Consider the following 72089-nt stretch of genomic DNA (forward strand, 5'->3'; position numbering starts at 1 on the left):
TCCTGCTTGAGCCCTCTAATCTCCTGTTTGAGACTCATCACTTCCGCCGCCAATGATTCAACTTGACGGGTTCGGGCAAATAGGCGTTGGGCCATATTAGACACAGAACCTGCACATTGCACACTAAGAGCCAGAGAATCCTTAACAGCCAACTCATCAGACCGTTTGGAAAGTAGTCTGTTATCTCTGGAAGTGACAAGGTTTCGGGCCACCACCGCAGCGGTCATATCATTCTTCACCACCGAATCCCCAACGGTAAGAGGACTAGTAGGGGATATGAAGGATGGGCGCCATATGTTGTCTGGAGAAGGCGGGACTGCCTCTTCACCAAGATTCAAGTCAAAACGACGATCGGAGGGTCCTGACATTTTCAAAGTGTTGAAGAAAAAAGAGGTCGGACAAATCAAGATCTTAGAAGTGCAAGAAGGGAGTTTTCACAAGTAAAATTCAAGTGTGCTTTGAAACGAACAGCGTGCCTCTATAAAAAATCAGCACTCGACGGGATTTCAGAGATCGAAGAGGTGAGCTCAGAAATCGGAGAAGCATCTTGCTTTTCCAGCCACGTCAGCACCCATCACACGCAAACTCAGCTTTGCGGAAATCACGGGTAATTTGTCGAAGCGCTGATCCCAATTATCGAAGAGGCGCCAGTCTTTTTCAGCCGCGTCAACACCTGTCATATGCACACTCAGCTTGGCGGAAATTACGGACAATTTGTCGAAGATTTCTGATAAAGAAGAAAGCACGTGAAGCCATATAGATCAATCACGCATTGGTTGTCGACACGAGTGAAAGAATAGTACCTCTACAGGTATCAAAGAACTTCCTATAATTGTCTACCTTCGCCTTCCATAGCAAGGCAAACATACAGAGCCTTTCTTCATCTCCAAAAATGCTTTCCCAACGAAGCCTCTCGAGTCATTCAATGTTCCTTATTCCTTGGGGTACCTCTGCAAGCCAATGACTCCAAAGCAAAAGTATCTCATATCACCAGGGTAGAAAGCAAGAGTATCTCATATCATGCGTTCTCCCTGTCATTTCCTTTGTCCTTGTTCCTACCTACAAAGACAAGGATAAAGAAAATAATATGCCGGAACTTCCACTCAAGCTCGGGTAAGGAACCGACTGTTTGGAACCCTTCCCTGACTGCCTACCTAGCACTCCTCTCGAGTACTCGTATCCCACTGCTGTTGTACTTCCAAAGAAGCTGCCACATCTGCCTGAAGAACAGATAAAGGCAAGTGAAAATGATACCTTGCAGCATGTGGAGACAACGTGCAGAAGAAACAAGCAGAGAAGAATGCGGTCTGCACAGTCAACTTAGCAGAAGGAGTCCGAACTGAGGAACTCGAGAAGCTGCCACATCTGCCTGAAGAAACAAGCAGAGAAGAATGCAGCATGCACAGTCAACTCAGCAGAAGGAGTCTGAGATGAAGAACTCGAGAAGATGCCGCATCTGCCTGAGGAACAGTTAAAGGAAATGAAAATGATACCTTGAAGCATGTGGAGACAAGTGCAACAAAGCACGTGCTGAGTCATCCGCTACTTCTTCAAAATCAAAAGTATCTCATATCATCAGGGTTGCAATCACTCTGGACGGTGAACTCGTTTTGACCCTCAAATTCTTGGGTCGACTTACTAGGCGTTGTGGGCTGCACGTGCCGATTCACCACCCTTGAATCAAATCCTTAAAGATCAAGTCACCAACTGGAAGAAGAGCTCATCAATCTTGAAGATCATACTGTTGACCAAACTGCTCAGGTGTGAATTAGAAAGATTGAACAAAGCAACAAGTCGTCACTTTCACCTCGTGCCTGCTTGCCATGTGTTCGAGTCAACCTTCAAGAATCAAGCCTCAACGGCCCTTGAAGAAGTTTCCGGCCAAATTCAAGATCAAGCCTCGACGGCCTTTGAAGAAATCACAAGTCCGATTCAAGATCAAATGTCTACCACCCTTGAATCAAAACCTAGTTCAAGAATAAGCTGTGGAAAATCAACAATTGGAGGAATCCAGAAAATCCTCCAACCCAGTTCAAGATCAAAGCTGTGGAAAGTCAACAAGCGCAACAAAATACGTGCCGATTCATCCACTACCAAAGCCAAAGATCATCTACCACATGAAGCTCCTTGTGGTCTAATTTCAACCTTCAAGATCAAGCCTCGACGGCCCTTGAAGAAATCTCCAACCCAATTCAAGATCAAGCCCCAACGGCCCTTGGATCGACATCTATAATAAGGGACTTCAAAACACATCTCCTACACATGACAAGCACATGTATACGACGCGCCTTGAAGTGGGGGCATTTGTAGACATCGAAATTTCGGTAAATAAATGTTGACCGATAAATCAAAGTTTCAACGCTCATGTATTACATAAATTTTACACGTAGCGTGTGTCTAAACAAAAATCGAAATAAGTTGGAAAAGTCATCAAACAGGACACGTGTCAACACCTGGCAGAAACAACTTATTTCATCTGGAATATTATATTCAAAACTAGGCCTTGGAAAATTCTATAAATAGAAGGCTAATTCATTCATTTAAGAAAGGAATTGATATTACACCTTGAAGCTCTGAAGCTCTGAAACTCCGAAGCTCTCAAGTATCCAGGTTCCCGAAGAATCAAGAAAGCTCTCTTCGTTCTTCGTTCTTCGTTCATCCTAAGATCAAGCCCCAACGGCCCTTTGGATCAACAATCATCCACCAATTCAAGATCAAGCCCCGACGGCCCTTGAAGAAAGTGTTCTTCGTTCTTCGTTCATCGCTCTTTCAAGATCAAGCCCCGACGGCCCTTGAAGAAAGCACCATCGTTCATCATCCGTTCATCCAAGATCAAGCCCCAACGGCCCTTTGGATCAACAACGTCGACAAATCCACACACATCCAACCGTTCTTCAAGATTAAGCCCAAAAGCCCTTGAAGATCTGTTCATCACTGTTTCTTCAAGATCAAGCCCAAAAGCCCTTGAAGATCTGTTCATCACCATTACTCAAGATCAAACCCCAACGGCTCCTTGAAGATTCGCTCAAATCCACCTTCAAAGATCAAGCCCACGGCCCTTTGAAGGAACTTCCAACAGTTCATCCAAGATCAAGCCCCGACGGCCCTTGGATCAATCGCACATCCACCAATCAACACCTTACGGAGATTGAATCAGATGATCAAATTTAAGAGAGATTGTAACCCAAAATCATCAAATACAAATATTTGTTTATGCGCTTTGTTCTTGTCTCATTCGTTTCAGGAATTTTCCGTGTTCACACCAACATCACATAAAACTTATACATATTGATGACTATATTGTGAATACAGATTTCTGTGGTATTTCTTCACTTCAGATTGGTCTGAAAACACAAAAATAATTAAATCGCTACCATTGTTTTCTACACAAAAACCCCAACCACCCAAAAACCTTATGTGCGTCGGTTCTTCTTTTGTGTCTCCTTTGGTTTTTACCTATTTTTTCATTTTTTAACAGCATTTTCTCCTTCATCATTAGCTCTGCCATACAACCTTTAAACCTATTAAAACCTATACATTTTCAATATTTTCCTTCATTTGTTAACATTCATTTGGTTTTTTGTTTCAATACCAACTTGCTTAAACTTTTATTACTTTCCTTCTCCTTTGTCAGCTGCTTAAACCCTTTTAAAACACTATATCCACTTATTAATTTCCGTTACCCATTTGGATTAAAAAATTCTTTTCCTTTGCAATTCTTTTTCTTCATTTTTCTTACACTTAGTAACTCAGGTTTCCATTGATTAGATCCCGCTTCTTCTCATCTGTTCCAAAACTGACTCTTCAATATGCAACCAAAATTTTAAGTCAATTTCTCCTACGGATTAGTTTCTTTTTCAGCGCTGCAATTTTTTTACATTTTGTAATTCATTGAGTTCACAATTCCTTTAAACTTTGTACATGTTGAGACCAACTTCTGTCTTTTCCTTTTCATTCTCCACTTCACAAGTTACAATCTTCTCAACATAATGTTTTTAGTGAATTCCAAACATTGGTCTTCATGGTTCTCATCATTACATTGTAAAAAGTTACTTCACATCGAAAATATTTGTCAACCATTTGACAACCGCCTGGAAAAAAATTGGTACTTTTATAACCGCATGTGTTTTTCCAAAAATTATAAACATTGATCCTTCAAAACTTTGATCAACTTTTTAGATTCAGCAATTCGAATGTTGCCGTTTGGTTTCATGTAGCTAATGTTCCTTTGCTAAATTCAAACCCAGATTCCACATTGCACAATACATCCCCATTTTCACACACATCCTATATCAATTTCCTATTCATCGTTACCATTCGATAAAAACCCTGTTCTCAAGTTCTTTTTCAAAATTGATTTTTTTAACCTTATATTAATATGTTATACCCATGATAAACCTATTTCTATCTATCATTTCATCATTAGTGATCAATATGCGTTTATGCCTATTAGTTTTTTCCAATCCCACTGTTACAACTTTAAACCATTCACAATAAAATTAAATTCAACGATATTCATTCTTATTTGTTGGACATAACATTATGCAAAAATGGCATACAACAACACACCACCGCAGCAACACGCAAGCACACTAACTAGTTATAACTAAGAATAGGGTAAAATATATAGTATAATATCGACTTATCAACCAAGTTTAATGATAAGGTGGGTACATTTATTTTAGAGAATGCTCCAAAAAATGCCAAATATTCCTCGCCCATGGTCCAAAAGGAAGTTTTGAACATTCTCGCCAACATATAGTAAGAAGAAAAATTCGTGAAGAAGTTGGGGACGGTGTTTTTTGTATTCTTATTGATGAAGCACATGATACTGCTCACAAAGAGCAAATGACTATTATTTTAAGATTTGTTGCTAGTGATGGTTTTCTATGAGAATGTTTTTTAAACATTGTGTGGGTTGAAGACGATAAGAAAGCCCTTGCTTTCCATGAGATGCCTATAAAAAGTTACGAGGTCAAGGCTGTGATGGTGGAAGATGCAAGGTCAGTGGAATGGGCTACAATCATTATTTGTTAAAGATTGTTCATTCGCTTATTATGTGCATTGTTTTGTCCATCAACTGCAATTAACATTAGTTGCAGCATCAAAAGAAGTGAATGTTATCTAGTTATTCTTTTTAGCATTAGGCTCAATTGTAAATGTTATTACTACTTTTTCAAAACATCATAATCAGTTGCAAGTAGCACACACAATGAACATTGTAGAGTTAATAGCTAGTGAACACACAGGAAGATGAGCTAATCAAATTGGTACTATACATTGACTTGGAGCTACTCGTTGGAGTTCTCATTATGATTTAGTATGTGACTTGATACATATGTACGATGTGTCTTGTACAGTACTTGAGAACATAAAGAATGACAGATTTACTACAAACTCTTTACGTGGGGAAGCTATCGATACTTACAATGCAATCAATTTTTTTAAATTTATTTTTATCTTTAGTCTATTGCAGGATCCTTTGTCGTGAACTACAAAATAAGTCACAAAACATTGTGAATGCTATGAATCTAGTTACTACTACAAACGATTTTCTTTTGGAAGTTGCGATTAGATGCTTGGCTACCATTATTGATAAAGTGAATTCATTATGTAAGAAAACATGAGGTTGATATGCTTGATATTAATGCTCAATACAAAATAGGAACTGGTCGTTCTTGTTAGCAAACAGATCATATTACATATGAGCGTCATTATTGCATTGATATCTTCAATAATATAGTAGATTTTCAGTTGATGGAGCTAAATAGTAGGTTTAATGAGGAGGCAATGGAACTTCTTATTTCAGTTCAGCTTCAGAACCAAGAGATGCTTCGAAGGCATTTAACATTGATACATTTGCAAGCTTGTACAGAAATTTTATCCCCAAGATTTTTCTCATAAAGAGCTACCATATGTTGAGGTGTGAGTTGAAAATCTATGTATCAAACGTACCACATCATCTTGTGTTTCAAAAAGTGTCTACGACTTCTTAATTATGTCGGAGATTAGTTGAAACAAAGAGGTCTGAAGGTACCATTTGATTGATAGGTTAATTCACCTTGTATTGATTTTTCCCGTTTCTATAGTAACTATTGAGCAAGTTTTTTCAGCCATGAATCTTATTAAAACAAGACTTCGCAACAAGATGGAGAGTGAATTTCTAACAGATTCAATGGTTGTCTACATTGAAAAAGAGCTTGCCGAAAATGTTGATTCAAATGATATAATATAACAAAAGATTTTAATTCCATTAAGGATCAAAGGGCACAACTTGAATAGGTATTTTATTTATTTATTTATTAAGTTGTTATGAACAAGATTGATGATATATGTTTTCATTCTATTGCAATTGCAACTTTAAATATTTTCTTCGTTAAGTCTAGTTGAAACTTGATTTATGTAGAGTTTAAATTCTTACTTCAAACTATTACTTTTAGGTTTACTATTATATAACTTTAGGTAGGCAACAAAAAAATTGGAGCATTTGATTTCTAGTAATAATTTTAGCTTAGCCCACCCATCAAATAATTCATGACTCTGCCATTGCATGTCTAACAATCACTAATAAATTTTTCACTATTGTCGATTCGTTAAATGGGAAAAACAAACAGGAAAAAGATGAAAATGAATGATGCTCAACGGCTCATTGTTTGGGATTAAGATAAGTATGCCCAACTCCGAGCATATCATCTGCATATTTTGCAAAGAGTATATTCCTCCTTCCGTAAAGCCTTTTGTTAATGAAATATGATAGTTCATACCTTCAAAGGCCAATGCAATAGTTATGACCTTCCCATGCATGCAAAGTAACCAAGTAGGTTCCAACAATAATAAAGTCGACACACTCAGAAATGTATACAATAATTTCCATGGTGAAGTAGAGGATCGACAAGCGGCTACATTATAAGAGGTTTTAAGTTTGAATATCTCTTGCTGATTGAAACACATTTCTCGCTCAATGTACATGCTAAGTGAAATACGATATTACTTATATATATATATATATATATATATATATATATAGTATATGTATCTATATCATATATATCACGAAAGCTCTCTCCAACCACAACCAAGGAAAACTAATGAAAATGACTTGAAAACTTTAAGTTTTAATGATAAGGACAAAATAAAGAGTAAAGTGAATAGTACCAGGATTGACTTTTTAGTGTAAAAATGTCGTTTTTCGTTAAAGTGAACAGTACCGGATGCTTTTCGTTAAAGTTCCCTTTAAAATAAAGTTAATATAATATAAGAGTAAATCTCTACCATATATATCATGAAGGCTCTCTCGACCATTTAAAATAAAGTTAATATAATATAAGAGTAAAGTTTGTTTGCTAAAAGTTTAGGGAAATATTGACTACTCTTACTGTTAGCGCTAGAACATACCCATAAACTCAAGTTGGAAAAATCATGATTAATTTAACAATACTTCTTAAAAAACCAAAAATTGAATACACACACTCTTTCTTGCTTTCATTTTTCTTCTACTTTTTGTCAACTTCTTAAGCAATAATTGCATGAGATGCACAACACACTAATGTTCAAACACATGTTTAAGTACTTTCTAAACGAGAAAGTTTATCATTTTACGCTAAAGATGAAGATTCAACCGTTAAAGAGCAAAATGTATACAACATAACATATGGTTAAACACTGTTCTAAAAATCTCCGCCTAGCACCATCCAATGGCGAAGCCAGGATTTCGGTTAGGAGGGGCCTCTCACAATATTAAAAAAATATTAAATCAATAGTAGTTACAAAACTGGTAACCAAAACATCATAGTATATATATGAAAAGTACCAAAATTCAAAATAACATAGCATTGATAATATTACATATTCCCAATAATTAAAATAATTGTCCTCAACGAGTTTTCATATTTTGAAACGGTTGCATAGTATGTAAATATATATATATATATGCTAATTTTACAAACTAAAACAAATTAGGCAATAGTTAAGAGAAATGGCAAGACATCAATTTAATCATAATTTATAAACAAAAAATTGTAAGAGGAGCTGAGAGTAAAATACATACTTTGGGTTGTTGACCAATTACCTAAACTTCAATGTCTTTTCTTTGATGGAATGATGGAATAATGGAATTCTTTAATCTGCAAAATAAAAATATTATTTGTTAAATTAATTTACAATTGTAGATGACAACATATATGAATTAGCAAATTGCAAAAAAAAAAAAAAAAAATTGAAAATGACAACTTTGGAGATTCGAAGTTCATGCCTTTGAGGATCATGGAAATTGAAGACTGATCGAAAACCAATACATAGATATCAACACTAACCCAGATTGGCAGACTGCAGTCGGCTAGAAACTTAGAGAATAATAAAATGCTAATTTTTAGTATTGGGAAAAGGAATAGAAGTGTTGGAAGTTGGAATAGGTAGGCTTTAGGGTTAGACTAGATTACATAAATATCCTTAAATTATTTAAAGAAGGCCAGATCTTTTGTCTAGGAAATTGGAATGGTTTAAGTGAAAAAGTTATGGAAAAGTGATAAAAATAATAAATAAATAAATAAAGTAGTACTAATTTTTTTTATAAACAAAAGCAGGGTGGGCCTAGGACTACTGTGGTCCTATGGTCCCTCCGCCCTTGGCACCACCTAGGTCCCGTCTAGACGCTAAGCGGCTGACCATTGTCTCGATTAATGTATAAACATTTGAAAATTAAGAAAGGGCAGCTAGACCTACTGAGGCGCCTGCCTAAACTGTCTAGGCACCTGCCTAGCCCGCCCAGACACCTATCTAGGTTGCGACTCACTTATATAGAAAATAAATAACTTTCTTTTTACATTTTATTGTTTATAATAAATTGTAAGAGACTAATTGAACATTTAAATAAACACATATTATATGTTTGCTCCCCATGTTTTCATTATATTCTTATACTTCATAATATATATGTCATTCTATTTTCTAGTTTATGATGAAATTATATATATTTTGAGTATAAACAGACACTTATTTACACAAAATACAATAAATTTACTTAAATCCGCATAGTCCACCTAGTCTGCCTAGGTGCTAGGCCCCAGCTTGCCGCCCGACTAGTGTCTAGCGTCTTTTAGAACTTTGTGGTTAAAGTCTCATGGATTCAACGGTTAAAGTGAAGAAATGCAAAAAGCATACAAGCAATTTATATTTTTTTTTTCCCTAAAATTAAAATATTGTATTTTTTTCAATTAAAGTAAGGCAACTGACATTTAAATATGAATCCAAATTTTCCAAACATTTAAATATGAATCTATTTAATCAATGGTCATTGGTCATCATGAATAGCTTTCTATCCATTGGACATTTAAAATCGTATTAAGTTGTTCCAAACATATAATACTAGTTTTCCGTGACAAACCCAAACCCAAAAAAAATTATATTCTAAATTTTTTTTAAACAAACGATGTTATTTATACTAAGGAATTAGGGGAGTAGGCTAAACCTCATAATGAGCTGACAATAATATGGTTCAAATTCGTCTTTAGCGAGAATCCAATCTAAGACCTCTCGCTTACAAGTGAAAAGGAATATCACCAAATCGTAGTGCTAAGTAGCAAATCATATTCTAAATTTTGATAGGAGTATTGATGTCGTGCATTTTATTTGTAAATTTATGTTCCGTAATGGTAATTAGGTCGTGTATAATTAAAATCTTAGATGGTTCTAGGTCGCATATTTTTATGAGGGTATTGCTCTAGTTTTTAAGAAGATATGGATAGTTCTTGATTGTCTAAAATCTTAGATTGAAACTTTAGAATAGTTTGATTGAAGACAAAATGTTAAATTTCAGTAAAAAGAAGTTTAATAACAAAAATTATTAAATAATTCCTAAATCATGCAAAGAGTAATACCAACTAGGGATTTTTAATTTTTTTTCCCCTCAAATTTGAATTGCGTGAAATTTGATCTGATTATTTGTTTCTTCGAGATAAAATGTTTTATTTTTAGATATTGGTAAGTTTTAAACTAAAAAGGTATTTTTTTTATAAAATGGTGGGGTACTTAAAAATAAAATAAAAAGTGAATAAGTTTACATTGACAAAATATGTACATTTTGCATAAAAATTGGTACATTTTACATACATACATATATATATATATATATATATATATATATATATATATATATACAACAAAGTTTTCATTTTCTTTATAAAAATAGGTACATTATAAATAAATTATGCATACAAATAAAAGATTAAAAAAATTACAGGTAAAAATAAAAGTTTAAAAATGTGGGCATACAAAAATTTAAATAAATAAGTACAAATTAAAAAAAATAGTACGTATTAGAAAAATGCTTATAAATTAAAAAAGAATGGGTATAAATTAAAAATAGAAAGTATGATAAAAAAATCAGTAAAAAATATAAATAGATCATTTGTAACGTTTCTAACTGGATCTATTTAAAAATAATTAAATAATGACACACCCCGTCCCAAAGGAGGGCATGCTGGCTGTTACATGAGAGTGACGTAACCATTTACACAGTTCAGAAGCTTTAAAGATACCATTACTAAGATATAACACCCGAGGGTGAATCCTACTTTTGTGAATTCTGTCAAAACACCGTTGGATTCCTCGTGGCCACCCAAAGCTCTGCTATCTTGAACCTGGAAGGGCGCAAAACAAAGTTGAGTGGGTTAGTAAAACAAAGTTTTTCGAAAACATTTCATTTAAAACATTTCTAACCCCTTGCTGTAAAACTTGTATACTTTCCCAGAAAATAGTATATAAATAACCATATATAATCTCAAAACTCAAATCACAAGTCTTTAACACTTTTTGAGAAAATATGCCATGCTATGCATCAAAACATAATAAAGATGCATCAATATAACAGGTGAAATAAGGAATCAACCGGAGACCCTACAATTGGTCATGTACGGTTAATTCTATAGCTCAATATCCAAACCAACCGGAGTCACCACGGTGACCTGTACGGCGCTACTCTGCACATAAATCGGAACTACCTGAAGTAGTCTGTACGATAAGAATGGTGTAATAATACGCTCTAGTGCTTCTCTCATCAACAGCTGTATAATAATCTAAAATCACCTACAGTCGGAACCACTCTATGGTCTGTACGACATGTCGGAACCCTCTCATGGTCTGTACGACATGCACCTACTTGGATCCAAGGTGAGCATGCGGTGCGGGGTGAATAATATAAGCACTAACACCAGAGGTGCAGGTTATGAGCTCTCAACACAATTCACATTATCAATGATTCACATGAATAACATAAAACTCACCTGATACTCACCTGTGCGTCCACAACACCAATTCACACACACACACACACACACACACACACACACACACACATATATATGCATCAATTATCAATTCATATATTTCATAATATGCATGCATGACATTTTAAAACATACTTTCATTTAAATTCAATTTCTGGGAAAATCGATAGTATATAGGTAAATACAGAAAATACTGCCCACTCACCTGGAGTTCGCCCTACAACTCCCTAACACAACACATCAAGGCGTCATAACGATCGGCGCCTAGAACAATCATCAAATCAAACCTCAGAATCATATCGATAGAATATATAACTTATATAAAACACGTCACTACGTTGTTCGATCCGGAAGATCTGCAACTCAGATTTCCAATCCATAACTTCCAGAGGTCCACAATATATCTCTAGAACAACATCCTAAAATTTCCTTACCATCCAACGGTCGGATCTCCGTCAATTGTCAAAACCGAATGATAGTTAACATTCTATTTTATGAACTTACAACTCCAATTCCAGAAGATCCGTAAATCGGATTCCCAATCCATAAGTTCCTATAATCCTCAAATATTACGTATTACAACGTATCAAAGTTTAGTGACGATCCGACGGTTGGATCGTCGATTCACCTTTTGGCCTAACCATGAATCGAAACGAACTTAGGTTCAATTACTCAATTTACGTCAATCAATTATCAAAACTGAACCTAGAATCTTAAACACATGCTAAGAATGACATTGGCGGGCCACTGGCCACGCGCCGCTGCACGGGCCGCCACAGGTGGCGGTTGGTCACCCCGGCTTGCTGGAAAATCCAACTATTTCCAAAAATTCTCAAAAATTACAGAAATGAAGATCTCAAAGAGTAGAGCAAACTTTATACCTCTGGCCAAGGCCAATTTGTCCTAGAAATTCTCCAATTCCACCAAAACCGTGAAGAACCCTAGAATTGGGTGTTTTCAATTCGACCTTCAAATCAACTCCGCCGTCCCAACCAAAGCTTGGGCTTTGTGCCAGGTCCTAAGGGAATGCTAATGGTGTTAGTAATTGAAAGAAAACATTTCAAGATTTGAAGAATTTGAACACGAAAGTCGCGGCACCCACGAGTGCGTTCTTCACCAAACCACCATCAAATTTCATGATTTTTGGGGTGAAACATGAAGAGGGAAGGCCTAGGTGTTGATTGGGAGTGGTACCTTGATCCAATTCGTCGGAAAATTGAACAAAAACGACGAGAAACCGCCGGTTTGAAGGCATGGGTCGCACGGGTCAAGGATGACCCGTTTCCTCCTTTTCCCCGTTCATCACTCTCCCTCCTTTCCCTCCTTTCTTCTCCCTCTGATTGGTCCTCCACTTTCTCTTCTTTCTGGTTGGCCCAACTCGTCCCTCTCTCCTGTTCCGATTGGGCAGCTTTGCCCTTCTCTCCTCTTTTTTTTTTTTTTTCTTTTCTTTTCCCCGATGCCTTCCTCTTTCTTTCTTTTCTTCTTCTTTTTCTTCACATACACACACACACACAAACCTTTCAACATCTTTTTATTTTTATTTTCCTTCCCTTACATCCAAGCCATCCATTTCAGATTTCCTTTAATCTGGGCCATCCAAATTTTAATAATAAAATTCATAAAATGCCCAAACTTCAAACTTTAAAATCTTTTTCGTTATAACTCCAAATAACGAACTGTCTGCGCCCACGCTTCTGTAGTGACGAGTACTACGATGATATGTCAAGAAAACAAATCTTAGTTGGCACGACACAATGATTAACCTCGAATAATGTGCGTGCCTCAAAGGGCATTTTCGTAAAATTCTTTATTAAAACTTTAAAAACTCTTAAAATCGGGGACGGGCTGTCACAAATAAGTTTTAGTTATAAAATTTAAATATGCTGACATGTAAATATTTTTTTATTAAAATAATAATGTGAATAAAAACTAAATGATCTTGATAAAAAATTAAAAAAATTAGACCATCTCCAAAGAAAATGTCAAATTTTGAATATAAAATTTAAATTTTGACAACTTATTGGCACTTTGATATTTTTAAAGTTTTGTTCTCCAACCAATAGTCAAATTAAATTATTATTTTATTATTTTATAAAATAAATTATTAAACTAATTAAAATTTAATAAAGAATATTTAAAGTTTAATCAGTAATCTGTTCACCTTTCTTGATTGAAAAGAAGAAAAAAGTAGGATAATTGTATCGGTCAACTCAATATTAATTATAATAAATAATTAAACTAATTAAAAATTAATAAAATAAAGAAATTATAGTCCATAAAGGCAGTCAGTCATCAGTCGTATCTCTCTCTCGTGTGTCGCCTACAAATTGAATATTCCCTCGCAATATCCACCCTTCCTCCGCCCTTTCCTCCCTCATTTTACTCTCACTGTAACACGAACATCATCCCAACAACCCCACTTTCGCACGCGCCGCGTGGAGTATCTGATCCGTTCGTAAATTAATCTCTGCAGTAGGATCCACCTCACACGACGCGCCATTCGCGTATCTATATATAGTCGCATACAGACGCTCATTCTATTTGTACAAAGAGAAACAGCTTGGTGTAAGACAGGGACAAGCGAACCAATTGTTCCTCACTCCAATCTATCTATATCTATCCATCCCTCTTCCGGATACGGATTTGGATTTTCGTTTCTGGACGAAGGTTGAGAATTTGAAGCGCGGGAATTGATTCCTGAATTGGGGTTCTTTCGGATTTTGATTTGGTGCGGAAATGAGGCTGAACGGCGAGGTTCTTTCGTGCAACGGCGGGAGAGCAGCAGAGGAGGAGAGTGGAGAAAACGAGAGAGAATTGCATTCGATCGTCAGCGTTGGGATTTCTCAGCCGCCGAAGCTCGTCGTCGGGTACGCCTTGACCTCCAAAAAGAAGAAGAGCTTCTTGCAGCCCAAATTCGTTGGGTTGGCTCGGTATGTTGTATAATACCCACAAATCTTTTCACCATTTGCACACACACACACACACATTCTTATTATGTACACACACACACACACACACATTCTTATTATGTACACACACACACACACACACACACACACACATATATATATATATAATATGCATGTATATATTTGTATGTATGTGAAATTTTGAAATTTTGAAGCTTTGTGAGTTTTTATTTTGTAGTTTCCTTATATGGGTATCTCTTGTTTTCTAGTTTCAGTTTGTATATCTTGACTTTATGAGCATAAAAGAAGAAACAAAGGAAAAAGAAAGTGCCATTTTTTTGTTGTTGCAGGGGGATATGGATGTTTTTGTCTATATTGTTTTAAGCTTTGGCAATATTGATCAAGGGCAAAGTGTGTTTTGCTTGGCTTTTCCATCCAATCTTCTTCTGTAGTGGGTATCTGGAATCTTGCTGTTTGGTGTCTTTCACTGAGACAAATTTTAAATAGGGGAATATTCCATCACATATACCCTTTTGGGGTTGAGAGGAACCCGAAGTCAATTCTTGGTGCTTGCTTCTGTTTTCCAAAATTCATAAAAACAGCAACGATTTTCCCACTTCTGTCCTACTTTGAGTACTTATTTACAATCTTGTCCTTCATCCTCTATGTAATTGCATAGATGAATTTGGACTAAGTGGGGTGGACTATTTACCCCTTCTTTTAGGTGCCTTTACATTAGTGGTTGAATGATTTGAATGAAGCTTTAGCTAAACCTGCAATTTGTATGATTGATGGCATTAGGTTAAGATGACATGAGGTTATTTCTTTCGAATATGATCGATGTAAATAAAAAATAAAACAGTTACAGGGGTACAATATATATTTGGAAAATACTGTAATTACTATCAATAAAAGTAGGGTTTTTTTATTTTTATTTACTACTTACCTGTTTGTGTGTCAGATGAGATGGACATTAAACAGGTTTGTCATTGCAGATTGTTAATTGTGCTCGAAAGCCAGACTCTTGACGAGTCGGCAGCCATAATTGTATTTTTTCAAACCTTGTATAAAGTATAGGATTGCAAAAAAAAAAGTATTACCTACATTCTTCGGGTACGTATTAAATTATTTTGAAGAGTTTGAGTTTTTACTCATAATTGTGGCATCATAGTTGAATGAATTTTCTTGATGCCTCCTGCCCTTTCACATCTTTTAAATGGCTCTTCCGTTTGTTGGGTTTAGTTATTTTGTCATTATTATAATGTTTACACCGCTAAACCCAAGCTTTAAAACTGGAGCAACTGTTTGGACACTCGATTTAGTAAAACGTTTCTGGGGTGCAGGAATAAGGGGATTTTCTTCATTGCAATTGATGTAAACAAGCCACTTTCAGATCAAGGACCCTTTGATGTTGTTTTGCATAAGGTAAGTGCTCATATGTTCTTTTAGACCCTTTTGTTCTCACTTGTGACAGTTTTTCCTATTTTAAAAGCTTTTGTTTCTAATTAAAGGCTGCCTCGGGTTGTATGATTTGAATCACTGATCATGCCATTCAATATCCCCTCCCCTTTTGTTTTACTAATTAGTTTGTTCATTGTAGATTGACAAGTATATCGCATATACCATATTAAATACATATATATATATATATATATATATATATATATATATATATATCTGACAAAACTTTGTTCCTTCCAGTTGTCGGGAAAAGAGTGGTCCGAGGTTATTGAGGTTTGTCCATACAAACTTCAAGATGCTTTCTTGACTTTCTTCCCCTTTTCTTGTATTGGAAATGAATTTGTGGTGCTGCATTTTTTGCTGTAAGTACTTATGCATGATATAAAGGGTTGCTTTGTGTTATGCTGGAGTATTAAGTCTGTGAGATGGTTTAAAAAGATGTTATGAATCCAGTGAGTTGGAGACTAGAAGCTCCATTGTCAATTAAAATGCAGGTTTTGAATAGAATTTGTAGATCCTCGGGACCAAGTACAACATACCAATACCTTAGTTTTCTTTTGGTCTATCCTTGATTTATGAAAAGTCAATCTCATCTTCCCCATTGATTAAACCCCCTGGGCAAAGTCCTGGGAATTTAATCGTCTGTCACTGATGTTTACTCAACATGGTTTCATGGTTTGGTAACTGAAGTGCAGTTTATTTATTGAGTATTGTTGTGTCCTTACTTTCCCCATCTGTCCTTCTGTAGGATTACAGACAAAAACATCCAGAAGTAACAGTTCTTGATCCCCCAAATTCAGTAAAAAATCTATACAACCGCCAGTCCATGCTTCAGGAAGTGGCTGATCTGAACTTGTCTGACTGCCATGGTATTTTTTCCTCCTTTACTCTTTATGAAAACTGTGGATAGTATACAGGAAAAGTTGTGGTTAGAGTTTCTAACCAGTTTTCGTTTTGGTTTCTATAGGCAAGGTTGGTGTTCCAAAGCAGTTGATTGTCACTAAAGATCCATCATCTATTCCGAATGAAGTTGATAAAGCTGGGCTAAAATTGCCGCTGGGTACAGTTACTTTATCTTTCTTTTTGTGTGTGTTTTCAGGAGCACTGGTTTTTCTTTTAGTGTTAGGACACTGTTTCCTCCTCTGAATGAAACGGATTATGACATCTACATACCCACGTGATTGGTGGCACAAGGATTCTTGATATGGCCTGGAGATCCTCTGGATTTCCATGGCTAAGGTTATCTTGGTAGAATGTTATGTATAGCCATACTGATTGGCCGGAAGCAGGCTTCTTTGAACAATTTGGTAGGGGAGCTTTGTTGTCAGCTATTGTAGACTGATGAATCGTGACTTCTATACTTCAACTATTGACCTCTGTTTATTTTGTATTTAGTTGTCAAACCGCTGCTTGTGGATGGTAGTGCGAAGTCACATGAACTATTTCTTGCTTACGACCAATGCTCCCTCTCAGAACTCGAACCTCCCTTAGTCTTGCAGGAGTTTGTAAATCATGGTATAATGTGGTAACTGGTACTTGATACTATTTCTTTGTTCAACCACGTTGTGGTTCTAATTATACTTTTTCTGCCTCCTGTTTGCCGCATTGTAGGTGGTGTTCTCTTTAAAGTTTATATCGTCGGGGAAGCCATAAAGGTGGTAAGGCGTTTCTCTCTTCCCAATATCACTAAACGTGAACTAGAAAAGCTTGCTGGTGTGTTCCGTTTCCCAAGGGTTTCATGTGCTGCAGCTTCAGCAGATGATGCAGACCTGGACCCTGGTGTTGCTGGTAACATCCGTTAACAATGTTTAATATACTGGTTGTTATGAATGAAGCTTTGTCCCTACTTTCTTCGAACTTATGGCTTTTCGTGCTGTTTGTAAATGCTGTTTCAATGACAGCTTACTAAAACTACCTTATTGTTCCTTGGACCCCTTATTTAAAATGGCATTATTGCTGCAGAACTTCCTCAACGACCTTTGTTAGAGAACCTTGCGGGGGAGCTCCGCCAACGACTGGTATCTCTCTCTCTCTCTCTCTCTCTCTCTCTCTGTCTCTCTCAAGTTTGGCTAATACTATGCTATTGCTCTAGGGCCTTAGGCTATTCAATGTCGATATGATCCGAGAGCATGGGACAAAGGATGTTTTTTATGTCATTGACATCAACTACTTTCCAGGTAAGTACAGTTTGTTCGCTTAATCTACTGTATCTGTATGTTGACAACTGCAAAGTTTCCGTGGTGTGTATTGAAATGTTTTGAACGAATTACAGGTTACGGCAAAATGCCAAACTACGAGCACATATTTACAGATTTCCTACTAGGCCTTGTGCAAAGCAAGCGTAAGAGAATACCCGCTACGTAACCACTGCAAGTACCCACTGTGTATGATGTTTCTTGCAGGCAGGCCTCCTCGGAGTCGGCCATTTCTCGTAAAGGGTCCGACCTGTTGAGTGGTGACACCGCCGCCTCTGACGGAACTGTGTTATAAAGCAAATTCTATAACAGACGACTAAGAGAAGCTACGTCGTCATCTCTTTCCCACTCCCACTTCTCTGTCTCTAGGTTAAGTTTTTGGCTCAATCTTTACATGAATTTTGATAGAAACTGCTCCCGAGTATATTTTGCTTGTACTTTTTTTGTATGTTAGTCGGAATATCTCAGATCATCTAAAAGTTTTTCAAACCGGACACCACCTGAGAGAGTGCCATTATCCTGGACTCTAGAGTCTAAGAAAATCATGGTCACCCACCGTTTTATTTTAACCAACAGTGGAGGCGAAAGTATTACGTACACAAACTACATAGGAAGAGATTTATTTCGCGTATAGCTTCCACCTACTTTATACAATACCATTGGTTGGCATGGCACATATTCTACAAGAATACAAAGCATACTCCTTACAAGGTCACGCTGTGGCCCACAAATACGTACAAACAATATATACATATACACATTATGTACAGTCCGCCGCTGCTTACCAAAACGGACACCACCTGAAAGAAGCACAATAAGCACAACAGCCGTTGTTAGACAAACGCACATTCTAACTCGGTATACAGAACAGATAAAAAAACTCAGCATGACTTGTTCCCGCTCCATAATAATATAGCCATTCACCCGACAATTACTTGGCGAGGTGAACAATATAAGAATGTCGGTATTAAGTGGCTCTGATCCCACCAAACTGGTGTGTGTCGGATGAGAATTTGGGCACCGAGATCCCGAACAAAACCAATCATAGGTTGTCACGAATCAATAGACTTCATATGTCAAACCTCCACTCATGTCGGGCAAGGACCGAATGAGTACACATGCACACGAGTTTAATTATTCTAAACTAGGTTTAAAGAAACTGGAGATAGAAGAGGAAAATTTTCAAACATCTTACCCGACATAATTTTGGCATAAATTTTCACTAGATGATGCTTGGATAATCAACTTTTGAACTTGCTGCTTAACAGATAAACCATGGTCAACTTCTCTACTGTCTCCAGAAATCAGCGTGCTGTGGTCAATTGCATGTTGAATAGAGCTGGAAGATACAGAGGAACTGGCAGAAAAATCACGTCCAGTAAGTTTACTCTTCATCCGAGCCATGACAACCACAGCAAGCTCATTCAAGACCTCATTAGCATCACCCAATTGATTGACAGCCTACATGGAAAACCAAATAAATGAGCATAACCAAGAACATCATTTTGAAGCATCTTAGGATGAATTTCTGGAATACCTCAAGAAGTTCCCTTTCACGAGCACCTCGTTGAGGTTGGCGAAGCTCTCTATTTTGAGCAGGTTCTTCAGCACCCGCAACAGGAGTAACATTACTATTTCCAAGCATTGACATTTGGGGAACTTCATTAAAGTTGAAGAGACGCCAATTAATGAGAGGATCATGGACAAAGGCCTGAACACAGGTAAACTTAAGAATTAGCTTCCTTACTCAAGGATTTAAAGGAGAATGAATTTAGTGTTGTTCGTTCAATAGGGCACCATCAACAGTATCAACAAAACCACACCCACCCACAAGTCCACCCCATTACTTTGAAATTTTAGATGACTATTGCTTGCTGCGAATAGATGCTTTTCAATGGCATAATACAAAGGCCTAGCTATGTACTGATATCTTGACCAGGATGTTATCACCTATGTTGCTGTAAATAATAGTTCATACAACTCTTTGATCAATTCTCCTTGCAGGTTTATTCAGAAAATGCCCCATTGTTATCATAGTCGGCTTGGTGCTGAGTGAAATACTTCAGAATGAATGTATCCTAAATCCTAATAAAATAATGGGTAAAAGACTGTTTACTACCCTCATGTTTCGTGGTTTTCAACATTTAGTACATTAAGTTTTTTTCGTCTCAGATTCATACCTAAAGTGTAAATTTTGGAACAATCTCATATATCCGTTAGTCAAACTGTTAAATCTACCATTAATTGTGACGTGGCGCCCATGTGGACAATGACTAGGCACCACGTGTCATCCACATTTTTTTTTTCTTTTCTTCTTTCTTCTTCCTTCTTCTTCTTGCTCTGAATGCAACTTTTTTTTTTTTCTTCCTCCTCCTTCCTCCTTCTTCCTTCCCCTTCTCCTTCTTCCTTCTTCTTCCTTCACCTTCTCCTTCTTCTTCTTCTTCCTCCGAATCTAGGGAATTTTTTTTTTCTTCTTCTTTCTTCTTCCTTCTTCCTTCTTCTTCTTCTTCTTCTTCCTCCGACTGCAACTTTTTTTCTTTTTTTTTTCTTCCTCCTTCTTCTCCTTCTCCTTCTTCTTCTTCTTCTTCTTCCTTCTTCTTCTTCCTCCAATTGCAACTTTTTTTCTTTTTTTTTCCTTCCTCCTTCTCCTTCTTCCTTCCTCCTTCTTCCTTCCCCTTCTTCTCCTTCTTCCTTCTTCTTCTTCTTCCGACGAATCTGGGGAAGATGAAGGTTTTTCTTTTTTTTTTTTTTTTTTTGAGGAAGATGAAGAAGAAGGAAGAAGGAAGAAGGAAGAAGGAGAAGGAGGAGGAAGAAGGAAGGAAGAAGAAGAAAGAAGAAAAAAAAAATGTAATCGGAGGAAGAAGGAAGCAGAAGGAGGAAGAAGGAAGGAAGAAGGAGAAGAAGGAAGGAAAAAAAAAAAGTTGCAGTCAGAGGGAAGGAGGAAGGAAAAAAAAAATGTTGCAGTCGGAGGGAAGAAGAATAAGAAAGAAGAAAAAAAAAAAAAAAAAAACGAATCTGCAACCCAGATTCGGAGGAAGAAGAAGAAGAAGAAGAAGAAGGAGGAAGGAGAAGGACGAAGGAGGAAGAAGGAGAAGGAGAAGGAAGAAGAAGGAAGAAGGTGATGTAGAACAAATGGCGGAATGGATTGAGCAGGAGATGGAACGTCGGAAGACAAAAGTGCGCAATCATAAAAAGGGTGTTAATTTCCCATAAAAGTGGCTTGAGCCACTTTTCGCAGAAACATGTTAAAATAATTTTCCCACAAAAGTGGCTCGAGCCATCTTTTGCAGAAAGTCATCAAAACAGCAGCCTACTAATAAATTGAGTCTTTTGGGGTTTCAAGGGTTTTTATTATATGTCAGTTATTTTCATTTTAATTCCCTAAGTCTTTTAAGTTTCCCAAAAGGTTGTAAAAGGCTTATTTAAGCCATGGCTTTGTAATCATTTAGACATCTTTCAATCAATTAATCAAATTATCCTTTGGGATTTCTATCAACTGGTGGACTCCAGTAACTTTGTTCTACAAGGGTTTACGCTGCTAACCCTTTCATTGCTTCATGCTGCGTCAATTGGTATCAGAGCGGGTTTCTCCTGTCTTGGCATTGTTGATTATCCTATATATCCATGGGTGATCGTGATCGTGAACCTGCCCCTATCACTTGAGCAGACTTGGATGCTCAAGCTGAACAGATTACAAACTTGACTACTCAAATTGGAGAACTTCGTGAGATGTTGGTCCAAGCCATCGATCCAAATAATCATAGAGCTGCTAGAGTCAATAATCTGCGAGTTCCTAGGCTCTGTGTTCAAGACAGCGAATCGGAGTCCGAAGAAGAAGATGCGGAACCACACCCAGCTAACAATCCAAATCATCAAAACCGCAACAACTTTGATGACTTTCGGATTAAGGCCAACATTCCAACTTTTGCGGGAAACCTTAAAATCGAAGATTTCCTGGATTGGCTAGTTGAAGTAGAAAGATTCTTTGATGTCATGGAGGTTCCCGAGACAAAGATGGTGAAGATGGTGGCCTTCCGTCTCAAAGCAACTGCCGCTGTTTGGTGGGATCAATTACAAAATACCCGGCAGAGGCAAGGAAAGAATTGAATCCGCACTTCGAGAAAAATGAAGCAACTCTTGATGGATCGTTTCTTACCTGCGGATTATGAACAGCTTTTGTATCGTATGTACATCAACTGCGTCCAAGGCAACAGAAACGTGACTGATTATACGGATGATTTCATGAGACTTGCGGAGCGAAACAATCTGATGGAGACAGAAAATCAAAGGGTTGCGAGGTTCGTGAATGGATTGAAACCCTCCATTCAAGAAAAGATTGGGCTGCAAAATCTGTGGAGTTTGCAAGAGACCATTAACATGGCCTTGAAGGCGGAGATAATAGAGAAAGAAAGGCGACAAACCTCTTTCGGGAGGAATGTGACGGAGCATTTTGAAACCCTGTTGTCTCGTCCACCGACAAAGGGAAATCTGTACCACAAAGTTCGGGAGAATTGAAACCTTTAAGTTTTCCTTCTCGAGCATCAAATGAAGGGAGTAGCAGAACTTTTAACAAGGGGCAGAATAGAAACCAACCTCCAAGGGAGAATCCATACGCCAAGCCTATGGGAGACATTTGTTATTGTTGCAACAAAATTGGGCATCGATCTAACGTTTGTCCAGAACGGAGACAAGCCAACTTGTTGGAGGCTGAAGGGGACCAAGAAGTTGGTGATGATGACTATGAAGGCGTTGAATTCGCAACAGAAGAAGGAATGGATCGCCTCGCTATGGTGTTGCAACGAGTTCTTTAAACACCAAAAGAGGATGGGCAACGACACTGCATTTTTCGTTCTCTTTGCTCCATCAACAACAAAGTTTGCGAAGTGATTGTAGACAATGGAAGTTGTGAAAATTTTGTGGCCAAGAAAGTGGTGGAGCGTTTACAGCTACCAACGGAGCCTCATGTCACCCCATACTCACTTGGATGGGTGAAGAAAGGACCTTCCGTCTATGTCACAGAAACTTGCCGTGTCCCACTTTCCATTGGTAAGCATTACCGTGATGAAGTACTTTGCGATGTTATTGATATGGATGCTTGTCATATACTATTAGGGAGACCGTGGCAGTTTGATGTGGATTCGACATTGAAGGGTCGAGATAATGTGGTGTTATTTACTTGGAATAATCGGAAGATAGCGATGACTCCTGTTTCGCCCTCTGAAGTACCAAAAGCAAAGAATACTAGTTTCCTCACTCTAATTAGTGATAAGCAAGAGATTGAAGTGGCCATAAAAGAAGCAGATTCTTTCTTTCCAATCGTGATGAAGGGACTATTGACAGAAAACAAAGAAGAGGAACAAATCTCTTCAGAAGCGCAGCAATTATTGGAGGAATTTCATGAGCTCATTTCTGACGAGTTGCCTAACGAGCTTCCTCCCATAAGGAACATCCAACATCAAATTGATTTGGTAACTGGAGCTAGCCTACCAAATCTTCCCCATTATCGAATGAGCCCTACAAAATATGAGATTTTGAGGGAACAAACTGAAGACTTGCTGCGAAAGGGGTTTATCCGAGAAAGTATGAGCCCTTGTGCAGTACCTGCCCTATTGGTTCCAAAGAAAGACAAGGAAAAGAAAAAGGCATGGCGTATGTGTGTAGACAGCCGAGCTATTAACCGAATCACCATCAAATACAGATTTCCAATACCTCGGTTAGATGACATGCTAGATGTGCTTGAAGGTTCGAAATTATTTTCAAAAATTGACCTTCGCAGTGGCTACCATCAAATTCGAATCAGGCCTGGAGATGAGTGGAAAACGGCGTTCAAGAGCAAGGATGGATTGTTCGAGTGCCTAGTGATGCCATTTGGATTGTCTAATGAGTACCTTCATGAGGCTTATGAATCAGGTTCTTCGTCCCTTTATTGGTCTCTTTGTTGTGGTTTACTTTGATGACATCTTAATCTATAGCAAGACCAGAGAAGAACACATGATGCATTTGAGACACGTTTTGGGTGTTTTGAAAGAAAATAAATTGTATATGAATCTCAAGAAATGCATATTTTGTACAAGTAAATTGCTATTTCTAGGATTTGTGGTTGGTGAAAATGGTATTTAGGTGGATGATGAGAAGACCAAGGCCATCCGAGATTGGCCAACTTCGAAGTCTGTCTCCGACGTGAGGAGTTTCCATGGCTTGGCTACTTTTTATCGGAGATTTGTGCAGCATTTCAGCACCATCACCGCACCCATTACAGAATGTTTGAAGAAAGGCAAGTTCCGTTGGGGAGATGAACAAGAACAAAGCTTTGTTTTGATCAAAGAGAAGCTTTGTACTGCTCCGGTGTTAGCTCTTCCAAATTTTGAGAAAGTATTTGAAGTCGAATGTGATGCAAGTGGAGTGGGAGTGGGTGCTGTCCTTTCCCAAGAGAAGAGACCTATAGCTTTTTTCTCTGAAAAGCTAAGTGAAGCCCGTAAAAAATGGAGCACTTATGATTAGGAGTTTTATGCGGTGATTCGACTTTAAAACAATTAGAAGCATGTTAATAAAATGCATATCAGATGGGTAACGTTCTTGCAAAAATTTCCATTTGTTATTAGGCACAAATCTGGAGCTCAAAACCGTGTTGCCGATGCCTTGAGTAGACGAGCATCATTGCTAATCACTCTTTCCCAAGAAGTTGTATGCAACCGATGATGATTTTCAGGAAATATGGAGGAAATGCATTAATCATGAACCTATGGCAGATTACTCTATCAACGAAGGTTTTCTGTTCAAAGGTAACCAATTATGTGTTCCTGTCTCTTCCTTGCGGGAAAAGCTTATTCGAGATTTGCATGGAGGAGGATTAAGTGGTCATCTTGGTCGTGACAAGACGATAGCAAGTTTGGAAGAAAGGTACTTTTGGCCACAATTGAAACGAGATGTTGGAGCCATTGTGAGGAAGTGTTACACTTGTCAGGTTTCAAAGGGGCAAGTCCAAAATACGGGCCTTTACATACCTTTACCCATTCCTAACGATATTTGGGAGGACATTGCTATGGATTTTGTGCTCGGACTACCCCAAACGCAAAGAGGAGTGGATTCAGTTTTTGTGGTGGTTGACAGGTTCTTCAAGATGGCTCATTTCATTGCTTGCAGAAAGACCGCTGATGCATCAAACATGGCCAAACTGTTTTTTAGGGAGGTTGTTCGATTGCATGGGGTACCCAAGTCCATCACTTCTGATCGAGACACCAAGTTCTTGAGTCATTTCTAGATTACATTATGAAGAATGTTTGGGACTACTTTAAATCGAAGTACTACTGCACATCCCCAAACTGATGGACAAACAGAGGTCACAAATAGGACTCTTGGTAACATGGTTCGAAGCATTTGCGGAGAAAAAACAAAACAATGGGACTATGCCCTACCTCTGATGGAGTTTGCTTATAATAGTGATGTGCATCATGCTACTAGTAAGTCACCATTTTCCATTGTTTACACTGCCACTCCTCATCACGTGGTGGATTTGGTGAAGCTACCTAGGGGACATGGACTTAGCATTGCTGCAAAAAATATGGCTGAAGATGTGGTGGCAATTCGTGATGAGGTCAAGCAACGGCTTGAACAAACCAATGTTAAGTATAAGGAAGCAGTGGACAAACATCGGCGGCTTAAAGTGTTTAAGGAAGGAGATTCTGTCATGGTGTTCTTGAGAAGAGAACGATTCCCTGTTGGAACTTACAGCAAGTTAAAGCCACGAAAGTATGGTCCATTCAAAGTTATCAAGCGAATTAATGACAATGCCTATGTTATTGATTTGCCGGAGTCTATGGGAATTTCCAATACTTTCAACGTTGCTGATTTGTATACCTTCAATGATGATGAAGTTCTTTATCCTGATCATAACTCGGGGTCGAGTTCTTAGTGGAGGGGACTGATGTAGAACAAATGGCAGAATGGATAGAGGAGGAGATGGAACGTCAGAAGACAAAAGTGCGCAATCATAAAAGGGGTGTTAATTTCCCATAAAAGTGGCTTGAGCCACTTTTCGCAGAAACGTGTTAAAATAATTTTACCACAAAAGTGGCTCGAGCCATCTTTTGCAGAAAGTCATCAAAACAGCAGCCTACTAATAAATTGAGTCTTTTGGGGTTTCAAGGGTTTTTATTATATGTCAGTTATTTTCATTTTAATTCCCTAAGTCTTGAGTTTCCCAAAAGGTTGTAAAAGGCTTATTTAAGCCATGGCTTTGTAATCATTTAGACATCTTTCAATCAATTAATCAAATTATCCATTGGGATTTCTATCAACTGGTGGACTCCAGTAACTTTGTTCTACAAGGGTTTACGCTGCTAACCCTTTCATTGCTTCGTGCTGCGTCAATAGGAGAAGAAGGGGAAGGAAGGAGGAAGATAAAAAAAGAAAAAAAGTTGCAGTCGGAGGAAGAAGGAAGAAGAAAAAAAAAAAAAACGTAGATGACACGTGGTGCCCAGTCATTGTCCACATAGGCACCGCGTCACAATTAACAGTAGATTTAACAGTTTGACTAACAAATGTATGAGACTGTCCCAAAATTTACACTTTAGGTATGAATCTGAGACGAAAAAAACTTGATGTACTAAATGTTGAAAACCACAAAACATGAGGATAGTAAACAGTCTTTTATCCTAAAATAATATATAAAGGCTTACTGATCAAAACAAAACAATCTGGTCGCATACCTCCATCATAGCCATAACGCTATCTTTATGTATTCGTAGGACTTCCATCACATTTTGACATGTTGAACGGAAGTTGCCCTCTATACCACTAACCTCCATTGCTTTCACAAGCATTCTAGTCAACCGAAAAGGGACCTGAAAATACACAAGTATTTATAGTGATTATCTGGAACTGTAAATTAAGCATCAACTAAAAGCACATTGCATTGTAGTGTTATACCTTCTCAGGGAACTTTTCCCGGTTCATAGAGGCCTCAAAGCAGTCCCCAAAATCAATGTGCAAGATCTTCCCACTGTAAGCAACAGAATATGAGATCCAAATTACCAATCCACCGTTTGTTGGTCCAAATTTCATGCATAACAATTACATACCTGTAGCGGTTCAGCATAAGATTGCTTGGGTGCCGATCACCTAAGCCAAGAAGGTACCCAACCTGATATAAAAACAGTTAGTCTATAATTTTACAAGCAGAATTGAGTACTTTGCCACCATTGTAAGAAAACTACGGACCACATTGTTATGACCAACCCCAAAAATCTCATGGTCAAATCTGTTCATTTTCATAGGTACCCATTAAAGGATCATCCACAGAATTTTTTTCCAAATTGGAATAGCTTAATCAGCCGACCCCACTTAGTGGGAAAACGCTCTATTGTTGTTGTTGGAATAGCTTAATCATTAGATTATCTTCTTTTTCACTTTCATGTTTATTGAAAACATAGGTTTTATGTATTATTCGGAAACAACTAGATTTAGATTGTGTTGACCTTTTGACAGGGATGATCTTTGAAATAAACCTAGAGATATGGTTGGAATCATCAGATCACTTGGTACCACAATGTGGTCCTAAATTTTCTTAAAATGAGGGCATTCTCATTCGGCAATGGAGTCTTAAACTTTTCTTAAAATTAGGGCATTCTGATTCTCATTTTCATTTACATACATATGTGTGTACGCCACAAAGAAAAACACATACATGCTCATGTGTGCACTGTGTGATGCAAATAAAACACTTACCATGCTCATGACTGCTAAACTTCTCGTATAGTTTGTCCTCCTCTCCAGCCATACCTCAGAAGTGCGACTTTTCAGCCAAAGGACCTATGAAAAGCAGCTCTATACACCTTGAGAAAAGGTACTCAAAGCAACCAATGAATACATGAAGAATATGCATTTGGTTAGAATCATACCCTTGCAAGGTCGTTTCCCTCTGTATTGTGCAGGGCATACTCAAAGACTTCCACTTTAGTTATGAGTGGCAAACGATCATAATCCGGAGCAAAACTTAGCATATACTTGTGCTCTTGATTTAGAGTGATCTGAAACCAAGAAAGCATTTATAACACATTAATACAGCTATACAAAAGTTTAGGAACATGCCCCTTTACATAGACGCACAAACGATTGTTTTATACCCATGGGTACAACACTACAACTTATCTTTGCAAACTGTCTTACAAGGAAGGCTGCCTATGTGTTTCTGCCTGCAGAGCCCATAGGTACTCAGGCAATGCAAGACTATGCTAACATTCCCTCTCAATGTAAGGCTGGAGACACTCCGTTAACATTTAGGGCTGTCATAAAAAAAATGAAGCAATCAAAGGGGGAACTCACCTTTCTGGCATCTCTGTACTCTCTGATGAGCTGGTTAAGGGTGTCACAATTTGGAACCCAACCAATTAGTCCACTGTTTGAAGACAATGGAATGACATCATATCGTTCAATGGAGAGATCCTTCTCCTCAGTTTTTGTTGAATTCTCCAGTAGTGTATTCACCAAACCAAAAAGCTGAAAAAGTGCCAGGTCAGGTTTTATGTGTAACTAACATAGCGAGGAGAAGTATTTAGGTCTATACAGAAAGACGAAATACAAATTTAGGAACCCAGTATCCAAATATTTAACAATTGTTTAGGTAAAGAGAAAGGGATTACCTGCATGACGCGTTCATCTTGGCGTAAATCTTCATGTCCCTTCAGCAAGAAGGCATAATCCTTACCATCACTCCCACGAATCGTCAATTTCCTTGGTCTTTGTTTGGATGTTATGACAACAAGTTGGCGTGCAAACGATGCAATTGTTACAACAGGAGATTCTGCAATATGAAAATTATCAATTTATTAACTCAGGTTGAATACCAATACATGTCGATTATTGTGAAATTGTGTGCTTACCAGCACGATATCTCCCAGGAACAGCGAGCTCCAAATTACGACATTCCAACAACTCTGGTGAGACGGACTAGTAACCATATGTAGAGAAAATGTAAGTGAATATTTAATGACAGAAGTCAAACATGAAAGGAGATGTCCTTACCTCTAAGTCCAGAGTAGTAAGACTCTGCAGCTGCTTATCTATTCGTCTAAATACATGATAGTAAAGATCCCAAGCCTGATCAAGGCATGGTTTAAATATTTAGTAAATATGACAAAACTCAAATAAAATTTTGATGCCACAATACCTATGCTGTAGAGAAGCAGTTAACATGCATATAAAATCCAAGAACTGTATTCACAAATAAACACAATTGATGAAGAAAGTTTAACACAATTCATACTATTCACAAATAAACAAACTTTAAATCTAAAGGCAGAAGATGAGGCAAGTTAGCCATGAATGTAAGTGAGATTAGTTGGAAAGTGTAACGGGTAAGCTGTTAGAAAGAGAAGGCTCATGCACAATACATCTAACTGACTTCAATAATGGAGAAACAAATAAGTAAAGGAAAACCACGAATTGGCAAGTATGTTCCACTGTATCTAGAACAAGGATCCAACTCACACACACAAGATAACAGATTGACCATTTATTACCTAACAGTTCGAAGATACTAATGGATTCAAGTCATTCTTGAAGAAGGACAAGGATTAACGAACTCAAAAAGTAAAACAACCGACATTTTGCTCTAGAAAATCTTCATACCTGAGTAAGCTCAGCATCTTTCCCTGTTCTCTTAAATTTCATGCAACACTCATAGGCCTCCAGTAATTCATGACGATATGCCTGAAATTCACACCATGGTGATTTACTCAGAAGCAAACTTAAGCAGAGTTCCGGTGAAGGTTTTGACGAGTGAGAAAGTGAGACAGCAGTTTGCTCAGGAAGGATATAATACTCTGATTTGGCGTTTAATTCCACAGTTAGCTATTCAAGAGGTTGGAAAAATGTTGACTGGCACAAGATGCAGAAATGATTTTAAAACCAAGTGCAACACAAGCCATGAAACCAACCTCAATGAATGCTCTCTCTTTTATGGTTGTATTGTTCTCTTTAGCTCCTTCCTCAAGCATTTCATGGAGTGGCTCCAATTCTTTTAGCATTCCCTCAATGTTATGCTCACCAAAATACAGGCGACTAGCTTCTTCCAGAGCCTCATGCCACTTTTCATGCCAAAGTATTGCGACCCGGATTAGTTCCTTTGACACAAGCTGTGCCTGTAGCCAAAATCAACTTTCTGTAAGGGTTTTCTATTGCCAAACAGGGAGAAGGAACTGGAAAAGTTGGTGGAAATTAAATTGAACTATTCACCTGATCCACAAGCACACCACTATGCTGCCGAACTTTGTCAACCACTTCTTGAGCTGCAGCTTTACGTAAATTACTTATTGATTTACATGCTACAAGGAGAGGGTACATAAGAGCCTGCAAAAGGAATTGAGTGAGTTTAGTACTTCGCAAATCTCATTATATGAATTATTGCCATTTGAGTTGCTGCGAGACATGCTACAGGAACTTGAGCACAAAATGAGATTTAACCTACAAGTTAATTAAGGAGCAGTCATCACAATTGCATAAAACATGAAATTCGACAACAGAAGACTGAATAACTATATGAGGCATTGCAAAGGCATAACATACCTTGAGGCTACATGTCTTATGTCAAATGAAATCCAAAATTATAAAGTGAAAAGGACTAACTAAAATAAGGAACTAGGCAGTCTGAAGAATGCTTTAGTTCATCAAAAGCATACCTGTGGATGACTTTGTCCAATCCGAACCAAAAGCGAATGTATCAGTTCCCTCACAGCATTGTTATTAGAATGTATCCTGGCGATTATTTGAGGCAAAACCACCAGCCATGTATTAATATTAACATGTGCAAACCCTTTCTGTAGTGCCATTTGCACTTCTGCAGTAGCTCCATGGTTGAACCACAATGTAAGAAGACGAAGAATATCCTGCACATAACAAATGAAACTGCATGATAAATGATATTTATGAAATAGAGGTACTATTAATGAGAATAATATCTTTCCTTTTATGCTTCTATTAGGAATCAGGATATAAAATTGCATAGTCAGATATCTATTATAATCCTCACAAATCAAAACTAGCGTAAGTTACTTAGATTCCCACCACATAACCCAATTTACGCAGCATGGGTACCTCTCAGATTATAGAAAGTGCAATTTGCATGCAAGAACCTGAAGTTGTAGAGCCAGTGCAAAACATTTTTTTTTTTGAGAAGAAACAATTTTATTAAAGAATAGTGAAAAACATAGAAGTGGATAAGAAGTCCACCAACAAATTAGAAAGGAAAATCCCAATAGGATTTGGCTACAGTAGCCAATTCTAGACTTAGCTCACTTAACTGCTGCTAACAAATCCCACAGTATTTGAGATAGAGAGCAATTATTAAACTCTTTAGTAACCGAAGCCCAAAAAGATGCCCAATATTTTACTCTCCCCCAAAGTACATCTGCCCCCACTCCAGTATAGTCTTCAAAAATCCTTCTGTTGCGTTCCAGCCATATATTCCAAAAAATTGCCGATACCAGGCAACCCCACAAAGCTTTGGATTTTTTCCCTTTTCCAAGTGCCTTAAAATTGGTGCTTAGTAGCTCAAAACACCCTTTAGGAATGACCCAACTTACTTTAACCTCCTGAAACAGTTTCCACCATAGTTGGATCGAGTAGGAGCAATGAAGAAAGATGTGATTTACACTCTCCTCCTTAGCTTTACATAAACTACACCAATGTGGGGATAAACACATCAGAGGGTTTCTCCTTTGAATTTTGTCGCAAGTGTTGAGACTCCCAGTGGCCACAAGCCATACAAGTATTTTAACCTTCGGAGGAGCTTTTGATTTCCAAATCTGAGAGTAGGGTGGATAATAGTGCACAATCCCATTGTTGCTCAGTAATGAACGATAGGATTTGCATGTGAACAAAACATAGAAACCAAAATGTTCAAATAAAGCAGGTGATCGATATTAAAGAGAAACTTTAAGTACAGAAATCAAGTGAAAAGCCCAGCTCTTCAAAGGCAGTACAGAGACAAATTGAACACTATACAAAATACCCAAATCTGGCTCAGGGTGAACAGGCAAGTCCAGAATGGCATTCATGTTGCAAATAACACTCGGTCAAGGAATAATATTTACCTGTAAACTATCATCAACACCTTTAGTATTCGCTGAACATGCTATCGAATGAAAATATCCATTGACCGCTGCAACAACAAATTGTGACGCGACACTTGCATAACCTCTTACAGTATAAAGTGACATCACTGCTGTATTAAACAGTGCCCACTTGTGCCATGCCTTTGCCCATTTATTGGCACATTGAGTTGCAGTCCGGAAGGCATTGAGAATTTCTACACAAAATTATAATTAATCAACAAAAGAAGATTGATAATTTCTGCGGTGTTATCTGGAACTTAAATAAGCAAATAACACCTTGTATAGAATCATCATCCAATCCAGGAGAAAGAGCCCAATTCCAGTCTCCTAGTATGAGATGCACACGGGCGATAAGTGGAACACTCAGACTACTAGAGCTCACCAAGACAGACGGTGTAACCGGTTGAATACTAGGTCGACTTGAAAGCTCTATTGCCAAATTCTGAACCATATTGCCCCAGCCAAACAATATACACAATAAGAAATTTCAGAAGTAGGTAGTGCATAGGTAGTTAAAGCAGAAGTACTTGCTCATTGGTGCTTACACAAAAAGGTAAAATTTTCTACCTGTAGCCTAGCAAATGCTTCCTTGCGCTTAATGTCCTCTCCAAGTGACCATTGGTATTCCAAATATGCAAGCATCACTTGTGGGGGCCCATCATACCGCACGCTTTCAGGAGATGTTTCAGGATCATACTGAACACAATTAAACCATGTTCAAACAAACAAACAAGATGTGAATAAATGCAATGCTAGCATCCTTTGATAATTATGTACCACCAACCTGTAAGAGTTCGACTAAAGTAGATCTAGCCTGACTAATTCGCCCACTTTTCCGACAAAGGTAAGCATACTTAAGCCAAGTGTCAATATCTTCTGTTGGAGGTAGAACAAGTGCTCTAACTGCTAAAAGCGCCTGCCATACCTGCATATCAAGTATGGTCACATTTAGAATTAGCTGATGCAGCCAGAAAAAGTTTCAGTAAACCAACCATGAGATGTGGATTGGCATGCATATGTTCTTGAACTGAGGTTAATTACGGATAACCCCAGCCCAATGTTGTGGGGGCATGAAACATAACTAGATGGAACAGTCTAGCTCTCTTAGGTTTTTCTGGCCTAGCAGCAATCGCACAATTATTTTCCAGTATCTGTGGACATCAAGATTGTATATACTAGACTATATAATCACACAAATGCAGAAATAATGTCAAATCAATAAAATACATAAATACTGAGTTTTAGTTTTTGTCCCAGCTGTGACCAAGAAAATATGGCCAGGTCAAACCACATAAAAAAACCAAGAGCAAGGGCTGCAGAAGGTTGACATTAAAGGTCAAAATGTATATATCCAGAGAAGTAAACTTGATTACTTTGACTATGAAGTAATGATCTTAATCCAATAGAAAAAGTTATAGAAGAAAGTTTATGAATCCAAATGTTACCATATTTCCCTTGGAGCCTTTAATTTATCCGTTCATTTTTTAGCTATGCATAAACTAATTATAAATAAAGCATGTTCACCTCAACATTACGTTTTGCTCCTTGTATCCGCTCATTCCACATATTGCGAATAAGTGCTCGTCGTCCTTCAGCAACAGGGTTTCCCAGAGGAAGTGTGCAATAATCAATGACCTGATTATAGATTTTCACATTACGATTCATGCAACAAATATAGAGGGAACAACCTCACTTCTCAACCCGTCTCCAAAAAGAAAAAAACAAAGAGCAAACCTCCTCAAGTTCTGACAGCTGCTGAACACGGACCATATTGCCATATGCACGTTCATAGCTCTCCAAAACCTACAAAGTGAAGATGTCAATAATCAAAATATCCAAAAGGAAAAACTATTACATGCGGGGGGGCTACTGTAGTAGCTGGTATATTACATTCCCTAGTTGATGATACTGAAAGTAACTCAGAAAGTTCTGCTGAAAATGGAATGTATGGCTTGCTCTGACCAAGTGTTTCAAACCATAAAATTGCGCGTAATTTTTTTTCAGCCTTTCAGATAAGCATAACCTCAGTATACAAACCTAACTTATAAACATAACAGACCCATATTATTATATAATCAAGAAAGCATCTTGTAAGGAAGAAACAGCCAATCAAGTGGAAAACAGAAAGGAAAGACAAAATCAATCCATTGAAAACAGGCATATGGAAAGAGGTAACAACTTTGTCCTCCCTGTCTTTGCACCTAAGACTAGTAAATCCAACATACTGAACACTTGGACGCAGACACACCTATAACAACAGATGCCATTATTTCCTCTTCTGCGGTATATAGGTCATTCGTAGTTAAGCACAAAGGTCCCAAACTGGTAGATTAACCCCCTTTTCCGTAAAGCTCAGAACCCCACAAACCTTTACTTTGGATTAAATTTAGTTCCATACACTTATACAGAACCATTCAGACATACACAATATATTAGCATTGAAATCAATATGATCATTATTTCTAAATCCCAACTGAATGCTTCAACCCCATCATGTGAAACTCAATCACATGGACTCATAGTATAATGAAAAAAATATAGAAGACTCACCAAAGCAGCAAGCTCTGTTGCCAAGCATTTCCTAGCTCTCTCAACATACTGACGTGCTTCATCATACTGTGCCCGGAAACAACAGAAAACAAAATAGAATAGGTCAAATACATTAAAAAACAAAGAAGGTTCCCAAAGTGTTCAGGCACCCTTACTGGTTGCCACTTAGTATATCCTTTAGGTACAATGAGAACTTCAAAACTTTCTCTTCTATAATTAATATTATATATATATATATATGTATGTATGTATGTATTATGTACACATAATATAAAAACTAAGAAGCTGGCTTGACTGTATAACAAAATGTGAACTTTGAAATTCTCAATGATCACTGTCCACAATGAACAAAGAGGCATTCTGTCTCATTCAAATAAGTGGTCTTTTTAACGCAGATACAGTGTATTATAATGACTAATCTGTAAATAAAAAGTTTAACTAAAGTAGACTTTTTCGCATATATTAAGCTATTTTGACTATTTGTTAATGAAAAACATAAATGCTATGAATGGTTTTAATATTTTAAAGTCCTGTCAAGCTGATCCTTGCTGAAAATGGTGATATATAACTTTTTGAAATGCCATAAAGTAGAATCTATCAGTATAATTATATTTTACATTATCTAAATGTAGATTATGGAAAAAGTAAAGTGTACCTTTCCTCTTCGAACTAACAGAACAGCTCTAAAGAATGTTCCATTACTGCTTCCATCCCCACTAGCAGCAGTGTTCCCCAAGCCCCTAAGTTTGGTTTCATCACCATCATCTAACCGCGACACGTATTCTGCCATTTGATCCCACTCCCCCATGTTCCAAGCAGCATTAGCAGCCTAGCACAACCAAATTTGTTAAATTAGGGAACTAAGGACATAAACAAGCCCTGTTTAATCACAAACCAACCATTGGTGCCATTTCCAACCGGGCAGCTGGTTCAGCTGGGGTCCAATATTCCTTGAACAGGTTGTTAAGCTCCTCCCATTGTGCCAAAGCAGCAAGACATCGCATCCGACCTAAAGAAGCCACCAATACAAACCATATTCCAAATGCAAGAAAAAATGATACCGTACATAAAGAAAAATGATCACAAGATAATAACAGTAAATTTAAAGATATTTAATAGCACATTAAATATAAAGCGGCGTCCAAAACAACAATAAAATAAGTAACACAGACCTAAAGCGGCATCCAAAACAAGATGTGGACTCGATGCTTGAGAGGCTTTTTCGGTGTAGGCCTTGAGAGCATCGTCCCATCGCTGCAACTTCTCATACCTAAACAAGTAGAGAGATGCAGTGGACAAGGTATTATAAGAGTCGTATTCTTTTGCAAAGTTAGTAGAAACTAAGTTGCTTTCTTTAAAATAAATGACAATTGAGTAAAGGGCATGGAATTTTCAAGAGAAAAGGCTCCTGAAAATCCTATTGTCAAAGAAAGGCAGGGAAAAAAGGGTTTGTTACAAGGGGAAGAAAATTCTTGGAATGTATACTATTAAAAGTTACCATGACTCTTTGAGTTGAACATCCAAATCTTGTTGGGCAAAGGTCAATATTCCAACTGCAGCCTGAGAAAACACAAATTTATCAATAAATGGCAGCCAATGTTCATCGAAATATCAAACCTCAAAATATAGTAAGGAAGTGGCATAATGATTTTCTTTTCCATCGAACCTCATGCTGGTGTAACTGGTTGTTTATATGTATAAGATCTTCAACTACAGCAACAGGGTCCATTTTCTTGGAGCGCGCTCCTTCAAATTCCATTTCTTTGTAATGCAAGGCCTTTGCAAATGCACAACACTGAAATGTATGAAATGTAAAATAGATAAGTAAACATACGTGAAACATGTAAGAGATAACAAAAACTGGGACCACCCTCCCCACCCCCCCCAAAAAAAAAACAAAAAAACAAAAAAACAAAACAAAACTAGCCTTCCCAAAAAATGTAAAAAAAAATTAACTATACCTTTTCTGCAAGAGCACCAAGCAGGCGAATGTCTATAGGAAGAGGCTTCTCATTGTGTTCCATGAACTCTGCCTTCAGACACAATTAATTAAACAAAATCAATAAAAATCCAACCAGGGAAACAGAACTACTATCTCATGCAAGAGAAAGTTGATGCAGGACACAGTTTCCTTTTTTTTCTTCTCCATGTTTCCATACAGAACCTCTAGTTATTTAGTTTATATCGCTGTTCTAAAAATCCCCGCCTAGGCGCTAGGTAGCTGGCCACCGCCCTGATTAATGCCTAGGCGTTTGAAAATTAAGAAAGGGCACCTAGACCTGCTGAGGCGCCCGCCTAAACCGTCTAGGCACCCACCTAGCCTGCCCAAACACCTGCCAAGGTTGCGACTCACTTAAATAGAAAATATATAAGTTTCCTTTTGCATTTTATTGTTTCCAATAAATTGTAAGAGACTTATTGAACACTTAAATAAACACATATTATATGTTTGCTCCCCATATTTTCATTATATTCCAATACTTAATAATATATATGTCATTCTAATTTCTAGTTTATGATGAAATTATATATATTTTAAGTATAAACAGACACTTATTTACACAAAATACAATAGATTTATTTAAATCCGCCTAGCCGCCTAGGCACTAGGCCCCACCCTGCCGCCCGACTAGCACCTAGCGTCTTTTAGAACCTTGGTTTATATATATAGATATACATAAATAATAGAATATTATGACTATATATATATATATATATATATATATATATATATATATATATATATAGATATATTGAGGGACACCTTGTGGTGCTCATTCCTTAACATTTTTCAATGATCCAAACCGTCTATATTTTAGTACATCATTCTTAAATCATACTAGCAATAAATTGGCAAATACAATTTCAAAGAAACAGTATTATGACTACCATTTAATTCAATGGTCAAATAGTTTCGGATTGGGTGATTTTTGGTGGAGATGATCTTTGAGGAAGACCTAAACAATGGATGGTTGGATCGTTGAAATACGATGTGGAGTGGGCCCCACAAAGGTGTCCTTATTTGAGGGATCTCTCAACGGGAGGGGACTGTGTATATATGTATGTGTGTGTGTGTGTGTAGAACATACACAATTCCTTTTCTTCTCCATCATCTATATGATAATTTAGACAGAGCAAAAGGATGGTGACTTTTAACATTCCTAACAGAATTTGTTTTTTTCATTATTTGTTTGACAAATGTTTGCCTAATTTTTTGCATTCGAACTGTAGGTTTATTTAGATAGACATCTTTGTCCATGAGATCCTTTTTTTTTTTTTTTTTTTTTTTTTTTTTTTTTTTTGAGAAGAAACGATAACACTTTATTAAAAAATAACATGAATTACAAAATAGTGGATAAGAAATCCACCATCTACCAAAACTAGCTAACCTCTCAAGTAGATCTATTTAAAAGTAACATAACCTCAACCAAAATCATTTTACGGCTGCTAACACATATCCCACACTATATGAGAGAGAATAATCCCTGAACTCATTCGAAACTGATGCCCGGAGGGCTGCCGAGTATCTTACTCTACCCCATAGTTCTGCTACCCCCACTCCATTATAATCCTAATAGAATATAGCTTCTCACACTTATTTAAAATCAGTCCCACATAGATAGCTTGGACTCAACTTATATATAAGAGATCCATTTTTATAAGGGAAAGTAAGAGATCACATTGGTGAGCCCAACCTAAAAGTTAGCTGATGATCCAAGCTGTCTATAGTTAAGGATCATTCTTACAAAAAATCAGCAAAGTTGAACTAATTTTGCTATCAATTTATGATCAAACAAATAGACAAACACAATACCTCCAATAAAATTGACCTAATGGTGATAAATTGATAATAATCATGTCATTCATATGTTAGCAACATGTTACTGACACGCTCTTACTTCAACTATAAATGGACGCCCTCAACAGAAAAAAATTATATACATTCATCATACATAGTTACATACATATATGTAAATGTAATCATGAAACAACAGAGGCTTTAAGCACACCAAGCTAAAATCACACGACTCATGTCCAGCTTCATATGTTGCATCGATTTTTGGAGTAATAATAAAATGAAAAAGACATACCAAGTTAAGAAGTGTTGCCAAAATTTCAGGAGGTAAATTTGGGGATGAAAATGCCATCTCCAAACTTCGAACTAACTGTTTCTGACTAGTCTCATTTAGCTGTGCCCAACAGCTAACAAAACCAGCTGCAAATAGCTCCCGCCCAACAAATGGCTGCAAAAAGGAGGATATCAGAGCGCAAACTCCAAAAGAAGTAACGTACAAATAAGTATAATATGCAATACCTGCAGCTGTGCAAGCCTTGCACAGGTTCGTAAAGCAGGAGAAGGAGATTCCTTCAGAAGTTCAATACTAAAATGTCTCATCCATTCTGCCCAATCTTCTTTGGTACTGCGTTGAGAAGCCTCCCCAGCAGTGCGTAATCGACCATCATTGACCTGTATGTAACTTGTATAAGTCAAAAATCAACTTACAGCCAAAATAAAAAGAAATAGTATTATCATATAAATAAAAGATAAATATGAGGGCAAAGCCAATCAGACATAACTAGATATATGCATCTCAAAAACATACATAAGCAGCACACCAAAACCAGAACACTTATACTAGCGTAGACCGAAAAATAATAGATCATATCATATAACCCTTGCAAATTCTAATAGCAAATAAAAAGAAAGGTTGTCATGTTTAACAACCATATTACGTGCTAAGTTAGATGAACTTAATATCAAAATAAAGATTCACCAATCACATGAACAAAAGTTCAAAGAAAAGGTTGCGCAGTAATATACTATATGCACTGTGTTTGACACCAACTTCTATGCTTGCAAAACAGTTGCCACTAAATTAGAAGTGGCTACACGAGACATGATCTGCTCGACGTGTCATTCCTAATAATGTAATATTTTATAATTATAACTAAATGCCCTAGGAACTGCTAGCCCACTACACTCAGCATGTACATATATTTAAATACCATCTCACAACATAGTGACCCCAATCCATACCAGGCGTTTTCTAGGGCACTACATTGATCTTCCAAGACATTTTGACTACAGCAGTGTGAAACACTATAGCATGCAACTTACAGAACGTGTAATCAAGGGAGAGATATACCTGATGGCCTCGAAGTTGTTTCTGCACTTCTGACCCAACATCATAAGGGTCAGTCTCTAAATCATTCCAATTGTCAGTAATAACCTCTGCTGGAAGCCGTCGGCTTAATCTTTGAATAGTTGTACTCCCCAAAATTAGAGGTTCACGTCGCTTCAACCGTCCTTCAATTTCCTCGAATTCCTTATGCTGAAATGAAATAATTTTTTTACTTAATCAGCAGAAGTAAGAAATCACAAATAATTTCTTTTTAAAAGAAAAAATAAGGCAATAAAGTTAGGGAATGAGGAAGACCCTTACGCGATGTCTCAGAAGAAGTTTGTGTATTGATGGGATAAAAATTGTGAAGTCCTCCCCAAGGGCATGAGCTAGACAATAAAGGGCATCAACAGCATCCTTCCGGAGCTCATCATTCTTGCTGTAAAACAAAAGTTTAAACAGCTATGAGTGTTAGATAAGTAACTAAAAAACAAAATATGAACCTAAATTCCATGGTACTGAAGATTTCCAGATAAGTCTTAAGATACAAGTTATAACATCAAACAGAAGAAAAGGTTCTCCTAAATTATTCATAACATAAAACCATTGAACACACCCTCAGACATATTCAGGGGATACACACCAACCACACAAAATGGAAAGCCTGGAAATTGTGAAACATAACACACATCCTCAACTTTAGGGCAATACAATAACAGAATCAGAAAGACAGAATGAGCACTGAGTTAAAGAAAGATCAAAGTTGAAGTCTTGACTTTAACTGTTTAACCATCCATATTATAAAGTACAAATGATGTCTCAAACAATTATTTCTAAAATAAATATAAAAAAATTACAATGAAATGGAAGCAAGCTATCATTAATTGGGATTCAATGCAAAGGAAGGGGAATCAGTTCTAAAACAAGCAATAATAGTAGCCAAAAAAAATATAGGTTATAGTAGTCTAAAATAGTCATATAAAATAGGAGGGTGTGTTTAAGAAACTTGAAGACAATTTTCAACCAATGTCTAGAAAGACCAACAGTTGCACACGAAGATCAGATCATATAGCTAATGGGCAGGTGATGAAAGGAACCGGACCCATCTAAGACTAGCTTTAAGTGATGCACGAGAGAAGATATGTGACCAGTAACCTGAAAAAAAAATTAATAACACATTACGATGAACATGTTCAAGAACAACAATATGTCCAAATATAACTGAAGTACATAAAAACCAAAAGGAGTAAGAGGGTGTGATGACAACCTGCACATGAGGGATCAGTTTCGTCAAAGTTTTAATAGCAGCACGTCTTATGTCCACTGAGGCATCAACTTTAAACAAGCGAATGAGTGCAGGAAGAAGAAGATGCATATGTTCATCCAATGTTCCTACATTTAGACACTGAATGAGTCTTTACATGTTGGCATACATATACTCCAAAATAGCAGATTCATATCTTCATCATGGTAAAAACGAAGCTTAACAAAATGCTTTTTTGAGCTCCAAGCCTCCAACAGAGGAAACCATAATATCCTTTGGAACTTAAAAGTCCCAAACAGCCAGCCATACGGACCTTTGAAACAGAAGACCAAAAAGTCTTATATTTCCAAATCTAAAACGAAAACAAGCAATTTTGCACAATCTATTAATCCAAATAGAAAAGGCTACAATAAAGCTATCAGTTATAAACTTATAAATGCTACATTATAAGGTATCTAAAAATCTGATGCTCATTCACTATAAATTTCCATCCACATATGATGACTAATCTATTTATAAGAAAGCAGACACAAATAAAACAAATAATCCCAGAGCTTTATGCTTATCGATGGAAGCCTTTCTTCCATCAGTCTAATAACTTCATACCCAATCACTTTGACGTTTCCAGGTCAGTAACTACTCATGGTCATCCAATTACTACCCAGATTGTTAACCAATATATGCACATCACTTGATGCTTAATTGATTCTTAGATTGTAGAATATGAGTCTCAAGTTGTGCTTATATGCAGTAATTTTGCTCCCACCAATGGAACCCTGAGTTATTCCAAGTTTTTAACATGTATCTCCAACAGCTACATTAATACAGCTTACGAACAATACAAAGGTACAGTTTTTTTAAACAAGGAACCATTTTATCTTCAGCAAATTGTCTCTCTAACCCTGCAGTTATTAAGTCATCCATAAATCAAATCCTCTTACTCCCACTTTACCATGATTTAGAAATTAGAATCATACATTAAAACCACCTGCAGGCATTATTTTAATAACTCTCATAATCAACACAAAGGAACTGTTCTAAAATAATGGGCAATAATAGGAGCATACGTTTGCCCACTATTTTAGGTTCTACTATCTTGAGAAAAAAGAAAACAATAATCAAGCAGGACTTTTAAATATGAACATGACACAGGATCGAGCACAATGGCGTTCTAAGATTCATATAGCCGATCCCACTCAGTGATTTGGATTTTCCAAGTCTCCAACCGAGAAGTTTTCCTCACTCGGGAAATTAAGGGAACACTACCCCAACCTACATGCTCCACTCAGAAAGCTTCAACATACAAGCTTCAACAAAAGAAAATTCAAAGAACTTAGCGAAGAAGGCTTTGGTGTATTTAACACAATACGTTGAAATGAAGGAAAGCTTATTTATTGATATCCCCGATAAGCTACAAATATGAACATATACATGAGTCAAAATAAACACACAAGAGGGAGCCTTCACAAAGGTTGCTTAGGAGAAGTCTCAGCAGTCGGTAGAGCCCCAGAAAGAGAAGGCACCGGAGGGGGATCATTTGGAGCCTCAGTACTGGACAGAACCCTAGAAGGAGGAGGCATCAGAGGTTGATCATTTGGAGCTTCATTACGCGGTACAGCCCCAGAAGACGAAGGCAATAAATGCCTTTGGAACAAACCCACAAATCTCTGATGATCAAGTAAAACCTGACCATCAGTTTCCTTCATCTGGTCAAGCTTCCTCTTCATGTTTGTAGCATAGTCATGTGCGAGCCGGTGCAACTGTTTATTCTCATGCTTGAGCCCTCTAATCTCCTGTTTGAGACTCATCACTTCAGCCGCCAATGATTCAACTTGGCGGGTTCGAGCAAATAGGCGTTGGGCCATATTAGACACAGAACCTGCACACTGAACACTGAGAGCCAGCGAATCCTTAACAGCTAACTCATCAGACCGTTTGGAAAGTAGTCTGTTATCTTTGGGAGTGAGAAGGTTCCTGGCTACCACCGCAGCGGTCATATCATTCTTCATCACGGAATCCCCAACGGTAAGAGGACTAGTAGGAGAGACGAAGGATGGGCGCCATATGTTGTCTGGAGAAGGCGGGGCTGCCTCTTCAACAAGGTTCAAGTCAAAACGACGGTCGGAGGGGCCAGACATTTTCAAAGGTGTTGAAGAGAGAAGAGGTCGGACAAATCAAGATCTTAGAAGTGCAAGAATGAAGCTTCTACTGGTGGAGATTCAAGTGTGCTTTGGAACTTAATGCCAGCCCCTATAAAAATCTGCACTCGACGGAGCTTCAGAAATCGAAGAGGCGTCTGCTCAGAAATCGAAGAGGCGTTTGCTTTCTCAAAAGCTGGGCTGCTTAGAGATCACGAGGGTTGATCTCAGAAATCGAAGAGGCGTTTGCTTTCTCAAAAGTTTGGGCTGCTCAAAGACCACGAAGGCCGATCTCAGAAATCGAAGAGGCGCTCGCTTTCTCAAAAGCTGGGCTCCCCAGAGACTACGAGGGCCGATCTCAGAAATAGAAGAGGCACCTACTTTTCCAGCCTTGTCAGCACCTGTCACACGCACACTCAGCTTTGCGGAAATTATGGGCATTCTGTCGAAGACTTCTGGGGAAGTAGAAAACACATGAATCTTACTGTTCAATCACCCACTTCCCACACGCAACAATAGCTCATGGGTACCACAGATAACTTTGCCAAAGTTCTCTGCCAAAGTTGAGCACGTGAAGCTTGCAGCTCCCACTACATCGCTCTGACCAAGAAGGGTAAAAGAATAGCAAAGAAACAACACTAACAAAGTTTAGACCCATAAATTTTGAAGGTCTAGCTACCATATTATTACCCACAAGGGTAAAGGAACAGTACCACTGCTGGATAATTGGAAAGTCCCTGTGTGTCAACCTCTGTGCTTCGTGGCAAGGTAGACTAGCAAACATGCCCAACCTTTACTCACATTCGAGAAAACACTCCCAATAAGATTGCTTGCTCCAAAATCGAAGAGGCACCGTCCTCCGAATCTCGAGAGCCAGACTCCCAACATGATTACTTTCTTAAAAATCGAAGAGAGGGTAAAGGAACAGTACCATTGCTGGATAATTGGAAAGTCCCTGTGTGTCAACCTCTGTGCTTCGTGGCAAGGTAGACTAGCAAACATGCCCAACCTTTACTCACATTCGAGAAAACACTCCCAACAAGATTGCTTGCTCCAAAATCGAAGAGGCACCGCCCTCCGAATCTCGAGAGCCAGACTCCCAACATGATTACTTTCTCAAAAATCGAAGAGACTGCTCCCCGAATCTCGAGAGCCAGACCCCCATCATGATTGCTTTCTCAAAAATCGATGAGGCATCGTTCTCCGAATCAATCGAAGAGGCGCTCGCTTTCTCAAAAGCTGGGCTGCTCAGAGACCACGAGGGCCGATCTCAGAAATCGAAGAGGCACCTACTTTTCTAGCCTTGTCAACACCTGTCACACGCACACTCAGCTTTGCAGAAATTATGAGCATTCTGTCGAAGACTTCTGATGAAGTAGAAAGCACATGAATCTTACTGTTCAATCACCCACTTCCCACACGCAACAATAGCTCATGGGTACCACAGATAACTTTGCCAAAGTTCTCTGCCAAAGTTGAGCACGTGAAGCTTGCAGCTCCCACTACATCGCTCTGACCAAGAAAGGTAAAAGAATAGCAAAGAAACAGCACTAACAAAGTTTAGACACATAAATTTTGAAGGTCTAGCTACCATATTATTACCCACAAGGGTAAAGGAACAGTACCACTGCTGGATAATTGGAAAGTCCCTGTGTGTCAACCTCTGTGCTTCGTGGCAAGGTAGACTAGCAAACATGCCCAACCTTTACTCACATTCGAGAAAACACTCCCAACAAGATTGCTTGCTCCAAAATCGAAGAGGCACCGTCCTCCGAATCTCGAGAGCCAGTCTCCCAACATGACTACTTTCTCAAAATCGAAGAGAGGGTAAAGGAACAGTACCATTGCTGGATAATTGGAAAGTCCCTGTGTGTCAACCTTTGTGCTTTGTGGCAAGGTAGACTAGCAAACATGCCCAACCTTTACTCACATTCGAGACAACACTCCCAACAAGATTGCTTGCTCCAAAATCGAAGAGGCACCGCCCTCCGAATCTCGAGAGCCAGACTCCCAACATGATTACTTCCTCAAAAATCGAAGAGACACTGCTCTCCGAATCTCGAGAGCCAGACCCCCAGCATGATTGCTTTCTCAAAAATCGAAGAGGCATCGTTCTCCGAATCTCGAGAGCCAGATACCACAGACCACTTTTTCAAAGTGCTCTGACAGAGTTAAAACATGTGAAACTGGCAGCTCCCACTACCGTGCTATGACCAAGCAGGGTAAAGGAATAGCATTACTACTTGTTGTTAGGGAGACTCCTATATATGTCGACCTCCATCCCCAACGGACAGGCAGACCTGCAAAAATGCTCAACCCTTCATCATATCTGAGAGGGCACTCCCAACGAAACCTTTTGAAATATTCAGCTTTCTTTCCCCCCGATAATACATCTGCAAACAAGCTATACTAGAGCAAGAATATCTCATATCATCAGGGTTAAAAGCAAGAGTATCACATATCATGCTTTTTCCCTGTCTTTTCCTTTGGCCTTGTTTTTACCTGCAAGACAAGGAGAAAGAGAGCAATCAGTCAGCACTTGGAATCAAGCTTCCAGCCAGGAACTGACTGCCTGGAACCCCTTACCTGATTACTTACCTGGCATTGCTCTCGAGTACTCATCTTCAACATCTTATGTTTCCAGGGAAGATTCCGCATCTGTTTGAGGAACAGATAGGGCAAGTGCGAAGGATACAAGGAAGCATGTGGAGACAAGCGTAACAGCACACGTGCCGATACATCCATTACTCTGTCAAAAGCAAAAGTATCCCATATCAGCAGGGTGGAACCTACTCTAGATTTGATGGACTTGTTTTGACCCTCAAATTCTTCAGTCGGCCTTATACTCTGGAGGAAACCAGAAAACCCTCCAGCTCAGTTCAAGAATAAGCCTGTGGAAAGTTACTTTTTCAAAAGCAAAAGTATCTCATATCATCTCTTCTCATTTTTCTTCTCTTTATCCTTCATGCTGCTGCAAGATGGGGAGAAGGTGAACAATCAGTCGGAGCTCTGATTGCTTACCTTGTCTGTCACCTCTTTCAGCAGACCCCCTAACTCGGCGACTTGGGGGACTCCTACTACATGGTTTGTATCGCGCTTGACCAAGCCTGAAACTACAAGTAAGCTTCAAGTGAAATTGATACATTACCTTGTGCATCTCCACCAGTTAAAGATACCACCCCTGGATGGAGGAAGAGTACTTCCAGAGAAGATGCCACATCTACCTATGAGACAGATAAGGCAAGTCAAGACGACACCACACTCCGATACTTAAGAAGTTTCGTGATTACGAGATCATTCTCCCACAATATTTCCTAATGTCATTTGTACTAAATCATTCACTTGTACTCACTAAAAGAGAGCTTGAACCTATGTACTGTGTAAACCCTTCACAATTAATGAGAACTCTTCTATTCCGTGGACGTAACCAATCTGGGTGAACCACGTACATCTTGTGTTTGCTTTCCTATCTCTATCCATTTATATACTTATCCACACTAATGACCGGAGCAATCTAGCGAAGATCACAAAAAGCGACCGTTTTCGCTACCTAGGATCTATCTTGCAAGAGAACGGAGAATTAGATGGAGATCTCAACCATAGAATACGAGCTGGATGGATGAAGTGTAAGAGTGCATCCGGCGTGTTGTGTGACCGTCGTAGGCCACTGAAGCTCAAGGGAAAATTTTATAGGATGGCAATAAGGCCAACGATGTTGTATGGCACAGAATGTTGGGCGGTGAAGCATCAACACGTACACAAAATGGGTGTAGCGGAGATGAGGATGCTTCGTGGGATGTGTGGGCACACGAGAAAGGATAAGATTGGGAATGAGGATATCCGAGGTAAAGTAGGAGTAGCCGAAATTGTAGGAAAGATGAGAGAAAATCGGCTCCGGTGATTTGGACATGTGCAAAGAAGGCCGACTGACACTCCGGTTCGAAGATGTGACTACGGGACAGAGGTTCAGGGCCGAAGGGGTAGAGGAAGACCTAGGAAAACTTTGGAAGAGACTCTAAGAAAAGACTTAGAGTACTTGGATCTAACGGAGGACATGACACAAAACCGAGTGCAATGGCGTTCTAGGATTCATATAGCCGACCCCACTTAGTGGGAAAAGGCTTTGTTGTTGTTGTTTTGTATTCTACTTTCGAGAGTGTTACAAAGGGGTCAAATTTTCTAACTCTTGCTTGTATTTTACATGCAACTCACAAAATGAAATTCCTTCTTTTCCCAATCTGATTCTTTCTTGCAGGGAAAAGGCTTTGTTGTTGTTGTTTTGTATTCTACTTTCGAGAGTGTTACAAAGGGGTCAAATTTTCTAACTCTTGCTTGTATTTTACATGCAACTCACAAAATGAAATTCCTTCTTTTCCCAATCTGATTCTTTCTTGCACTTACTCTTCCAGAAATTGCATATCCACACAACCACTTTCCTTAAATTCAAGGCACCATTCTTTTTTGTAAAGAAACAAATTAATTATTAACAGCAGAATTTACAAAAAATGGAAAAGAAATACAACAACAACAACAACAAAGCCTTTTCCCACTAAGTGGGGTCGGCTATAAAAAATGGAAAAGAAATCCACCAACTAAAATCAAACCTAAAGTACTAAACTAGATTTCTCAAATAGGACTAATTCACAAAAATCAAACTTGAAACTAAACTCATTTTACAGTTGCTAACCCACCCATCATTATAGAAGAGTGAGCATAATCCCTATACTCAGTCGAAACAGATGCCCAAGGAGCTGGCCAGTATCTAACTCGGACCCATAGTTCACCTACTCTTTTCTTCTCAAAAAATAGTTCACCTACTCCCACTCCCTTAAAACCTTCCAAAGTTCTATTACACTCCATCCAATTCTTCAAGTCACCAATTTGATTCTCAAATATCTATGATACTTTCATTTCATTAACAAGCTAATCCAGTCTTATAAGGATTTTTTACGAGACTTGAAAAATAAGTTTCTAATATCAATAAATATCGATATTCACGGTAATTAAAAATGAAGAGTACTAACCACCAAACACTTCAAGGGTATGGAGGATGTCAAGAACATAAGTATAATCGTTATACCGTTCTGCATCACTTAGAACTTGAATACAACATGGAAGAATATCCGGAAGGTACGTTCGAAATTCATCATTGAGAGCCAAGCAAAGCTGCTCCACCAGATGCAGAACCTGAGAAAGATTACAGGAGAACAGAAAATAATCACAATGGGAATTTAAAAAAAAAAATACTATAATTTCAAGAACAAGAGATCAATCTCATGATAAGGCAATTGAAACCAAAACGAAAAGGTCAAACTAACTGGATAACCAAGTTGAGGACGGCCAGCAGCAGGAAAACTGAAGGTTGACCATAATTCTGAAATTAGAACGAGCAACTCATGCAGATATTTCCCAATATGCTGCACAGCACATCATGCCCATATATAATCATCAAGAAATCATCCACAACGATTACACGTATGAAAACTTAAAAGGGGCCAAGACATTACCTGACGCACAATAGACACTAGCGTACCAAGCTTCCATGTTATAAAATCCTTTAAAGCATCATCACATGTCCGGACTATATGGAAGAAATCAGGTAAAACCTACAGGTAAGAAAAATAAAGAAGCATCATTTAAAGCCAAAAAGACAACATAAAAAGCAAATGCACCAGTATATAAACCGCTGATAAGCTAAATAACAGGTGTAATTCGAGATAAAAAGAGACAGTAGATGAGTCATGACAAATGAATCTTGGTTTTTTCTAACGAAAAATTGATAAATGGACTTCCAAAGGCATGAAACTTAAAATTCATTTTGTATAAAAAAGGAAGATAACGTATAACATAATTCACATCCACAAAACTAAGGTTTAACAGTAAAATACATGTGCTTGTCTGTACACATGCATTCACACACATGTTACTACATGTGCGTAAAACATACAACGAAACAAATCACAATTGAAATGTTTATACACTGACCTTTGGTAAGTATGGAACACAACCAAGACCCATTGACTAACCTCGCAACAAAAAAGATAACATGAGACATCAAGAACTACACAAATAATAAGAATATAAATCTTCTAAGAAAAGTAATTCAGAAAAACAATAACCACATTACTATATGCTAAATACCTTGAATATGAACATAAGAGATCTGACCACCTTTAGGTGGTAAGTAGCAAGTGAAGGGTCCCTAAGTATACGCATGAGGGAGTTGATTGCAACCTGTGGTCATAACATATGTTAACAAACAACAATGACAGTCATTTATCATATTGATATGCATATATATGAATGGATTTTAAGTTATGGATCACCATTGTCCATTGATTGTGTAGACAACTCAAATGCAATCAGCGACAATGATGAGCATCATTGTAATCAAATACACACACACACACATATATATGTAATTATATATACACATCCATAAAATAAAATACAAAAGTCATAGCAGGTTTGATGTGCTACCGTAGAATAATAGTCTTCAGACGTTGCAAATGATGGCCACACGTCCATAGGCAATTCATCCACAGATTGAATGTGTTGACCAGATTCACTGGCACTACATGTAACATCTCCATGTGAACCGGGCAGGCTTTGCTGATGTCGCTTATGCACATGAGGGTCTAGAGCACCCATAATTCCGAGAACCTGGTGAAGCCCAAGAACAGGTTAACATAAAAAAATGGCTACAGTTAACAACCATGCAATCTAATTAAAAAGTTACCTTTAGTACTTCACGTCTTGTAGACCATGCTAATTCACCATTCAGTAACTTCAAGAGTAAGCCAAGTAACAGTGGATATTCATTGTATGGCGTTATGACATACCTGCCAAAATCAAAGAATAAAAGTTTCTTAACACAAACCAAAATGTAATACAGAACTTCATGAAACCTGATGCCAACAAAGTATCTCAAATCTTTGCTCCATGATACCAATACGTGGACTGAGTCTATCTTCTACGGTTCACAGCCCCCAAATATAAGTGAAAAAATTATACACTTATGGAAGTGGTTGGCCATGCATAAAGCAATTTCAGGAACTAGAGTCTCAACCCTTGTTTTACCGTCGACAAGTCTCGCTCTCCAGCAAACAAGCTTCTTAAAACCAAAGAGATGCAAACATAAAGAAGTGACAACCTGGCTCCATTAAAATAAGGTAGTCCACCATCTTCCTAGGTCACTAGAGCACATGCAAGACCTAATACAATATTATCTATTGTCAGCTCATACCATTTAACTATGGTTGGCAGGGCTTCTTAACAACTTAATATTTGAGATTAACAGTTACTGGGCATAAGATTAGGTAGCCATGAAATCTTTTGTTTGGAAGGGAGGAGGCGTGGTCCACATAACCTCACAACCTAACTTGAATACTACTAACAATAACTCAGCAAGGTATCAGTACTTCAGAGTAGTGCTACCTACACTAAATTTGTTTCTCTTTTATTATATTGACAAACAAAAAGGAAAACAAGCTCAAAGTTTAATGACCAAATTGACAATTAAATATTTATTCAATCAGATATGCACATCAAATAAGTATATAAGCATAAGCCTCAGTGAAGCTGTTTCTAACCCAAGATTAAAGATGAAAATGAAAAAATATATATAATAGAACCTATCATAGAGCAATGTAACATACACAGTGCATACCCAGTGCTCTGTACAACTTGACCAAGAGTAGCGACAGCCACTTCCCGTTTGGTGACGGCTGTTCCATCCAATAACGCCTCAACAATTAAAGGCATAAGCTCAGGAATGTATATTCGCATTGCATAACCACCCTAGACAGAAGTCAAAACAAAAAAGAGAACAGCATTTATATCAGCACAACACAAAACAATTATATAACAGAGAGAACTACTTTTCGTATTCAATAAATTTGCTTTTGTTTTGTCACCAAAAGAAAAATTAACACATTTTCATGTTCTTCAGCATGCATCAGACACGTCAAACCCACCACCTACCAACCTTCAATCCAAATAAAACAAATGAATAACACCATGAGTACTAAAGCCAAATATACCCACCACTCTAGCCAGATCCCCAACAGTTACAAGAACTCCACTAATAATGCCATTATTTGCGTTCACACCAGTGCCATCAGTAAGCCTTGCAACAAGTGCCTGAACAATCAGATATTTACTATGAGAGAAGGGAAAAAAACAGATCTATAAACGATAGGGGACTAAGATAAACAATCACTAAATGACTTAAACCTTGTGTATCGGAGCAACGTATGGAAGTATTAGTCGTTCACAGTTTCGTATTAAACAACCCAGTAACTTCGCACTTTCTTCTCGGCATTTGGTGTCTGCACTGCTGACATAGCAAGAGAAGTCAATATCTGACACTTCAACAGCTCATTCTAGCATTAAAATCATCTTTAAGCAACCACGTATTTATTAAAAAAAAATGTATGTAAACAAAATTGATAATCCGTTTACATCACCTCTGCCCCAGGTAAGTCAACAATTGTATGAGATGCCGACGAAGTGCTGGAAGAACATACGCAGGATTTTTTTCCGACAACCTCCCAGCCACAGAAATTGCAAACTCTCGAACATCAAAATCCTATAACATCATAGTATTTTTTTAAGATGGATAACACAAAGGACAGATCATTTTCACAAAATCTACATTACAAGTAATTTCAAATTAAAATTCAATACATTCCAGCAAAAACCGTACATGAAAACTGCACAATTATAACACTTTAAGCAAAATATCTAAACAAAAGCAAAATAAAAGAAAAACATCAAATATCACATGCATAAGCAGCAACGCCTACATTTCCAATATAACACTAAGTCATGTACACGTCTATATAGAGCAAAAATCACACCTCATCATTCAAAGCAGCAAAAACTGCGCTCAGACTATCAGCCTGCACCAAAAAATCATCAAATCCTCTATTCCCATGAAGGGAGGAAAATATTGAATGGCGAACAATAACATCAGCATCTGCAACAGCTTCAATGAGAAGCTTTTCCACAATCTGCAGAAAGGCCAGTATATAGGTAACAGGCATATACCAAGAAGGAGAAAAAGAAAACTAACATGACTATTCAATGAGATTTTGGGACTTAACATGATACATTACTTTAAAGACATTGACAAATTATAATTATAATAGCAGACTGTAAAAAAGCAATCCAAATTCTCAAGTCTAATGCATATCTAATGAAATACAAAACATTTAAAAGATTAATGCCTTCTATATGCCTCCAATTTGCAAAGATGGCAATAACAAAGGAGTGAAATACAAAACATTCATAAAGATTATTACCTTCTACAAGCCTCCAATTTGCAAAGAAGGCAAAAAAGGAAGGTCCCCACACTATGGCCAATGGACATATTTAATAGTTGTCATATGACCCATATCAGCATATTTGAACTGAAGGAGTACAACCAAAAGGTACGCATTTATAGGCAAAATACACAATGATAGAAAGTTTTCGTGATCTTTCCTACCAATAAGTTGAGCATAGTAGAGAAACTAGATAAATTGAATAAACATACTATTGAATAAACTAGACAAGCACAAAATTGGTTTTACAGCTTACAAACGTTTCAAAAGAATCAAAGGTTGGAATGTTTAGCATAAATTTTAATGTTCAAAACCAAACCTCCTCAACAAGACGTCGTCGTTTTCCCCGATTAGACCTATCAGAAGCATATTGCACACCAGAAAAGGAATTTGCAACTAATTTGCAACAACATAGGGCAGCATCTTTCCGGATGGCTCCATCATCACCATCCAAATATACAACAACTGATTCTCTTGCAAACTCAAGAAGGTCATGGCCCTAAATCATATACCAGCTTCTGTGAGAGACTAAAGGTGCATTTAGGATTCACAATGGACAATGGTTTTCACACAAACCTTGAAATTAAAACGAGCTAGAGTCTGCAAAGCAAGCTGCACAAGGGATGAACCACTGACGTCTGAGACTTGCTGAGGGATATTCATTAAATTTCCTCTGCCCATGCCAACGGCCGACCTTCCCTGAGAATGGTGGGATTTTGAAAGAACCACCGAAATGCTGTCAAGCAACCGATCTTGGATAGTAGGAAGCAAAGATGGAATACTGAATTAACAACCAATTGAACAGGGAACTAGTCAGTGCACATGGAAGACATAGACTAATCACCAAAATTGTGCAATGTGCAAGGAGAAGTTCTTGAAAACCCCAGGCTACCTGGTAGTTATATGCTCAAGTGCCTCAACAAGTGTAGGGGAAAGACCAGCAGACAACATAACATCCAAAAGACCACAAACATGAGGTTCCATAGCTGGCCCCACTGCTTTTGCTATGTTTCCAACACAAGCCAAAGCCTCAAGAGAGGGTCTACCTTTACGTGGAGCAATCTGGAGAACAAATGATTAATAACAGTCATAGATGTGTCCACTATCACAGTTACAACTCATAACCTACAACCTACATACACAGCACAGCAAAGATAAATATTATGGTGAGGACCATGATCGTCAACATACCGCATCACGTAAATGGGATGTTATTGTCGGCAAATAGTGGACAAGTTCCCCATCCAAAGCACCAGCCATCTCCCCAAGGGCAATAAAACCACTGGAGCGTTCAGCCGGTATTCGCAAAACGGCAAGAATATGGTTCATACATATCTGCAAGAAATAGCATATCCTTACACATTCAGGATGACAAACAGTAAATATAAATGAAACAGATTTTGCCCCGAACCATTCTGCCCACCAGTTACAATATAATAATAAAGGACAGTTGACAAACCGTTAAGTAGTTTGTGACAAATCGATCTCGCAGAAAATGAGCAATTCGAGGTAGCAGCGAAGTTATGCTCAGGCGAACCAGCCTATCCCGGTGCTCAAGATATCTAAGGACAATTTCTGCAACTTCCCTGTACCTTGACATCATAAATTCACCTGTATTCCTGCCCAGATGAAATTAACTTTTTTAAACTGATGAAGAAGCAGTTGATGGCTGGGTCAAAATGCCAAGGTAGCACAAAGTAACACAGAACATGTACATTCTCACATGACTTAAAATAATTTAGGTTTTACTTGCTCACAGATTGTGACTTAAAATAATTTAGGTTTTACTTGCTCACAGATTGTGACCATGTGTACCCATTTTGGTTTTCCTAAACTCCACCTAATAAAATAGTCACTACTAAGTCAGGGTCACATAAAATTAATGCAAAAACCTCATTCAGACCAGAAAGAATCCATCACATTCATAAATGAATGTGCACAATAACAAAGTCTATACCAAAACTGTAGTTAAAATTGCATGAACATATGTTCACGTGTCTCTTGAAGAACTGATCAACACAAGCTAAAATTCATCGTGGTGCGCATCTGTACATGTGTGGTAGGGTTTCATTTTTGTTTGGCCAATCTTGTACATATGATACTTCTAGTGAATAACAATCAAATTTACATTAGGAAATAATACTAATAAAAATAAAAACTTCCTCACAAACTCTACCAACCTTAAAAGCTCTCCAACTGCAAGTAAAGAACCATGTATGCTGTGAACGGAAGCATTTCTACCCAACCCATCCTGGGTAGCCTCAAACATACGATAATACCATTGCACACGCCAGCGTGTCTCACGTTTCTCAATAACACCAAGGCAGGCACGTAGAGCTTCCACAGCTCGCTCTCGAATAGGCAAGACTGGATCCCTCAAAGCAACCCAAATAGCATCAACAAATTCAGGTACATGAACATTGAACACTGTTGAAGCATTTTCTGCCATTTCCTATAATAAGAAAACATTACAGAACCATGTCCTATATCAAAATTTAATGAGAATAGCAAAAAAAAAATTTAAATTAAAAAGCAAAAGTTCTATGATATGAAACTGCTTTTTAGAATAGAACCTTGATGGGATGATATGAAAAGTTTCTTTGAATATAAATGGAGTCCCCTCGGAGAAACAAACTCAGAACCACTAATCAACAACAGCAGCAACAACAACAACAGAGCCTTACCCACTAAACAGGGTTGGCTGCTAATCAATAAATGAGTACAAAAGTAAAAATTGTAGCACTTACTTTCAAGATCAACACAGCAGCAAAACGGCGATACTCAACTCTATCCCCCCGCAACCAATCAAGAGCAATTTTTATCTAAGAGACGAAGGCTTATCAGATACTTGACTATTCTAAATCAATTTCTGTTATGTCAAGGGGGTACACAAAAATGTAACAAACCTGGCGTTCCACTTCATCTGCAGTCATTGCTCCCCCGGCCCTGGCAAGATGGCCCAGAACTCTACTAGCAAGGACCAGAATATCAGTATCATGCTTCACCTCAAAAACGGTCCTTATATAATTAGCAAACTTTGAAACTTTGGAAGAATTCTCTCCCAGCACCACATCTATCAACTCATCAATAGCTCTTAAAGCTCCCAAAGTTTCTGCAACATCACTGCTCTCCAGAAGAGACGAAATTCGATCATACAACTGATCCATGTAACGCGAAAACGCTTCTCCGCTGAGGTCACGGGCTTCTTCTTCCAGATGCTTCTTTAAAGCTAGCGAAGCCCCATCCTGTGAAACAACACAGTTTAAGCATATTTATGTCCTCTGTTATGGAACAAGCATAAAAGAAACTTTTTCAGTTAATCTTCGAAAACCATAGGGCACTCAAAACTATTAGCCTTACAGAGTAGAGTGACTGAGAAAGTTCGTAAATTTGCCTATAGTGAGTGAGGTGAGCTTAAAATTGGCCTATTATAATAGCTCCAATTACACCAACTCAATACCTAATTATTCGCACAATTCATAGCTTGCACTATCCACTAAACCTATTAGTTATCCACTTAAGTGAAAATTTTGAATTTCTCGGGAACCAAACAGAAAATAGGAAACAGAGAGAGATAGAGAGAACAAAGTACTGACCTTGGGGCTGCCGCGGGTGCAGAGGTCAGCAAGGATGCGATTGAGCGCGTCAAAACTGCCTCCGCTGGGTCCGGCAGAGGCGGGGCCGCAGAACCTGAGGGACTGCCCCGAGACCGCCATCTGGCTCAGCCTCCACAAATCCTACAACCCCAACTTCTCCCCCTCCCTCTCTCTCTGTATATCCAATTGCAATCGGATCTTCAAGGCATCGAAGTTCCGGCGGGAAAGCAACGGCAGATTGATTCTTTCGCCGGAGACGATGGGCAATATAGACGTTACGAGTAGTTGCAGCGGCTAAAAGTAGCAATAGTTTTCCAGATTACGCTTAAAATTTAACGCAGGCAAAAGCGAAAGGGGGAAAAGGGTTTTGGAGTTTTGACTTTCGTTGGTGGGCTCGGCGGCAAGCTCGTTGGAACTGTTTTTAAAATAGTTAAAAACGTTTTTTATAAAAATAGTTTTTGAATCAATCTTTAATAAAATGCAAGTCAATTCTGGAATTGGAAAAGCACTTAAAGTGCTTCTTATCAAAAGCAACTGTTGTGTGCTTTTTGTATGAAATATTTTTTCTAAAACCGCTTTTAACAACTTTTAAAACACTTACACGCCCTAAATCTTGTTAATTCTATGGTTTGGTGCGCACTCGAGGCCAATCATGCTGATTCATTATACCAAAACTCAAAAACTTTTTTTATCAATTTGTTGTTACTTGTGCCATAAAGGGTAAGTTTTTTTTTTTTTTTTTTTTACAGAACCGCTTATAATTCAAAGTTATCATGCATTCGTCTAGTAATTTTTCTAAAAAAATTCAAAGTAACTTTTTTGGAATGTAAATGTACTGAAAAGTTAATGTCGAGTTTACGTTGATTAAAAAGAAGATCAATCTTTTGTGATTGGAGTTATTTATAGTATTTGTGCATATGAATATTCCACAAGGATCATATCACACAAAATTTGGGGTGTATTATGTATTAACGTAATTAACAGTTCAAGTTATATTTAGTGTAATTGACAGTTAGTCATGTGCGTAACTTAAATGGCAACGATATTATCAGAATTTAAAATAGATTGAATTGTCGAATCTTCGAGAAATTTTATGCATCCTTTCCAGTTTGACTAATTTATGGAGAAATAGTTTATACCTTTGATGAACTATGTAAAAATAACACTATTGAATGGGTGCTTTTTTATCAAATAATTGAAAGAAAATTTGACGTTTTAGGATACATGTTTGATTTCGCAAATAGTATCAAAGCAGTCATCTCTGGCTATAGAGTTGGGATTTATATCCTCTCCGGATCCCCTCATTGGGGATCCCAGGGATCAATGCATAGTAACCATTCATCAAAGATTGTGCGGCCATAATTGAATGTTTTTTATATTTTTAAAAGTAAAGCAGCCTCATTTTGCATGAAAATATAAAAAAAGAAAAAATTGTGGCCGCACGATCTTTGATGTACGGTTACTATGCATTGATCCCCAGGATCCCTAGTGAGGAGTTCTAGAGAGAATCTAAATCCATAGAGTTGAATCATTTTCTTGTATAGGGCATTTTTTCCTTCTTTTTTTTTTCATCACAAAGACAACTTTCACTAAAATAAAAATAGTACAAGGCCCAAAAAAAGCCGGGTAAACAATTACACAGAAAGTAAAAGGCCCAAGCAAAAGAAGAGCAACAACTCAAATCACAACGATAAGGCCTCCACAAACTTAGGCCCAAAGGCTGCAAAAAACAAACAATAAAAACCCTGACCTCCAGCAACAAAGACCACATCACCGTCACCAACACATCCTCGGAGGAAGCTAAACTCTGAACCGAGAAAGTAGACACCATATCCAAGTTGCCTTCACGAAACCCTGCAAATATATACAAACAAAGTAACATATGGGAAGAAAGTGAGGCTAAGGGGTATGTAAAATACCCAACACTTGGCCTCGATGGAGATCTGGCATATGGGTTGGGGGAGGGGAAGTGAAGGAGGGAAGTGGATCTGATATGCAATTTCTGATCGGAGCCTGCCAATTTGAGCACATTATGGGATGGGGAAAAAGTATCACAACTGAGGAGGGAGGAAGGGAAATAAAAGATAGAAAGCAGTAAAAGTAGGCAAAAAACGCCGGATAAGGGACATGAAGCCCAGGATAGTTGAGACTCGGCTCAAGAAAAACTGAGATTAAACTCAGGGAATAACCGAGAATTCAAAAGGTAGGGAGAAAACTAGAAGAGGTGAAGGAAGAGGAGGAGGAAGGCAAGGAGGGGGAGGAGCATATGAGATGAGAGGGGAGGAAAAGAGAGAGGGCAAAGGAAAGAGAACCTGAGAAAACTCAGGAGGTAACTGAGAAAAGAAAGGATATTAAGAAATGAAAGAAAGAAGGGAGGAAGGATGGATGCCTCTAGCACCCAAGTCAAAGGCTAGGCCCTGCGGCGAAGTTGCTGGGAAAGTCTTTCACATATAGAATTTTAGAGAAAGAAAAGTGGATAATTTTTAGAGAGAGGTTTTCTTCCTTTTTTTTCTTTTCTTAATACACCATTTTTTTCCTTTTCACAAGGCAAAAGTACTAAAACAACAAATGAATTTAGGATGATACTACTTCATGGTTGAAGTTGAATTTAGGATGATACAACTTCATGGTTGAAGTTGTAAAAGCATCCCCAATGAGAGACTTTATATGGGGCTAGAAAAGTGTTGGATATAACCAAATTTAGAGCTCCGAAGAATCTTTGAGACTCTAAAAAAGAATCTTTCCCAATGAGAGGCTATATTTCTTTTAGGGTCTAAATGGGACTATATATTTATTTATGTAGTAATTTGATTACGCGATAAATTTATTTTTGTCTTAATTTTTCTTAAGTTGATTTTTGGACTTGTTATCTTAAATTTTTTTAATGAACTTTTCAACCTAATAAAATTCAAATTCTGACAAAGTTAGATTTCATCACTTATGCACTGTCGAATTAGGTTCTCTTATCTCAATTTCATCCGTTAGTTTGTTTCTATGAAATTAGACAAGATAAGATTTCACTTCACGACAACCATTGAATTGGATTATTTTATCTCAATTTCATCTGTTGGTTTATTTATCTGATTAGCACATTCTCCAAAAATCAAACAAGATAAGATATTATTTCATATCAACCATTGGATTGAATTATCTTATCTTAATCTCATCCATTGGTTTATTTATCTGTTTGGCACATTCTCCAAAATCAAACAAGATAAGATTTCATTTCATAACAACCATTGGATTGGATTTATCTTATTTCAATCTCATTTGTTGGCCTATTTATCTGATTGACACATTCTTCGAAATTAGACAAGATAAGATTTCACCTTCCGCCAATCGTTAGATAAGATTTCGCATCTCAAGCCAACTCGTTGGATCGTCATCTCTAATGTCACTCACTCTTTATATAAATGGTATCACACTAATTTCATAATACATAAGCTTCTGATCCCTTTACTCTCAAAAATCTCCCAACCACAAAACCATAATGGCCCAACCATGTAATGATAACTCCTCGTTTGATGAGGGTAATGCTACTTTTGCAATGGCAAGGGCTATGTATCAGCACTTCCAGAGACGTTTAGAGGTTGAGCAAGTGCAAAATGAGCCGAAACACGGTGGCACTTCGTCATGCCAACAAAGAGTTAATCGAGACAGGGAAGATAGCCATGTTCGATGTATGCATAATTACTTCTCTAACCCTCCATTGTCTCCACCAAGCTTCTCCCAAGCCAGGTTTCTCATGAGGTGTGAGTTGTTTGACATCATCATGGAGGGAGTCGTCAATTTCGACAATTATTTCCCTCAAAGACTATCTGCAAATAAATGAAATAGTTGCATTTGTGATTTATATCTTGTCGATTTCTTCTATGAACTTGTTGTTCTGCAAATAAATGAAATAGTTGCATTTGTGATTTATATCTTGTCGATTTCTTCTATGAACTTGTTGTTCACTATCGATTTCTTCTTTGTCCTTTTATCTTGACCAACTCTCCCCTTAAACTTATAATAATTGTCAATGTGCCCACTGTAGTTACATTTACAACTTATATAGGTTGGACGGGTTAGAGGTTGAACCCAATCCTAACCCATTCCTCAAATTGCATGTAACTACATGCTCATATTAATCGGGTTAATTTACATACTCTTTCTCAAATTGCATGTAACTACGTACTCATTCTCTAAACTTTCCTGCTATTTATTATTGAAGATTCATTACCTAAATTAACCCTATTAATATGAAGAGAAAAATGTTTCCAACTAAGCGGTTAAGAACATTTATTTTTACACCTGAAATCCCGTGTCCAATTCTTCCTTCTTGAAATATCCTTTATAAGAAAAACTATTGCCATGGAAAAAGATCTTGAAGTATGTGGTACTAATTTAGTACACAATCTATAAATATCCAAACCGATGCACTTTTCTATGTAAATATGTGAACTTGCTTTTTCTAATAATAGCAAGATCCAAATGTCGATCTCTTAAAAAAAAAAAATTAAACTTCAGGCATATATAAATTTGGATATTATAATTGTATGTATCGGTTAAACATAATTTACTTCACACAGTAATTATGTAGGTTTGCATGTATGGGTTATATTATATACAAACATATATTCGAGTATATATGTTCATTTAGAACCTACCATATAACAATGGACACCACTAATTGTGGGAAATGAATTATATAGATCTTACACTCGTTTTTTGTTTTTGGTACTTTTTCCAATGCCCATATAGTTCATAATCTTCTAATTCAGCAAGCCTGCGAACTTGAGTGATCACTACAAGAAAAATGAGCTTTGGGTACAAAATAAAGAACACAGTTGAGAATTTTGTGTCAGTTTGACCACCAAAAGGCTGAGATAGTTCCCATTCTATAGAGGGCACCATAAATGGTGCCCAATGTACAAAAAAAAAAGACACAAAATAGTAATGGGCACGGAAACCTTGTCGAGTGGGGTCAGATGACAACTTTTTTTACTGAAGATGGGCACAAAAAACATTTTGTGTCTATAAAAATTGTTTGTCAGCAACACTATATGTGTTTTTTCGTTTGTCTTTACCTCTAGCACACCAAAAAATTAAATTTATAAAATTGTGGTAAATAATGGTATGAAGTTGTTTATAACTGTGCAGTGTTTTAGCCTCAAAATAAGTTAGCAATAATGTTGTTCAAATTCGTTTTTGGTAAGAACCGAACCTCAAATCTCTCACTTACAAGTAAAGAAGAATATCACTAGACCGTAGTACTAAGTGGCGTGTTTTAGATTTACAATGGATCATTTCCATCTGTAATGAATGTTTGTTAGATTCGTATCTTTTTTAATTGCTTTTTAGATTTTTATCTTCCTGCAGGTTTGTTTTTTATATTTGGTGATATGCTTTTTGGCTTTATTGTAAGTGTTTTTTTTTATTGTATTAAAAGTCCTTCATGTAGTGACACATAACCAACAATTGTGCCCTTAGCCCTTAGGGTCATCGGTCTCCGTGCAAAAGTTAGTGGGTCTTCAGATAGACAGATGAGTTAATAATTATAAAGTCCTTTTTATGACACTAATGTTAGAAATTGTGTCTAGTAAATATTAATAAAAAATAAATCACTCTACTTCCCATTAGGTCTTCAGATGGACAATATATCTTAATAATTATAAATTCCTTTTTATGACATTAATGTTAGAAATTGTGTCACACCCTGACCCGAGGGCCACCACATCTCGGGCTCGACTTCCACGATATTGTCCGCTTTGAGCCCTGACCACGTCCAGTGGGTCATCCATCTTGGGAATGCTCTGACCCCTTTCTCGCTTAACTTCGGAGTTCCTACGGAGCCCGAAGCCAGTGAGCTCCCAAAAGGCCTCGTGCTAATGGAGGTGTGAATATACATTTAAGGCTTAGAGGATCCACTTCCCTGGGCGATGTGGGATGTTACAAATTGTGTCCCGTAAATATTAATAAATAATAAATCACTCTACAACAAAAGAATATTTTGGCACAATTATGGATTTGTGCCTTTATTCTAGTATAAAACGTCCACACTCCTTTACTAATTTGTCTATGGAAAATTAGAAGGTTGCTTCATACACTTGTGTTTCTTTTGAATTTGATCAAGTTCTACATCATTGAGAATGGGGGATAGGCGACGTCAGGGAGTTAGAATTGGAACCGAATCTCCAGCATCACATTCGTCTATTGCTTCAAACATTACAACAACAAATTCCACAACGAATCATCCAGCTCAACGTCCACGACAACCTGTTAATGTCGGGCGCATACCTCATTTTATTGATAATTAATACATTCTTACTATTGTTAATGATGGTCACCTTGGCTACACATTACCCTCTAATAATGGATGCGTGCGCGCACCTCAAGGACGTGTGTTACCAGCATGGGCATACCCGGGTATGACAGAACAATACCCTATCAATTTGGTTTCTGCTGAAACAACAATTGAAGAGTCTACTAGTTTTGTCATTATTATTGAAGAACCACACACTTATCGAGCACAAATTTGTCCTAGAGGCCTGTCTCTCCCACAGATGAACTCACGAAATATGCAAAATGTTACCATTGAGATTTTAAGCAACGACGACGTGGACAAATAATATATTTTGTATTATGTTATATTTCGCTGGTGTTTGAAAATATAATTATCTTATGCTATGCTGAACTCCTCTTCAGCCCTTTTATCAACTTATGTAGTATTACAATATGATAATATTTTCTTTCTAATTGGCCCATGATATAGATACTCCCAGCATTATATATTTTTTGGTTTATAATTATGTTTCCCGTTTGGTTCATACTACACAATTCAGTGAATTCACAGCATGACAACGCAAGCCTTATGACACGTTACCAGTAAAACAAAAGTAAAAATAAAATAAAAAATGCTTGCAATTGCTTTCAGACTTCCTCTTTACCCATAAAGAAAAGTCCTAATCCAAGCTTGCACATCTTGGCAGAGGAAAATCCAAGCTTGCACATCTGGGTAGAGGAATCAGAACTACAAACCCAAAATTATCTTTATCCCAGTCATTTCTGAACGGGCGGTGCCTAGTTCCTACTCAACTCCTCGTTTTGCTCCAAATCGCACATCTGGTGTGGCTTTCTTCAGGTATTTGAATTTTATATATGTTTTTTTTATTTATTTTTGTTCTTATTTGGTGGCTCGCTTGGATAATCGAAAAAACATGGGAGAGAGATTGAACTGTTTTGTTTATATGATTTGCTGGTACTTAATTTGTTTGGTGAAATTTTCTTTGTGGTATGATATATAGTATGAATAAAACAACAAGTATAAGTCTCTGGCAATGTAAGTTGTAGGATTTCAGTAGTAGACTTCAAATGGAGTTCATTGAAGTGAAACAAAATTCTGTTCAGAGTAGTGTAGATCGTTAGTGAATATGTCACAGCCCGTCCTGAGATTTTCTATCGGGAGTGTTAAATGACGGAAGTACCCTTGGCGTTACTAATGATTTGCCGGGGCTGCCGCCAGACAGAGAGGTGGAATTCTCTATTGATTTGCTTCCAGGTACTGACCCTATATCTCTAACTCCTTATAGAATGGCTCCGGCTGAGTTGAGAGAATTGAAAATTCAGTTGCAAGAATTACTTGATAAGGGTTTTATTTAGCCTAGTTCGTCACTTTGGGGTGCTCCAGTATTATTTGTGAGGAAGAAAGATGGAACTCTAAGATTATGCATTGACTATAGGCAATTGAACCGGGTAACGATTAAAAACCGTTATCCATTGCCTCGCATCGATGATTTGTTTGATCAGCTGAAAGGTGCGTGTGTCTTCTCTAAAATTGATTTGAGATCCGGTTATTATCAGTTGAAAATTAAAGAGGAAGATGTACCTAAGACAGCTTTCCGAACCCGTTACGGACATTATGAATTTCGGGTTATGCCATTTGGGTTGACTAATGCACCTGCAGCTTTCATGAGGTTGATGAATGAGGTATTCCAGCAATATCTTGATAAATTTGTTATTGTTTTTATTGATGATATTCTGGTATATTCTAAATCTAAAGCAGATCATATTCGACATCTGAACTTGGTATTAAAGAAATTGAGGGAGCATCAATTGTATGCTAAGTTCAGTAAATGTCAATTTTGGTTGACTGAAGTGGCATTTTTGGGGCATGTTGTATCGGCTCAAGGAATCCAAGTTGATCCTCAAAAGATAGCGGCAGTGGAGAATTGGGAGCAACCTCGAACCGTCACTGAGGTACGAAGTTTTCTTGGTTTAGCAGGTTATTATCGACGGTTTGTTCAAGATTTTTTTATGATTGCTTTGCCGTTAACGAAGTTGACCAGGAAGGATGTTAAATTCGAGTGGGATGAGAATTGTGAACGGAGTTTCCAGCAATTGAAATATTGCCTCATTCATGCCCCAGTATTGGTACTTCCTGATGATAGCGGTAATTTTGAGATTTATAGTGATGCTTCGTTGAATGGTTTGGGATGTGTTTTGATGCAGCATAATAGAGTGATTGCCTATGCTTCTCGGCAGCTGAAAAATCATGAAAGGAATTATCCTACTTACGATCTTGAATTGGCAGCTATTGTCTTCGCTTTGAAGATTTGGAGGCATTATTTATATGGTGAGAAGTGTAAGATCTTCACTGATCATAAGAGTCTTCAGTATTTGTTTACTCAGCATGATCTTAATCTTCGTCAACGAAGGTGGATGGAATTGCTAAGTGATTACGATTGTACTATTGAGTATCATCCGGGTCGTGCTAATGTGGTAGCTGATGCACTGAGTAGGAAACCTCAAGGCAGACTCAATGCCTTATATGCTAGCCGTGTTCCTCTTCTTGCTGAGCTAAGGGCAACTGGAGTAAGGTTGGAGTTGGAAGATCGAAGTAGAGCCTTTCTTGCTAGTTTTCAAGTCAGACCAGTTTTGATTGATCGCATACTCGAAGCCCAGATGGTGGATGAGGAAATTCAGGAAATGGTTCAATTAAGAAGTGAAGGGAAAAAGAAAGACCTCAGAATTCGGGAATCAGATGGTATGCTTATGCAGGAAAATAGAATGTATGTTCTGAATGATGAAGAATTAAAGAAGGAAATTTTGGATGAAGCGCATTGTTCAGTTTATGCGATGCACCCGGGAGGAACTAAAATGTATCATACCATTCGACCATTTTATTATTGGCCGGGTATGAAAAGAGAAATTGCTGAGTATGTGAGTAGATGTATTATCTGCCAGCAAGTTAAAGCATAAAGAAAGAAGCCATTTGGGCGAATGCAGCCACTTCCCGTTCCCCAGTGGAAATGGGAAAATATAACCATGGATTTCATGTATAAACTTCCTCGTACACGAAATGGATTCGATGGTATTTGGGTGATTGTGGATCGACTTACCAAGTCAGCGCATTTCATTCCAGTGAGGGAAAAGTATCCTCTGAATAAATTGGCTAAATTGTTCATTACGAAGATTGTGAAGTATCATGGAGTTCCGGTGAACATTATTTATGATCGAGACCCAAGATTTACTTATAAATTCTGGGTGGCTTTTCAGGAAGCTCTTGGTACGCAATTGCTTTATAGCACAGCTTATCATCCTCAAACTAATGGGCAATCAGAGAGGACAATTTAGACGTTGGAGGATATGTTGAGATCTTCAGTATTACAATTTGGTGATTCCTGGCATGATCGTCTGGACTTGATGGAGTTTGCTTACAACAACAGTTTTCACTCGAGCATTAGTATGTCACCATTCGAGGCACTTTATGGTAGGGCGTGTCGTACGCCATTATGTTGGTCTGAGGTTGGTGAAAGGGTGTTAGAAGGCCCCGAGATTGTGGATGAGACAACTCAAAATGTTCAGGTGATTAAGTCTAACCTGAAAGCAGCCCAGGATCGACAGAAGAGTTTAGCTTATCGACATGCCACTGATCGAGTGTATAATGTGGGCGATTGGGTGTTTTTGAAATTGTCACCTTGGAGAGGCGTGGTACGATTTGGAAAAAGAGGGAAGCTAAGTCCGAGATACATTGGACCTTATGTGATCACTGAAAGAATTGGTGAAGTTGCCTACCGGTTGGAGTTGCCTCCGGAATTATCCAAGGTCCATAATGTGTTCCACGTCTCTATGCTTCGACATTATATTTCTGATCCTTCTCATGTGATCCCTCCTCAACCGTTAGAGATTAATCCGGATTTGACATATGATGAAGAACCAGTCACTATATTGGATTGGAAAGATAAGGTTCTAAGGAACAAGGCGGCGAGCTTGGTGAAAGTGTTGTGGAGGAACCATTCAGTAGAAGAAGCTACCTGGGAGACAGAAGACCGAATGAGAGAGATGTACCCAAGGTTATTCTATGGGTATTAAATGGTTTAATTGGTTGTGGGAATTTCGGGGACGAAATTCTATAAGGATGGGAGATTGTCACAGCCCGTCCCGAGATTTTCTATCGGGAGTGTTAAATGACGGAAGTACCCTTGGCGTTACTAAGGTGTGTGTGTGATATGTTTTGGATATTTCATATTTTTCCTAAACTATTGGAAATACCATTAAGTGGATAAAAATATTAAATTGTTGGATTGGTTGTGTGGTTAGGGAATTAGGGAAGAAATGGATGGTGGGGATTGTTTTTGGACATCACAAACCCTCTCTCTCTCCCTCTCATTCACGTAGCCTCTCTCTCTCCTCCATCTCGACTCCCTCTCTCTCACACACACCCATACGTACGGACACACCCAAAACCTCCCAAATCTCGGTGGATCGAGGCAACCAAGGTATGCATCTTCATCCTTGAGTCATTTTAAGTCGATTGGTACTAGTTTTAGGAAGTGAAACCCTCGGAATCACGTGAAACCCGAACCTCCATTTTTGGTCACTGTTCATGCAAACGTAAAATGTTGATTTTCAGGGAATTCTAAGCTTGTAGTGAGCTTAGTGAGGTCCCAAGGAAGCTCGGAGTGCTTCGTTTGAAGGTTTTGGACGTCGGGATCACGTGGTTCAACTTTTGCCGGTTTTCTTGGGATTTTTCCGGTGAGATTTCTTGATTTTTAGAGCCTTAAACTAGTCTATCGTGATTCTACGTGTTTGGGGCTTCAATTTGGTATAAAATACGAAGAAATTGGTTGAGAAACGAAGGAGAACAAGGAGTTCAAAGTTTGGCCGGAAATCGGCCGCTGGAAAAACCAGTCCGGCGTGCGCGTGGGGGGCGCGTGGACCCGTGCCACCCACGGCGCGTGGGGGCGCGTGGGACCTCCAAAAATTTTTCTAAAAATTTCTCGACGTCCGTGACGTCGAGTAGGTCGATGTGGTATATTCATATACCCAAATTGAGTATCGTATGAGAAGTTATTTCGAATTATTGGTTATGTGTTTAAATTAACGTTTTTATAGTTGTTTCGCATATAGGTGACACCTATCCCGAGGACGAGCGCATCCAGGGACGTCACGGGGGTTACGACCCATCGACTTATCAGTGAGTGGGCAGTTTTGATTTCGTATTACCTATATACAACTGTTTTTCCCAGAAAATGCATTTATATGAAAATTATGATTTAAATTGCCATGCATGCAAATGTTGAGATATTTGAATTGAGAATTGATGCATATATATGTGAATTGACGCGGTGGACGCACAGGTGAGTTTTATTATCATTCAGATGAGTTATTTTATATGAATTACATTGAAAGCTCATAACCTGCACTTAGGTGTTAGTGCTTATATTGTTATTCACCACACCGCACGCTCGCCTTAGATCCAAGTAGGTGGATGTCGTACAGACCATGTGAGGGTTCCGACATGCTAGTCGTACAAATCACTAGATGTGATTCCGACTAGTGGGTGACCTTAGTTATGCGCGCTGATGATTGTTGAGAGAAGCACTAGAGCGTATTTATACACCTATCATCGTACAAACTATTATACGTAGTTCCGAGTGATGTGCAGTGTAGTGCCGTACAGGTCATAGTTGGTGACTCCGGCAGGGCCGTATAGGTCACTGTGGTGACTCCAGCTGAGTGGGATGTTGAGCTTTAGAATCAGCCGTACAGGACCATTGTAGAGTCTCCGGTTGATTTATTATTTCACCTGATTGATATTGATGCATTCTGATTATATTTTGGGCATGGCATATCATTTCTGAGATGTTATTATGATGGATTGTGATTTGAGCTCTTGATGATATATATATGTATTTATATACTATTTTTCTGGGAAAGTATACAGGTTTTACGGTGAGGGGTTAGAAATGTTTTTAACGAAATGTTTTGGAAAATCTTTAGTTTTACTGACCCACTCATTTTGTTTTGCGCCCCTCCAGGTTCTAGTTAGCAGTTGGTGGCTCTCGAGGTCTTTTTTCCGGCATTCTGACAGACACTTGACATGTAGGACTCACCTGAAGGTGATGTACTTTTATTTTTGTCCTACTTAACTGCACTTAAACCTATACTCTGAATTTATGTGTTTATCTTAACTCGTCCTGTTATTCTAGTAGGTTGTTCTGCTAGAGTTGGTTTGAATTCCTTCTTATGTATGTTGTTGTTTCGCTTCCGTGTCGCACTTATGGTTACGTCACGCTCACGTGACGGCCAGCACGCCTGGATCCTCTGGATCGGGGTGTGTCAGAATAAGCCACTTCAATGTAAATCACATATGGTGTTAGTTGGTTTGTGAATTTTGGGATATTAGGTACCCTGAGGGTAGCTCAAGTAGGCACATGCCTAGGGCCCCCACTTCGGAAGGGCCCTAAAAAAAAATTTATATCCAGTAATTAACATATAAATGCAAAAAAAAGTAAGAAATATCATAATTCATTTGTTAGTGTAGTGGAAATGTTGACTTCATTTTTCTCTGAGGTGTTGAGTTTGAAACACGAAGTTGCCTTTCAGTCACTAGATTTTTCTTGTTTTTCAAATTTACCGCTAATCTATCTGTCCAACTCCCAATCCATCTGTCCAAATGCATATAAAGTTATAAAACTCAAGTCTCTTTGCAATCTTTTTTCTTTCAACTTCTCATTCTTTCCATTTCTATCGAATGTTTAAACCAATTTCTCATTCTCTCCATTTATATTGAATATTTAAACCAACTATCATATGGTCTTAAAGATTGTACTTTCAGGTAATCAAAACTTTGAATTTATATTTTTTTTTCAATAACTTTTTATTCAATGGATTATTTTAATATTCAATTCATTAGTGTGATGTTGATTTTAGAAGAAAAAAAAACACAAGAGAAACAATTGGTGTTGAAATTATTATACTCGTCAATCAAGTTTTATTGTTCTTCACTCTCAATCTTAGACACTTGACTGCAAACATTTAGTACATTTGTGTCTAAAAACGTGAATCGTGTAATGTTTAAATACTATTTGTATATTTATCTTCTTTTGATATTAATTTTTAATGATATTTGATGTGAAAATAGAACTTTTTATGTATTTAGCAAATTCTTTTTTATACAAATCAATATACAAAGAACCACAGATCAGAGAATTTTAGGGCCCCACTTCGAAGGCCTAGGGCCTAAATTCTCAGGGCCGGCCCTAATTAGGTTGGATCTTTAGGAAGATTTTTATTTGATTGTCTCAATTCACTAATCCTATTGTGTAATCATGTCTTATAATTTCATACATGCTTGTAGCTAAAGATGAATAAATAATGGGTGCATCTGAATAGGACAACCAATGAATACTTGATTGACAGGCGTGCATTCATCAGTAACGCTTTAGTCGTTGCTGCCTTTCAAGGAAAAATTAAGTGCCCCTGTCAGCGTTGTTGCAATATGTTTTATCATGATCCATTTGAAGTCGATGAACACCTCTATGTCGAGGGTATGGATCCCTATTACATAGATAAACCTTGGGTTCAACATGGCGAACAGGTGCATACATCTGATAACATATCAAGTCCAACTACTGAAGCTCTTAAGGAAAGAAGCCTTGAAAAAGCGATGCTTCATGATGTTTTCAATAACCATATGCATATGGATGAGTCAGATCATGTTGGTGAATCTTCTTCTGTGTGTGACGAAATAATTGATGTGCACCAATTCGACAACATTCTATGAGAAGCAAGTGGAGAATTATATCCAGGTAGTAGGAAGAAAAAGTTGGATTTTGTGGTGAAATTATATCAGACAAAATTGTTATATGGAATGAGTAATGCTACAATTAGTTCAGTGCTGACACTAATAAGAAAGCATTTTCCTATGTGCGAAACTCTTCCTCCAAATTTGTACTATACAAAGAAAATTATCCGGGCTTTGGGGTTGGATTACCAGAACATAGATACATGTCAAAATAATTGCATGTTATTTTGGAAACAGCATGTAAATGCCATTGTTTGTGCAAAGTGTGGCGCTAGTAGATATAAGCAGAGGAAGGGAAATTCAATAATGATCCAATGTATCAAGGTACCAAAAAAGGTTTTACGTTACTTTCCCATAGGTCCTAGACTACAAAGGTTGTACATGTCTCGTTACACAGCTAAGTCAATGATATGGCATTTAGAGATTAGAACTAACGATGGTTTTTAAGGCACCTTGCTGATTCTTTGGCTTGGAAGCATTTGGATAATACATATCCAGATTTTGCAAGGGAGTGTCGCAATGTCCGTCTTGGGCTTGCAAGCGATGAATTCAATCCGTTTGGTATGCATGGTAAACCCCATAACATATGGCCTATTTTAGTTGTAGATTATAATATTTCACCTTGGATTGCATGAAACAACCTTATATCATGATGTCCCTCCTAATTCCAGGCAAAAAAAGTCTTGGTGATGCAATTGATGTTTTCTTGCAACCACTAATTGATGACTTGCGGCATTTATGGACGATAGGTTTGCGAACATATGATAGTCATCGTCAAGAAACCTTCACCATGCGTGCTGCTTTATTGTGGATTATCAATGACTTTCCTGATTATGCCATGCTCTTAGGGTGGAGCACTAGTGGTGAGAAAGCTTGTTCGACTTGCGGTGATGACACCGATTCTTTACGACTTAAGCATGGGAAAAAAGTTTGCAGTCATGGGACATAGACAATGGCTGTCGATGTCACACAAGTATCGGAGACATAATTTTTTTTAATGGATCTCAAGAATTTCGAAACCCCCTAAATCAAGAATTGCCATGGATTGTTTATTGGAAGTGACGAGATTGACCTTCAAATTTGGCAATGGTGCAAGGGTAAGTGGTCATAAGCAGGGGTGGAATGATGATGGACACGTTGTTGGTCAGTGGACAAAAAAGACTATATTCTTTGGATTGCCTTACTAGAAGGATCTCCTACTACGACATAACTTGGATGTCATGCATACAGAGAGAAATGTAGCTGAAAATGTTATTGGCATTCTTTTGGAAATTGAAGGGAAGACTAAAGATGGTATTAGGGCAAGGGCTGATCTCATAGAGTTGGACGTTAGGCATAATCTCCATCCACAGACAGATGGTGCCTGTACAAAGCTTCTAGCGGCAGAATACAATATGAAACCTGGGGAGAAAAGAATGTTGTGCCAGGTTTTGGAATCAATTCAGGTGTTAGACAACTACTTTTCTAATATTAACAAATGTGTTAATATTCAAGAAAAGAAGTTAATTGGCTTGAAAAGCCACGATTATCATGTGTTGATGCATGTCTTCCTCCCTATTGCAATACAATAAGTGTTATCGAAATTGGTTGTTACAATATTGTTAGAGTTGAGCAGATTGTTTCGCCACCTTAGTTCAAAAACTGGAACTGAAGAATTGTTCAATGGCTTGTCAAAAAGCATTACCTTAACTATATGCCATCTAGAGAAGCTATTTCCGCCATCATTCTTTACCGTTATGGTACACTTGATAATTCACCTTGCGGATGAAGTTGATGTTGCTAGTTCGGTCACATACCAATGGATGTACCCCATTGAAAAGTGTCAATTTCTTAAAACACCTCCTCGGTTCACTTTCTAATTTTAGTATTTTTTTTTTCATCATTACCTTTTGCTTAAAGATTTTTGTTTAACAATCATGTACCTACATCTTCTAAAATCGTATGTGCACAATAAGAGTCAGCCAAAATGATGTATTGCAGTGGTTGTTAATTTAGATGAGTGTGTATCATTCTGCTCTATGTACATGGAGGACTCCGTTGTTACTCGTCACAATAGGCCTGGA

At 37.9% G+C, this 72089-nt stretch overlaps 2 protein-coding genes across 6 annotated transcripts; one reads left to right on the forward strand and one right to left on the reverse strand.

Annotated features, from left to right (window-relative positions):
* Positions 1-13821: 13821 nt before the first annotated feature.
* LOC103436308 (inositol-tetrakisphosphate 1-kinase 4-like) lies at positions 13822-18326 on the forward strand. 4 transcript variants are annotated; one of them, XM_008374732.4, is made up of 10 exons: positions 13822-14212; positions 15535-15616; positions 15893-15925; positions 16401-16521; positions 16620-16712; positions 17048-17167; positions 17264-17440; positions 17615-17670; positions 17745-17829; positions 17925-18326. In XM_008374732.4, exons 1-10 carry the CDS (start codon positions 14019-14021, stop codon positions 18014-18016), a joined length of 1053 nt encoding a protein of 350 aa, XP_008372954.3. In that variant the 5' UTR covers positions 13822-14018; the 3' UTR covers positions 18017-18326. The 4 variants fall into 4 exon arrangements, with proteins under 4 accessions (XP_008372954.3, XP_070678487.1, XP_070678486.1 ...); XM_070822386.1 differs by having other exon boundaries at positions 17753-17829; XM_070822385.1 differs by lacking the exon at positions 15893-15925.
* A 55-nt stretch (positions 18327-18381) lies between these two features.
* Positions 18382-56351, reverse strand: LOC103420071 (serine/threonine-protein kinase TOR). 2 transcript variants are annotated; one of them, XM_070822384.1, is made up of 56 exons: positions 55956-56351; positions 55266-55604; positions 55107-55181; positions 54540-54811; positions 53819-53978; positions 53551-53694; positions 53252-53421; positions 52936-53140; positions 52679-52858; positions 51895-52047; positions 51502-51623; positions 51269-51368; positions 51080-51175; positions 50703-50833; positions 49773-49875; positions 49514-49696; positions 49175-49267; positions 49019-49054; positions 48541-48639; positions 48352-48450; positions 48058-48220; positions 40899-41023; positions 40734-40786; positions 39953-40070; positions 39656-39841; positions 38824-38976; positions 38600-38752; positions 36470-36541; positions 36175-36303; positions 36007-36068; positions 35681-35778; positions 35408-35517; positions 35164-35337; positions 34509-34574; positions 33693-33761; positions 33483-33593; positions 32743-32883; positions 32526-32654; positions 32235-32400; positions 31938-32152; positions 30525-30731; positions 30082-30195; positions 29784-29987; positions 29476-29556; positions 28870-28944; positions 28728-28794; positions 28488-28648; positions 28171-28344; positions 27747-27875; positions 27574-27657; positions 26928-26989; positions 26776-26848; positions 26556-26690; positions 19385-19558; positions 19043-19308; positions 18382-18647 (listed from the first exon to the last, which is right to left on the reverse strand). In XM_070822384.1, exons 1-56 carry the CDS (start codon positions 56073-56075, stop codon positions 18629-18631), a joined length of 7398 nt encoding a protein of 2465 aa, XP_070678485.1. In that variant the 5' UTR covers positions 56076-56351; the 3' UTR covers positions 18382-18628. The 2 variants fall into 2 exon arrangements, with proteins under 2 accessions (XP_070678485.1, XP_028958004.2); XM_029102171.2 differs by having other exon boundaries at positions 39947-40070.
* Between the last annotated feature and the right edge of the window lie 15738 nt (positions 56352-72089).

Source organism: Malus domestica, chromosome 05 (assembly GCF_042453785.1).
Source record: "Malus domestica chromosome 05, GDT2T_hap1".
NCBI classification, from domain to species: Eukaryota; Viridiplantae; Streptophyta; class Magnoliopsida; order Rosales; family Rosaceae; genus Malus; species Malus domestica.

Bases quoted from the DNA above. Each gene is read 5' to 3' on its own strand.
- LOC103436308 (XM_008374732.4), top strand. From the start codon at position 14,019: ATGAGGCTGAACGGCGAGGTTCTTTCGTGCAACGGCGGGAGAGCAGCA. The intron at 17,671-17,744 runs GTATCTCTCTCT...CTATTGCTCTAG, and splicing joins GGGAGCTCCGCCAACGACTG to GGCCTTAGGCTATTCAATGT. The intron at 17,830-17,924 runs GTAAGTACAGTT...AACGAATTACAG, and splicing joins TGACATCAACTACTTTCCAG to GTTACGGCAAAATGCCAAAC.
- LOC103420071 (XM_029102171.2), bottom strand. From the start codon at position 56,075: ATGGCGGTCTCGGGGCAGTCCCTCAGGTTCTGCGGCCCCGCCTCTGCC. The intron at 40,787-40,898 runs GTTGTCATCACA...TTTTTTTTTCAG, and splicing joins AACTGATCCCTCATGTGCAG to GTTACTGGTCACATATCTTC. The intron at 36,069-36,174 runs GTTCGATGGAAA...GTGTTTTCTCAG, and splicing joins ACCAGTTACACCAGCATGAG to GCTGCAGTTGGAATATTGAC.